At 45.0% G+C, this 72,089-nt stretch overlaps 2 protein-coding genes across 3 annotated transcripts in view; both read right to left on the bottom strand.

Moving 5' to 3' along the window:
- The window catches only part of c3h18orf25 (chromosome 3 C18orf25 homolog), a 128,756-nt gene extending 121,338 nt beyond the window's left edge, over positions 1–7,418 (bottom strand). The window contains 1 exon segment of the mRNA XM_038793386.1: positions 7,000–7,418. The gene's annotated coding sequence lies outside the window, so the exon portion shown is untranslated.
- Positions 7,419–15,868: 8,450 nt separating this feature from the next.
- Positions 15,869–62,281, bottom strand: haus1 (HAUS augmin-like complex, subunit 1). 2 transcript variants are annotated; one of them, XM_038793384.1, is made up of 9 exons: positions 62,133–62,280; positions 53,682–53,856; positions 51,411–51,546; positions 40,028–40,156; positions 29,656–29,779; positions 28,491–28,556; positions 23,579–23,650; positions 22,648–22,695; positions 15,872–17,454 (listed from the first exon to the last, which is right to left on the bottom strand). In XM_038793384.1, the coding sequence occupies exons 1-9, from the start codon at positions 62,151–62,153 to the stop codon at positions 17,377–17,379; spliced, it is 849 nt and encodes a 282-aa protein (XP_038649312.1). In that variant the 5' UTR covers positions 62,154–62,280; the 3' UTR covers positions 15,872–17,376. The 2 variants fall into 2 exon arrangements, with proteins under 2 accessions (XP_038649313.1, XP_038649312.1); XM_038793385.1 differs by lacking the exon at positions 40,028–40,156 and having other exon boundaries at positions 15,869–17,454; positions 62,133–62,281.
- Between the last annotated feature and the right edge of the window lie 9,808 nt (positions 62,282–72,089).

Here is a 72,089-nt window from a genome sequence, read left to right as displayed (position 1 = left end):
CTAATTTGATCCTTACATCCTGTCCGTCAAAACGTTAGGCCTGATATTAAATGTTTTTCTCCATCTCCAGTTTTACCTATACATCTTAAGCACTGTCAACCTGGAGGCATATCCACACCTCTCCAACACTTCCATAATAGGCAGAACTTGTTCTGAGTTAATTTGCCTGTGGCTAACTTTCTCCGCATTAGTCCTTTGACTCGTTCTCAGCATCATTCTGTCGCATAGCTTTATCGCTCAATCTTGGTGGATTCGTCCCATTCCAGAAATCTGAGCACATCATCCTGTTGCTATTTAAAAGCACTGCAGAGGGACCATCTTTCATATAACTGAGGACACCAGTTGGCACCACTCCCTCAATCTATGTTCTTATATGGCTATGTGACTGCCTCCCCTCAGGTCTTTCACCTTGTCCTCAGGACTGCATTTGTGATTAGTATACCACTTCCCACCTACCTTCCTGTCCATTTATGCTTCTAGTATCATAGAATCTTTCAACATAGGCCATTTAGTTTATTGTACTTGTGCTGGCTCTTTAAAATATTGTTCAATTTAGTCCCATTCTCCAGCTTTCTCCCATAATCCAACAGATGAGATCCTTCAAGTACACGTCCAATTACCTTTTGAAATCTGATTCTACTACAGGAGTGTCCCAGATCTTCATGACTTTGTGCTAATCACTGACTCATTTGCAAATGGAAATTTTTCCCTCCTTTATTAAAACCCCTCATAATTTTGAATATTATCTCTCTCAATCTCTTCTCCAAAAAGAAACATCCCAGCTTCTCCAAATAACTGAATTCCCGTATCATTGGTATCATCCTATTAATTACCCTCTCGACTTGACGTCCATTCTCAAGCATGGTGGCCAGTACAGTACACACCAGCTGAGGACTAACCAGTGGTTTGTGAAGTTTCAGCAAGACTTTGTTCTGAGCCCATCTGCCTGTATACCGACTTTCCTTTTGTCTCTCTCCCTCTTCACAGCCCGTTTAAATTTTTCTAACTCCCTTCTCGTCCTGTTTTCAAACACAGACCTTTGACTCATTTTGCCCCAAGGTCTCCTGCCCCTCCTGTACTTGACATTTCTGTATGGCTGTACTGATCTTTCTTTTTTTTTTAAATAAACTTAGAGTACCCAATTATTTTTTCCAATTAAGGGGCAATTTAGCATGGCCAATCCACCATCCTGCACATCTTTTGGGTTGTGGGGGTGAAACCCACACAGACACGGGGAGAATGTGCAAACTCCTCACGGACAGTGACCCAGAGCCGGGATTCGAACCCGGGTCCTCAGCGCCGTAGGCAGCAATGCTAACCACTGTGCCACCGTGCTGCCCCCTGATCTCTTTCTTAACCACTTATCTTATTAGTTGGTCACCCCAGTATATTAGCAGACTTGGCTGTGTTTCATTCACTACCTTCTTGGTTCCTGAAGTTTGTATGTCAATCCCAAAGTTTCTTAATTGGACATAAAAAGTGCCAGAGCATTAGGAGAAAAACAATTCTCCTGCCACCCTGGACAATTCTCACAAATAGATGAATTCAAACATGTCACAGAATCACAAGAAAATACATTGTAGAAAAGGCCCTTTGGCCCATCGAGTCTGCACCGACGCATGAAAAACACCTGACCTAACTATCTTATCCCATTTGCCAGCACTTGGCCCATAGCCTTGAATGTTACAACATGCCAAGTGCTCATCCAGGTACTTTTTAAAAGGATGTGAGGCAAGCTGTCTCTATCACCCTCCCAGGGAGTGTATTCCAAACCGTCACCACCCTCTGGGTAAAGGTTTCTCCTCAAATCACCCCCTACCTCTTGCCCGTCACCTTGAACCTATGTTCCCTCGTGATTGACCCGTCAACAATGGGGAACAGCTTCTCCCTATCCACACCCCTCATAATTTTGTACACCTCAATTAGGTCACAGTTCTCTGCTCCAATGAAAACAAAGCAAGCCTATCTAACCTCTCTTCATAACTTAAAATGTTTCATTCCAGGCAACATCCTGGTGAACCTCTTCTGCATCCCCTCCAGTGCAGTCGCATCCTTCCTATAATGTGGTGAGCAGAATTGCACACAGTACTCCAGCTGTGCTTCACCAAAGTTCTATACAACTTCAACATGACCTCCCTGCTTTGTAATCTATGCTTCTATTGATAATTTCAAGTGTCCCATATGCCTTTTCATTACCCTATTAACCTGCCCTCCCACTTTCAGAGATCTATGGACAAATACGCGACAGTCCCTTTGTTCCTTCGAACTTGCAGTGTCATACCATTCATAGAATAATAGAATTTATAGTGCAGGAGGCCATCCGACCCAACGAGTCTGCACCGGCCCTTGGAAAGAGCACCCTACTTAAGCCCATGCCTCCACCCTATCTAAGTAACCCAGTGACACCTCCTAACCTTTTGGACACAAAGGGGCAATTTAGCGTGGCCAATCCACCTAACCTGGACATCTTTGGACTGTGGGAGGAAACCGGAGTACCCGGAGGAAACCCACGCAAACACGGGAAGGAACTGCAAACTCTACACAGTGACCCGAGGCCGGAATTGAACCCGGGTCCCTGGAATTGTGAGGCAGCAGTGCTAACCACTGTGCCACATTGAATATTTCAGCAAATTACTCCTTCCAAAGTGTACCACCTCGTGCTTTTCAGCGTTAAATTCCATCTGCCACTTAGCTATCTGCCCATTTGGCCATCCCATCTATATCTTCCAGCAACCAAAGATACTCAACCACACGGTCATCTGCAAACTTACTGATCCTACCCCCCACATAGTCATCTATGTCATTTATGTAAATGATAAATAATAGGAGACCCAGCATAGATCCCTGTGGCACGTTTCCAGACACTGTTTCCAGTCACTAAAGCAGCCGTCGGTCATCATCGTGTTTCCCACAACTGAGCCAATTTTTGAATTTCATAGAATTTACAGTGCAGAAGGAGGCCATTCGGCCCATCGAGTTTGCACCGGCTCTTGGAAAGAGCATCCTACCCAAGGTCAACACCTCCCCCTATCCCACTAACCCAGTAACGCCACCCAACACTAAGGGCAATTTTGGACACTAAGGGCAATTTATCATGGCCAATCCACCTAACCTGCACATCTTTGGACTGTGGGAGGAAACCGGAGCACCCGGAGGAAACCCACGCACACACGAGGAGGATGTGCAGACTCCGCACAGACAGTGACCCAAGCCGGAATCGAACCTGGGACCCTGGAGCTGTGAAGCCATTGTGCTATCCACATGCTACCTTATCAAGTTACCCTGTATCCCATATGCATTTGCCTTCTTTATAAGTCTCCCACATAGGACCATGTCAAAGGTTTTGCTGAAAGCCATATAAACTCCATCAACTGCACTACCCTCATTGATACACCGGTCACTTCCTCAAAAAATTCAATCACATTTGTTAGGCAATACTTCCCTCTGACAAATCCATGCTGTCTATCCTGATCAAACCTTACCTCTGCACATGAAGATAGACCCCCTTCAGAGTTTTCTCCAATAGTTTCCTTTCTGCTGACGTGAGACTCACTGTTCTGTAGTTCCCTAGTTTATCTCTACAACTTTTCTTAAATAGTGGAACAACATTAACTGTTCTCCAACCCTCTGGCACCTCCCCAGTGGCCAGGGAGGAATTTAAAATTTGGGTCAGAGCCCCTGCAATCTCTTCTCTCACCTGCCACAGTAGCCTGGGACACAATTCATTCGGACCTGGAGACTGGTCCACTTTTAAGCCTGCCAACACCTCCAAAACCTTGTCACACCCTCAATCAATTTGTTCAAGAACCTTGCAGTCTCTCTCCCAGAGTTCCATGCCTACTTCCTCTCTCTTGGGTGAAGACATGTGAAATATTTGTTCAACACCCTACAAATGTCCTCTGGCTCGACCCACAGATTGCCCCTTGATCCCAAATGTGCCTTACTCTTTCCTTGGTTATCCTCTTCCCAATGATGTTAATATTATATTTTAGCAATTTCCCCACTTTTACCAGCCAGAGCTTTCTCACGTCCCCTTTTTGCTCTCCTAATTCCTTTAAGCTCCATCCTGCACTTTCTGTACACCACTAATGCCTCCACTGATTTGTTCTCTTGTATTTGCTAAAAGCCTCTTTTCCTTCTCATTGTATCCTAGTCATCCATGGTTCTCTGGGTTTGTTACTCCTTCCTATCACCCTAGAGGGAACACGTCAGGCTTGTACCCTCCCAATTTCCTTTTCGAACCCCCCACTGCTTTTCTGTCGATTTCCCCACAGTAATTCTTCCCAGTCTATCTTGGCCAGATCCTGCCTTATTTTCTTAAAATCCACTCTCTCCCAATCCAAAACTCTTTTTGCAATTGGTCTATTTCTTTGTCCATAACAAGCTTAAATTGTACCAAGTTGTGGTTGCTATCACCAAAATGCTCCCCCACCAACACCTCAATCACCTGTCCAGCTTCATTCCCAAGATTTAAGTACAGCACTGCGCTGTCCCTTGTTGGACCCTCTACATAGTAACCTAAAAGGTTCTCCTGTATACATTTTAAGAACTCCACTCCATCTAAGCCCTTTACACCACGACTATCCCAATTATTGTTGGGAAAGTTGAAACCACCTAATTAAATTACCTATTATTATTTTTACACAGATCTGTGAATTGCACACACATTTGCTCCTCAATTTCCTGCTGACTATCTGTAGGTATATAATAAACACCTAGCAATATGACTGTCACTTTTATATCCCCCAAGTTCTACCCCCAAAGCTTCATTTGAAGCCCCCTCCAATATATCATCTTTCCTTACTTCGGTAACTGGCCCATGGTAGCACAGTGGTTAGCATTGTTGTTTCACAGTGCCAGGGTCCCAGGTTCAATTCCAGGCTTGGGTCACTGTCTGTGCGGAGTCTGCACGTCTCCCCGTATATCATGTGGGTTTCCTCCGGGTGCTCTGGTTTCCTCCCAAAAGACATGCTTTTTAGGTGAATTGGACATTTTGAATTCTCCCGAACAGGTGCCAGAGTGTGGCGACTAGGGGATTTTCACAATAACTTAATTGCAGTGTTAATGTAAGCCTACCTGTGACACTAATAAAGAATATTATTTGCAATGCCTCCTCCGCTGTCTCACCTGAAGCTTCTATATCCTATCATGTTGAGCTATCAATCCTGCCTCTCCCTCAACCACATCTCTGTGATGTCTACTATATCACAATTCCACTTGTCAATTCTCACCTTTAACTCATCTGTTTTACTTGTAATACTCCTGACGTTACAGTAGAGGCCATCCAGCCTTGTTCCCTTGAAAATTACGTCCGCTGTATTCCCTCTGACTTGATTGTTCTTCTGTATTATGCTGTGTCCTTATTTTGCCAACAGCCTGTGTCCCCCTCCCCCTAGCAGACCCGACGACAAGAACGTTAGTCCCATTCTAGTTCAGATGTCCTGCTTGTACAGGTCCCGACTTCCCCAGAAACAGTCCCAGTGATCCAGGAATCTAAAACGCTCCCTCCTGTATCAACTCTTAAGCCACGCATTCATCTGCACTATTCTCCCATTTCTGTAGTCACTAGCAAGTGGCACTGGAAGTAATCTAGAGATTACAATTTGAGAGGTCCTGCTTTTTAGTCTGCCTAACTCCCTGAATTCTTGATGCAAGACCTCATCCCTCTTTCTAACCATGTCATTGGTACCAACATGTACCGTCACCTCTGCTTTATCACCCTCCCCTTCAGGATGCCCTGCAGCAGTTCAGTTACATCCCAGACCCTGGTACCAAGGAGACAATAGACCACCCTGGAGTCGATTTGGCAGCCAGAGGCTTGGTTCTGTGTGCGCTCTCGGGAGGAACCCTCATCAGCCTCCAAAATAGAATACCAATTTACGAGCAGGACCCCAATGGGGACTCCTGAACTACCTACCTCTTTCTCTTGAACATTACTTTAACTTGGATGTTGGTGTGCAAAATTACCTTTGCTTGTCTACATATCAGCAGTGACTGCATTTCTAAATAATTCTTTATATAGAATCCCTACAGTGCATTCATTATGCATTAAGTGTTTGAGACACCCCAAGATGTAATATGGTACGAGAGAAATACATGGTGCTTACTCTGTCTTCACCTCACATTTACCTCCCACTTGCTAAATACACACGTGCATGCCTTCTGCTAAGCCTGTTTTCCTTATTTGAGCCAGTGCATAACTTACATTTTTATCTCTCGTTTAATTTCTGTATATAACATACACCAACCAGTCGGTGTTTGCACATCTCAATGAACCGCAATGGTCTGCAGAAACCCATCTTCCTTACAACTCTTTTTCTCCATCATTTCAGTCACTTGGTATCTCTCTGTAGCCCCTTCTCTCCCTACTAAGTTTACACTTCCCACATTATCTTTTTTGCCCATCACTCTGCCCCGCTCCATTCTCCCTCCCAATTGCACCCCTCCCTTAATGACATAAACATAGAAGCGGGCCATCTGCCATTCAGAAAGTACTATGGCTGATCTAAGGTGGGCAGCCTTAGCTCCACTTTCTTGGCTGCCCACCATAACCCTTGAATCCCCTGTAGATGAACAATCTAACACAGCCTTGAATATATTTAATGGCCCAGCCTCCGGTTCTCTCCATGGAAGAGAATGGCAAAAATTAATAACCCTCAGAAGAAATTCCTCTTCATCGCCACTTAAATAGAAGGGCCTTACTTTATAAATTGTGCATCCTGGTTCTAGATTCTCCATGAGGGGAAACATTTTCTCAGCATCGAACCTTTCAAGCCCCCTCTGAATCTTATGCGTTTAATAAGATCATCCCTCTTTCTACTAAATTCCAGTGACTATAGGCCCAATTTGCTCAACGTTTCTTCAAATCAAACCTCTGCATCCCAGGAATCCCGTCCTCTCGCTCTATATTTCTTTAATTATTTCCATTCCTCTCCGTCCCTTTCTCCTTCTCCCCTCCAAGGTCTCATTTCTATCTCTTTCTCTCTCTCGGGTTCTTACCGTTTTGAGTCCGTATCCCTCGCTCCCAAAACAAGCTCACTTCCGCTCCTGCGCACTGCAGCTTCACCGGCACTGCGCGCGGTCAACACAACGGGGCGGGTCCTTGCGCGGGGCAACGAAATAAAAATCCGGAAAGCGGATCTGAGTCTCAGTGGCTGCGGCCTCTCTTCACAGAATCACTGCCCTCTCCCAAAATGGCGGAGACTCCCGCTCGGAGGGGAGATTTTTTTTTTTTGCCTTCCCACCGCACCCGTTCTCCGTGGCTTGCGCTCCCTGGAAGCCCGAATGCTAAATCTCGGGATCCCTCACTGGAGCGCGCCCGAACGGAGAGTTCGCGCGGAAGGCCGTTGGCAGCTGGGCCGGCAACATGGTCGTGGCTGCGGCTCTGCCTCCTCCGTCTGCGGCTTCTCTCAAAATGGCGGCCTCTTCACCGGCTCCACGAGCGAAAGGTCGGCCGCCCGTGAGCCGGAAGTGATTCTCCTCCTTCAAGGTTACCATAGCAATATTCCAGCTCTTGCCTTTCCACCTGCCACCATTTTAAATGAAACGTTTTCAGTTTCGCATAAAAGAAGTCTTTCGAATTCAACCCAGAACTGATTTAGCAGAGGCTTTCCAGAGTAAGAAAGCTTCTCCCTTTACTGGTTTTTACAAATTGTACCGATCATTTACGGATAAGCATAAAGAGTTATCTAATCTTCACCATGGGAAAGAACAGGAAGTAGCCTTGGAAATTATAATTATGTTCACTCTCTTGGAAATCCAAGGTTTTGTCTGAGCTGAGGTTTGGTTTTGTCACTTAATGTACAGCCACAGCCCATCCCAGCGTTGCTTAAATTGCAGATTTTAATGTACTCCCCCCCCCCCCCCAATCTCGGAACATTTTCTCTCACCGCCCCTTCCCTTCTCAGCCGCTTGACAAAACTTTTCCCAAAAGAGGGTGCACGTAGACTGAAATTACTTTAAAATTACTCAAATGGATCACGGAACGAAGGTTTGCAACACTGCTTTAATTTTCGGTGAAGTATATAAACCAATCCATACAAAATATTTCACAGCAAAATAAAGCTACATTTATCAAGTTCCAACCACATTAGCATCAACTTTCAGACTCGTGGTGGTGTTACAAAGTTCTGAACTGTATTATTTATTTACAGATTAATCCCGCTGATACCTGCAGGCCCTGTTTCACATGGGAAAGAAAGATCACAGATCTTTTGGTTAGCCTAGTCTTTTTAAAACCAAATCAGTGACGTAAATGTTTACGTTAAAAGTTACGTCATTTAGAAGCAATGCATTCCACCTAATTTGAACAACCTGAGAATAAGCACTAATGTTCAGTAAATGCCAAATTACCTCATTGCAAACATTCAGACTTTTCAGAGGTTAACCCTTTTTGCTTTGTCCCTCAGTTTGTTTCCTTTCTTTTGTTGTTGGTGGACCTCAAGAGAGTGGCCACTCCAAAGCCAGCACTCCTGGTGCAGACTTTGGAGTTGTTGCTGTTGTGGAGAGTGGCTGCTGCTCTGTCACTCAGTTTGCTGCTGTTTCCAGTGCTGCTGAGCTGCCTTGGGAGGAGAGGAGGGAAGAGATTTGCTGCTGAGCTGCCTCGGGAGGAGAGGAGGGAAGAGATTTGCTGCCGCCTGCTTTATCTGAAGCTCAGTGGATGTTACAGGGAGCTGCAGGAGAGGGAAATAAGTCTTCACAGTTGAAGGTTTGGCCTGGCTTGGATAGAGCTCCAGCCTGGGACTGGATTTACACACTGCCTGCCTGCCTCCCTGCATTGCCACAGCCTGCCGCAGAAGCAGAGGAGGAAGGGCTGGGATTGTTTGCTGCCTGTTTCATCTGCAAGGCCCTTGGAGCTGGGACTGTTTGTGTTTGATGACTGCATCATCTGCAGAGCCCTAGGGCTTGAGGCCTTCCAGCAAACAGGAGGTTGCTGCAACACTTGGAAGGGGACGCAGAGGAGAGGAAAGTTGGTGCATCTGGACCATCTGCCGATTTCGCTGAGACGGGATAATATCCGTTGACTGTTTTGCTGGGTCCCTGCTGGGCTGATGACCCTGTTCCCCACACACCTGCTGCTGGATCGAAGATCTTTTGGGGGACCAGCCCGGTAGATTATCCTCGGCACCAGCCTATTATTTTGTGCCTTACCTTCTTGCTCCTCCCTTGTACTTGGGGGCACGCTGTGGTCCGTCCCCCTGCGCCACATCTTCCTGTGTCTTCCCCCTTTCCCTCCCCTTCAGTTACTCTTTCCTTCCCCCTTCTCCCCTATCGTCCACTGCTGACCAAAATGGCAGCAACGCCACCTACACCGGTGGTGGGGCCCTCTAAAGCCAATGCAGGTGTGGTGGCCTCCACCCTCCCCACTGCAATCCGGGGCTACGTCACCATTTCACCTCATAACCCAAAAATCCGGGATGAAGTGCTACACCCACCCCACCATGTTATTCGAGGCCTGTGTCTGTGCTATGGCCGAATTTGTCTGCCCATCGGCCATAGCAGCCTTAAAGGTGTATGGCAAGGCTGTCTTCTTTTGAGAGCCGAGCGGGCAGACCACCTCATCCTGGAAAAAGGGCTCACGGTGGGCGGGATCTACCTGGCAATGGACCTGCTGGAGGCCACTGCCAAGAGAGTTATTCTCTCTAATGTCCTGTCTTTTATTCCCAGGAGTTCCTGCTCACTCACCTCCATCAACTGGGGGAGGTACGGTCTAGCGTGGTACCGCTCCTGCTAGGCCTCAAAGACCCCCTCCCTCAAGCATATTTTCTCCTTCCGGCGCCAGGTCTTTGCTTGCCTGGCCTGGGAGGTCCTGGAAAGAGCATTTGAGATCCCTTTTGGGGATAAAACCTACCACGTCTTCTGGTCCACAGGTGCCGCTGCTGCCCCTTCCTTCCACTGGCCTTGCAACTGACCCCTCATTGGGGGAAGCTATGTCGGCGCCACTGACATCACGGCTGCTGACGTGGAGGTGAGGGAGCGCCCACGCAGGGCGATTCGCCAGCAGTCAGGTTCAGACTCGGGTGCAGCCGTTATGCCTCGCCCCATGACCCAGTAACACCCTCAGCCCGGTGACATTTCGCCATCTGATGCCAGGCCTGGAGACATTTCTGCACAGGCTTCGAACCAGAGGGTGCTCTGTCCCAGCCACAAATTCTGGAGAAGCATTGAGGGATGGGGAGTCAGCCTGGAGGGGACTCCAGAGATAGTCTCCCTGGTGTGTGACCCTCTCTCCAGCAAACGGCGTGACTCTAGGTTAATTCCCATAGATGTCACGCCCAGTCCCCGAAAGAAAAGAGGCAGGGGGAAAGTGAGGAAATCCCAGCAGCTGCCACTGTCCCCCGAGCAGGGTGCTTCGGGGTCGGACGGGACCAGTTCCACCCAGTACAATTTAGCACCCCGGACTTGTTCAATTTCTCTGGAGAGGGGTCAGCGATAACCCCCTGCTTCTTGGGTTCTTAGTGGGTTATGGTTTGGAAGACCCTCTGTCCCAACCACTGTCTTCGGGCACCTCTGCCACCATCCCGGAACTGTTTCTGGAGTTGTTTTCAAGGCCTTCCGATGACCAGGTGGCAGGGGCGGAGCACTGATCTGCACCACCGCCTCCCGCTGGCCTGGGTTCCCGGGAGGAGCCGAGGAGATCCCGCTTGTCGATGATCCCGGTGGCGGGATTAAGGCAGGCCCTGGGTTGGTTGGTGGGCCCATGTCGCCCGCCGCACTCAGTGGTGGAGGATCTGGGCCCAGAGGGCGGCTGTCCGAAGGCTGTCAGTCGGCCAGTGTTGGGAGCAGAGGGTGCACATGAGGCTGCACATGAGGCTCTCTGCAGTGGGGTGCAGGGTTCACTCATGCCCAACACTGTCACCCTTCACCTGCTCTGGGAACTCGCGGAATCTGGCACATCATAATTGAAGGTTCTTTTGTTTTTCGGCCTCTATAGATAGTTCAGGCAGTATCCTACTGGCCCCCCCTCCGCCAATATCCCATCTCCCTACCACTCTCCTTTCCCCTCTGTCCCCACCACCCCCCTTCTGTGAGGTAGAGGTCAGTGCGCCAGACGACAACAGCACCCCCTTTGTCGGCAGGTTTGATGACAAAGTCTGACCACTGACCTCTACCTCGCAGAGGCTGAGCGCCAACTCTCCGATACTTCCTCTTACCTCCCCCTGGACCATGACCAGACTACTGAACATCAAACCATTATCTCCAACACCGTTAGTGACCTAATTTCCTCCGGATGCCTTCCCCTACGGCTTCCAACCTCATAGTCCCCCAACCCTGGACAGCCCGCTTTTACCCACTTCCCAAAATCCACAAAAAGGACTGTCCCGGCAGGCCCATTGTGTCAGCATGCTCCTGCCCCACCGAACTTATTTCCTTTTATCTTGGCTCCATCCTCACTCCTCTGGTCCATTCCCTCCCCACCTACATCCGGGATTCCTCTGATGCCCTGCGTCATATTGACAGCTTCCAGTTCGTGGGCCCTAACCGCATTCTATTCACCATGGATGTGCAATCCCTCAACACCTCCATCCCACACCAGGATGGCGAGAGCCCTTCGCTTCTTTCTCGAAAAGAGACCCGGACAATTCCCATCTACCAACACTCTCCTCCGCCTGGCTGAACTCGTTCTATCTCTCAACTTCTCTTTTAACTCATCTTGCACTTTGGAAAAAAGAATAGAGGTATGGACTATTTTCTAAACGGTGACAAAATTCATAATGCTAAAGTGCAAAGGGACTTGGGAGTCCTAGTCCAGGATTCTCTAAAGGTAAACTTGCAGGTTGAGTCCGTAATTAAGAAAGCAAATGTAATGTTGTCATTTATCTCAGAGGCTTGGAAATAAAAGCAGGGATGTACTTCTGAGGCTTTATAAAGCACTAGTTAGGCCCCATTTAGAATACTGTGAGCAATTTTGGGCCCCACACCTCAGGAAGGACATACTGGCACTGGAGCGGGTCCAGCGGAGATTCACACGGATGATCCCAGGAATGGTAGGCCTAACATACGATGAACATCTGAGGATCGTGGGATTATATTCATTGGAGTTGAGGAGGTTGAGGGGAGATCTAATAGAAACTTACAAGATAATGAATGGCTTGGATAGGATGGACGTAGGGAAGTTGTTTCCATTAGCAGGGGAGACTAGGACGCGGGGGCACAGCCTTAGAATAAAAGGGAGTCACTTTAGAACAGAGATGAGGAGAAATTTCTTCAGCCAGAGAGTGGTAGGTCTGTGGAATTCATTGCCACAGAGGGCGGTGGAGGCCGGGACGTTGAGTGTCTTTAAGACAGAAATTGATAAATTCTTGATTTCTCGAGGAATTAAGGGCTATGGGGAGAGAGCGGGTAAATGGAGTTGAAATCAACCATGATTGAATGGTGGAGTGGACTCGATGGGCCGAATGGCCTTACTTCCGCTCCTATGTCTTATGGTCTTATCTCACTTTCTCCAAATCAAAGGTGTAGCAATGGGTACCCGCATGAGTCCTAGCTACGCTTGACTTTTTATGGGGTATGTGGAACATTCCTTGTTCCAGGCTTATCCGGGCCCCCTACCACAACTCCTTTACCGATACATTGATGACTATTTTGGTGCTGCTTCATGCTCTCGTCTGGACCTGGAAAAATTCATCAACTTCGTTTCCAGTTTCCACCCTCCATCACTTTCACCTGGACAATCTCAGACACTTCCCTTCCTTTCCTTGATCTTTCTATCTCCATTTCCGGCAATAGACTATCCACTAATATCCACTACAAGCCCGCTGACTCCCACAGCTATCTGGACTACAGCTCTTCACACCCTACACCCTGTAAGGACACCATCCCTTTCTCTCAACTCCTTCGCATTTGTGCCGACGATGCCACTTTCCAAAATGTGCTTCGAATATGTTTTCCTTCTTCCTCGACCATGATTTCCCACCCACAGTTGTGGACAGGGCCCTCAACAGTGTTCGGTCCATCTCCTGCGCCATTACCCTCGCCCCCTCCACTCCCTCACAGAACAAGGATAGAGTCCCCCTCGTTCTCACATTTCATCCCACCAGCCTCCGTATGCAAAGCATAATCCTCCGCCATTTTCGCCAACTCCAGCGTGATGCCACCACCAAACACATCTTCCCTTCACTCCCCCTGTCAGCATTCCACAGAGACCGTTCCCTCCGAGACAATCTAGTCCACTCCTCCACCATACCCAGTATCTCTCCCATTACCCATGGCACCTTCCCATGCAATGGCAGGTGTAACACCTGCCCCTTTACCTCTTCCAATCTTAACGTTCCCGGCCCAAAACACTCATTCCAGGTTAAGCAGCATTTCACTTGCACCTCTTTCAACCTGGTCAATTGCATTCGCTGCTCGGAGAGACCAAACGCAGACTGGGTGATCGCTTTGCTGAGCATCTTCGGTCTGTGCACATTCAGGATCCTGACCTTCCTGTTGCTTGCCATTTTAACAAAAGACCCTGCTCCCATGCCCACATGTCTGTTCTTGGCCTGCTGCAATGTTCCAGTGAAGCGTAACGCAAACTGGAGGAACAACATCTAATCTTCCGGTTAGGCACGCAACAGCCTTCCGCCTGAACATTGAATTCAACAACTTCAGATGATCAGCCCCACCTCAATCCATTTGTTTTCATTTCATTTTAACTGTCTTTTACCATTTCTTTTTTTCCTGCACCTTTTTCCTCTTTGCTTCCCCCTTCCCTCCCCCCACACCTACAGTTCATCCTCTGATGTTAGTTTCCCTGCTGTTTGACCTTTCACATCTTTTGTCCTCTCTGGGGATTGCCATTAGCACTCTTTCCCCTTGGTATCTGTGGCCACAAGCACCCGGTTTCCCTGGGTTTCTGTGGCTATGACTCATCTTTCATTCTCACTTCACAGTATAAATATTTCCCACTCTCTCTGTCTGTTAGCTTTGACAAAGAGTCATCGGACTCGAAACGTTAGCTCTTTTCTCTCCCGACAGATGCTGCCAGACTTGCTGAGATTTCCAGCATTTTCCCTTTCTGTTTCAGATTCCAGCATCCGCAATAATTTGCTTTCATATAGGGGGAGGGGGGAGGGGGAGGCAGGGAAACGTTAACAAACTTGGCATCCACAGGAACAGGGAAAAACGGGGAAGACGGGAGGGCCGCAACGCGTAAGTGCGCACGAGACGACAACGGCAGCGAACTCCGTCCGGGAGAAGCAAGGGACAACACCACGAACAAATGCCTACTTATGTGTGTAAATAATTTTGCCAAGTGTACAGAGCGCTGCTGTTTGAGCGGGGGCATAATACCATCCGTTGACTTCTCGGGGAAAATTAAAACGTCAGCAGCAGCAGCGATCCATTTGGGGGGGGGGGGGGTGTGCTCCGTTGGGAGGGTATGGGAAGACTGAGGCGCGTTGGGTAACATCTAGTTAATTGCTATTGTATTCTCTTTCTGCACTATGTTAATGTTCACTCTATTTTGTTGTGTTAGGATTATTACTATTTATTATGAAAAATTTTGCAAAACTTTAATAAAAATATTTTTTTTTTAAAAAGGAATCCGCACATCCACCAGTACCATTGAGTGGCTGGCGGAGGAGCGAGGGGTGGCCAGGATCGGGGGAGTGTTGGGTGGCGGAGGAGTGGGCTGGATGACACCCGACAATGAGGTGGACATCCAGCTCACAGCCAATGCCATCAAAACGGCTGTGCTCGGATCTGATGGCACTCGCAGGTAGGAAGACACGCAGATCTGCAATGGTATCCCGTCTGGGCGAACCCTTGCCCGGACAGAATTCCACATTGGCCCCAGGCCCCCGAAACCTCTCTTGGTGGCTGGTGCCCCACAATCCTGGCCACCTCGCAGAACTGCCCTCAGTGTCTTTTCGCACTGCAGAGCGGTTTCCAGTACAGGCTGCTGTTGCGTACCCTTCACCTCCTTACCCTGTCCGGACACGCCATGGCTTGGCTTGCCTTGTTGCCGTCCGGCGGCGGAGATTCCCACTGGAGGTCCCTCTATGGAGGAGTTCTCCCCCTCAATCTTGGGGGCCTGGGGCGGAGGGTGTTTCATGCAGCAGTGCCTTACAATCACCAATTTCACTGATTCACAGACTCCCAAGAAGCCTGTCGTTTTGCTGAAGTCCATGGACCATGTCTATGCTACATTTTATAAGGTGCTCTCCCTTTTTAGTTTTCTGACCAATCTTTTGCTGAAGTGGCACTTCAGTCCCACGCTCCTGATCTATGGGCACCCGGTGCAAAGAGGAGCAGGGAAGGCAGAGGACCTCCTTATGAACCTGCTCCTGGGCCTGGCGAAGTGCGCCATTCAAAGGTCCAGGCAGCGGGCGACCGAGGGGGTCGGTCGGCCGGACTGTCCTGCCTTCTGTTGGTGGACACTCCACCTAACCTGCACAGCTTTGGACTGTGGGAGGAAACTGGAGCACCCGGAGAAACCCACGCAGACACGGGGAGAAAGTGCAAACACCACACAGTCACTCGAGACCGGAATTGAACCGGGACCCTAGAGTTGTGAGGCAGCAGTACTAACCACTATGCCACCCCTAATTTCAAATCACATTTTCTCCTACCTAATCTGCTCAAGACCAAATGTAGAACATGACCTGGCAAACAACACAGTGATGAAAACTGGAACACTTATTGGTCTCTGTGGCTCAGTCAGTTCAGTTGATTCAAGTAGTGACTCAGCAGACCAAGAAAGCTAATTACGGTTATGAATTGGATTCATATTACTGTTGGAAGTTAAAGTGAAACACTGGTGGGAAGGAAAATATTTAAATCACTGCATCCTTTGCCATAGCGTAATGACGCAAATTGACAGCTTCAAATGTTTTCACATACCATGTTGAGAAAGAAAGAGGGTCCTTACTTGTTTGGCAGATTTGTGTGATCAAGCTTTATTTTTTTTAAATCACATTGTAGCAAGGTCCTTGACAATAACATAAATGCTAGCAATATTCAGCAAATCAAGTAGCACCAGTGGAACGCGATACAGAATTCATGCTTCAGGTCGATCACCTTTCATCACTCAATTTCTCTCTCCACAGACACTGCCAGGCCTGCTGAGTATTGCCAGATTTCCAGTATCCACAGTATTTTCCATTTGCATCAATAATATTAGTTCTTATCCGAACATAAAGAATCTAGTGTCAAAAAATGTGTCAATAATGCGTAAAAGATTAGGTAGGTTATAATGTCACCATGTTAGAAGTAACAATTAGGGATGATAACTACTCAAATATTAGGAACATTTTCTCCAGCAGAATAGTATAGTAAAGCTCAAGTTCAATGGATTGAATGATATTTTCTCATTTTTGTATGCATACATCCTACTGTAAAAGTACAGCTTCAAAACAGAAAGGTCTGCCGTAAAATAGTCACTTATTGCAGTCACATTTATTTACTTTTGCACAATGCTGCATGCACAAGTCCTCTGTCACACAATCTCTCATGGTCTGTCACTGAAAAGAGAGATGGTGGAGATACAACAAATCTAAAACAGCTCATTCATACCAGTATTCAGACAGAGACAAGGCAATGTTTCCACACATACAAACATGAAAGGGAGGATAAATTCTCTTAACAGCTCCATAAGTAACTACACAATGCAGCAAAGGTTTGGGATAAAAATATACCACCAAGCTTAAACAAATTTCTTTCTGAACAAGGCCAATAGTGGAAGCTCTGTAGTTAGCCTCTTTCCTGAGAAAACTAAGGGCAAAAAATACTATTTCTGTTTAGTAGACATTCTACTGTTGAAAAAAGGGTGTGTGAAAATAAAATCAAGTTTGACTATGACGATCTCTGACCATATAACCTGCCAGCTCTAATTCATAAGATGCATGGGGACCACAGTCAATCTTTTAAACGAGATGGAAAAGAGGATACAATTGAGATGGAAATAAGAAGGGCAGCGGGAGAAGAGAAGTACACCCCCGCATCAGAAATATAACTGTTGGCACAACTTAAATCCAAGACCATATCATCTCTGTGTGAAACCTTACTGACTTCACCAGCCTTGAAATTTAACAAAATTATTGAGATAACAGGGAATAATCGATATGGAAGCCCCTGACATCGCAAGCTGGTAGAGCAGTAGCTACAAACAGGGGGACATTTTTTCAGCAGCATCAAAAGTTGATGAACTATTTATGAAGTTTTGGCACACTTAAATGTCATCCACAAATACAATTTGTTCACAAAGGATTATTTTAGCTATTTCATATGAGCATCCCTGATCCAAGCTCGTTAACCTTTTGTTAACATTTCAAACTTTAAAAATATATAAACTCCATTGATATAGACTGCTAGTACAGGCACACAAGCAGTATGTGCTATTAGATGCTTCACGTTAGGAAAGAGAAATATGATCCATTGTCAGTTTTAAATTCAGTTGAGTAGATTCACTTCAGGTGACCCACACCTCAGATCATCCATTTTCTCAGAAAGAAGGCGATCAACTTTGTTCTGGAAGAGAAATCAATTTTATTTTTCAAAATATAAGTGGTCTTCATGTCTTTTTACAGAGCCCCCTGCAGTTTCTTTGCTGTTTATCATGGAAGAATAAATTTTAGCAGGAACTGCTCAATTAAACAAAAGTAGGCAAGTCCTTGAGCCACATTTATGAATTGTCAATGACTAGATAACAGCAGGTTCCCTCCAATTAGAGATAGTATATGGTATAGAGAGGAACGGTTATGGTCAGTGGTGTCAATAATCTCAAAGCTTTCATGTCAGCTGCTGCTAGTGCACACGGCAGAGTCCCAATTAAAGCAATCCTTTGCTTTAATTCTTTCATGCAACGTGGATGTCACTTATTGCCAATCCCTAACTGCTGTTATCCTGAAACACTAGTCCATGTGGTGTAATGTAGTACACCCATGATGTTGTTAGGGAGAATTCCAGGATTTTGACCCAGTAACGTGAAGGAAAGGTGATATATTTTCAAGCCAGGTTATATTTGGTTCGGAGGGGATCTTGCAGGTGGTGGTGTTCCCATGCATCTGCTGCTTGTCCTAGATGACAGAGGCCACGGGTTTGAAAGATGCTGTCGAAGGAGGCTTGGCGAGCATCTCATGGATTGTATACACTGGTGCCAGTGAGTTGTTATGGCACGGAATGGGACGTTTTATGTGGTGGATTGGTGCCATTCCAGCATAACTTTGTCCTAGATGGTGTCGAGCTTCTAGCATGTTGTTGGAGCTTTACTCATCCAGGCAAATGGAGAGTATTCCATCACACCTAACTTGTGCCTTTTTGATTGTGGATAGGCTTTGGCAAGCCAGGTGGTAGGTACCAGTCTCCAAATTCCCAGTCTCTGACCTACTCTTGTAGCTACACTATTTGACTGATCCTGTTCAATTTCTGGTCAATGGTAGCCCCTCGGTTGTTAATGAGAAATTCTGCTATGGTAATGCCATTGAACTCCATAGGGAGATGGTTTCAATTCTATATTGTTGGAGTTGGCCATTGCCTGAATGTTACCCGCCACTTATTAGCACAAGTCTGAATATTGGCTAACTCTGGTTTCTCCCACAAAACCCAAAAGACATGCTTGTTCGGTGAATTGGACAGTGTACCCAAACAGGCGCCGGAGTGTAGCGACCAGGGGATTTTCACAGCAACTTCATTGCAGTGTTAATGCAAGTCTACTTGTGACACTAATAAACATTATTATTATTATATGTTGTTGCACATGGATATGTTTTTTTTTATAAAGCATCCTTTCATAACCTCGCCTTCCTATCCCAGTCATCTCCTTCAGTCCTACAATCCTTTGATCTATTTCCACTAATCTAATTTTGGCCTCAAACACTGGCGGAGTCTTCTGTTGCCTCAGCCCCCAGCTCTAAATCCCGTTCTAAACCTCTTGCGCTTTCCGCCTCGCTTCTCTCCTTTAAAGTCACAGTACAAAATCATACTCCTCATGAAGTGTTTGATCACCTGTGATTATCATCTCCAATATGACTCTGTCATGTTTTGTTTTATAACTGCATCTGTGAAGTGCCTTGGGACATTATATTACATATAGGAGCTAAATGAGTGCTATGCATTGTTGTCTGTGACCTGGTGCTGAGACGGTTAGTCTCCACCAAGCACAGTAGCAGTGTTGCTTCATAGCTCCAAGGTATCAGATTCGATTCCCAGCTTGGGTCACTGTCTGTACGGAGTCTGCATGTTCTCCCCATGTTTGCGTGGGTTTCCTCCGGGTGCTCTGGTTTCCTCCCACAATCCAAAGATCAGGTTAGGTGGATTAACTAGGCTAAATTGCCCTAAATGTCCAAAAAGGGGGGGGATCTTATTGAAACTTACAGGATACTGTGAGGCCTGGATAGAGTGGACGTGGAGAGGATGTTTCCACTTGTAGGAAAAACTAGAATCAGAGGGCACAATCTCACACTAAAGGAACAATCGTTTAAAACAGAGATGAGGAGGAATTTCTCCAGCCAGAACGTGGTGAATCTGTAGAACTCTTTGCTGCAGAAGGCTGTGGAGCCAAATCACTGAGTGTCTTTAAGAGAGAGATAGATAGGTTCTTGATTAATAAGGGGATCAGGGGTTATGGGCAAAAGGCAGGAGAATGGGGATGAGAAAAATATCAGCCATGATTGAATGGCAGAGCAGGCTTGATGGGCCGAGTGGACCAATTCTGCTCCTATGTCTTATGGTCTTACAACCATCTTCCTTTCTGCTAGATATGACTCCAACCAGTGGAGAAATTTCCCTGATGGGTCCCCATTGACTTTACGTTTACTAGAGCACCTTGATACCGCACTCAGTCAAATGCTGCTTTGATGTCAAGTGCAATCCATTCTCATACCTCCTGAGTTCAGGTCCCGTTTGGACCAAGTCCAAAATGAGGTCTGGAGCTGAATGACCCAGGCTAAACCCAACTCAGGTTCCTCCTGGGCAAGTACGGCTCGATAGCTTTGCCGATGACACTGTCTTATCAGTTTGATAATTGAGTGATAGGGCAGTAATTGCCAATCAGACAGTACCCACATTTGCCTTTCTGTACCTCAACTCCAATCTACCTGCTTTAAGTTCCATAACCCTTCGATAACCTTGCCAAACAAAAATCTATCAATCTCAGTTTTGAAGTTTTCAATTGACATTTTCTCAGCAAGGAAATTTTTTTTCCCCTACCCTTTGCATAGTTTCTCTCTTTACCCTATCAATCCCTTTAATAATCCTTAACATCTCAATTAGGTCACCCCTTAATGATCTGTATTAAAATAAATACAAGGCAACCTATTAAAACTAATCCTCATAATTTATCCCTTTTAGCTCTAATTCTGATGCATCTGAATTGCACCCCTTTGCAGGCTGTTTAGAACTGAATAGAGTTGTCCAGATGGTGTCTCACCAAAGTTCTCTACAGCTGTAACATAATTTCCACCACTTTGAATTCCAGGCCACCCGAGACAAAGGCCAACGTTCAACCAGCCTTTTTAATTATTTTCTGTCCACGTCCACTGAATTTGTTTTTGGTGATTTTTGTACAACTAATAATCTTTATTAGTGTCACACGTAGGCATACATTACCACTGCAATGAAGTTACTGTGAAAAGCCCATAGTCACCACACTACAGCACCTGTTCAGGTACACTTAAGGAGAATTCAGAATATCCAATTCACCTAACAAGCACATCTTCAGGATTTGTGGGATGAAAATGAGAACCTGTAGGATACCCACACAGACACGGGGAGAATGTGCAGAATCTGCACATTCTCCCTAGTGCTGTGAAGCAACAGTGTTAACCACAGTGCTACCGTGCCACCCTCTCTGCTCAGTCTCTTAAGTCATTCTTAATTTCTTGCCATTCACAAAATACCTTGATGCGTTCTCAGGTCCAAAGTGGAATGACCTTACATCTCCCTACTTTGAACTCCATTGGGAAAATATGCGTTAATAAATGAAAAACCGCAGTGTTAAAGACCAAACAAGTTTCACTAACTTGATTGAGTTCTTTGATGGAATAATTAAGGAGGGCTTATGAGAGTAATGCTATTGATGTTGTGAAAATGGACTTCCAAAAGCTCGATAAATTACTAGATAATCAACATACAAGATAGTTTCTCTATTACTCCTATTACCATATCACCGCTCTTCACTGAACTCTCCAACATCACCTTATATAATAGAACACTACTCTTCTCACGCTGAATTCCACATATTGCCACCTTTTCTGGCAATATTTCTCCCAAACTATATAACTCCTCATCTCTTACCATCAAACATTCTCCGTTCAAGCTGGCACTTAGCCGCTGAAACGTAGAATCCATCCCATGATTTTCCACTCACAAAGCCATTATGACTGTCCATAATCAGTCCTTGACTCTCTGAATGCCTGAAGATCCTGTCTCTCAGAATACCTTCTAACAACTTACCAGCCCTTCTTAAACAAAGACACAACATTTGCTACCCACCAATCTTCAGGCACCTCACCTGTGGCAATGGACTAGTTTTCTGTAGTGACAGGATTAATTTCCTTTGATTTGCTGACGTCATCTCTTGGAAGTTAAGACATGTAAATATTTGCAGAGTCCTACACTCACATGTTTTAAAAGATGAGGCCTAGCCAGGCACTGCCAACGTTCTTCTGTTGTGAAGGCAATCCAGCCAAACCCACACTGCCTAGATAACATTCAGGCACTGACGTTTAATGTCTTCAAATCAGTGATCTGAGGCCTGTTTTACCTCAAAAGCTAAAAATTAGTTTATTATTTTACAGGCAAAAGCTAGTGCGCCTGGGGTCTTTGGGCCACATGACTCCCAAGAGAATCCAGATGAAAAAATCCTCTTTTAAGAGAAAATATATTCAATTTGCTTCATTAACGCAGACGAGAAGAAACACTATACAAAAATAGGTGGCAGTGTCGAGCACTGGGGTATAAATTTGCAATACCACTGTGCAACATTGAAACATCAATTTGCGACTGTAATCTCCAGCATGCGGAGTTTACCAACCTTACCTGTGAGAAGGTCAAAGAGCAAACAACCAGGCACATCCATAGGGAAGAGTGCTCATGCTAGAATAATGACTGGTTGCAGAAATGTGCAATGATAAAGTTAGAAAAGTACAAGAAGTTTGATCTTTTTCTGGATACAGAGGTTGTGAAGGAAACCAGGAAAGGAGTACAAACATGTCCTTTATTGTTGGGGTGCCAGTTTCAATCACCCAATGAAGCTATACTGGGTAGCCAAGTTGGAGTGGGCATCACAGGCTATACTGCACACTTTAGTTAACGTTGGGAGGGGCTGGGAGTGGAGAGTAAATTGAACATGACAAGAATCAAGTACAAAGGGAAAGGGCCATCGTGCCTTTGACGAAAAATAAATATTTTTTTAAGTAACAACCTTATATTCTCTTATTATGTGGATACAAGCTCAGGTCAATCATTATTTAATTATTTTCGATCAGAAAATGTGCTTTTGTTTTTAGGCTGCAGAAAGCTTAGAAAGAATGGTGTAGATGAGGCAACGAGGGAAGGAGTAGTAGGAAAGAGGGTGTGGAATAACAGCATCCAGCATTATTAAAATTCTTTTGCATTTGGAGTCTGGAATCTGTCCAGACTAGATATGCAGTCTTAACATGAAAATGATAATATCTGTGTAGTCACAAACAGATATAAGATCTTAGTTGACATAACACTTACCAATTCCAGTTTTGTTTCCTCAATTTTCACTTTGGCACTGTAGAAATTCTGCAAAACACAAGTTCAACGTTGCAAAATAAAGAGATACTCTTGCACAGAAACAAATTAGAAGTCACATTTCAATTAATAATGAAGAAGCTGCACAAGGGAAGTTGCATTTGACACATAATTTGAACTCCTGACTCCAGTTCCTAATCGTGCAGCACAGTAGCATAAGGACAGCACAGTAGCACAGTGGTTAGCACAATTGCTTCACAGTGCCAGGGTCGAATCCCGGCTTGGGTCACTGTCTGTGCAGAGTCTGCACATTCTCCCCGTGTGTGTGTGTGGGTTTCCTCTGGGTGCTCCGGTTTCCTCCCATAGTCCAAAGATGTGCGGGTTCGGTGGATTGGCCATGCTAGATGGCCCTTAGTCTCCAAAAAGATTAAGTGTGGTTACTGGGTTACAGGGATAGGGTGGAGGTGTGGGCTTGGGTCGGGTGCTCTTTTCAAGGGCTGGTGCAGACTCGATGGGCCGAATGGCCTCCTTCAGCACTGTAAATTCTATGATGCTATAAAATGAGGAGAGGCAGTGGCATAGTGGTATTGTCACTGAACTAGTAAACCAGAGACTTAGAGTATTGATCTGGGGACCCAGGTTCAAATCTGCCACTGCAGATGGTGAAATTTGAATTAAATTATAAAAAGTCTAATGATGACCATGAACCATGTCGATTGTCGGAAAAATCCATCTGGTTCACTAATGTCCTTTAGGGAAAGAAATCTGTCGTCCTTACCTGGTCTGGCCCAAATGTAACTCCAGACGCATAGCAATGTGGCTGGCTCGTAACTGGCCCCTCAAGGCCAATTAGGGATGGGCAATAAATGCTGGCACAGTCAGAGATGTCCAAGTGCCATGAACAAATTTAAAAAAACAGATGTAGAGAACTTACGGGCGTCAAGTCAAGGTAGGATTTCAGTTTTACATTCAAAGATTCTACTTCCTTCTTCACATTTTCAAGTCTCTAGAAAACAAAGATATAGAATAATGAAACTCAACAAATTCCACTTACCCCTCTTTTTGGCCCAGGGTTTAGGAACTCCAAAGTATATTATGGAGTTCACCTGTCCTATAACTTTTTATTGAATTTGGCCTGGATGAGCACAAGAGCCTTCACTTGAGGTGTGCTTCAACAGTCTTCCTAAACACTTTAATCAAAATACGCTTTATTCCAAGAACTTAGTTAACATTTATAATGAACACACAGCAATATTTTTTTATCAATTACAAGCATAGATACCCCACAACTACAGTAATCTATGTATAACACAATGAATTCTCCCTTAACTGTTCCAATTCAAAAATAAATCCATAAACCAAAACTCCCTTTTTTAAGGGTGTAGCCCAGCATTCTGCATTCTCACTTGAATAAGAGTGGCTTTTCCTGAGATTCTGACCCTGTCTCACCAGCAGGTTTAACTCTTTCCGGAAAGCAAACTATATTGTTCAAGTTGCCAAAGCAAGTAACTGTAAACAATGTTTTTTTTTCTTGGAATAACTCTTTTTAAAATAAAAACAGAAAATACTTATTTTACAGTCCACAGAATTCCAAGCTGAAAGTGAAAGTAAAACTCTCAGCCACAGCTCAGCTTCACCCATAGAAATGACTTACTGAAGCCATGTGATAAGACAAAAACCTTTGTTAAAGGGACACTCCCATGACACCCCATTTGACAGAAATTGTTTCTACATCATTCCCAACCCTTCAAAATCAGTAGTCTGTCAAATCAGTAGTTGAGAGACAAAGTGCTTTGGTGACTAAGCACTGCAGGTTTATAATGCTCCATCCATGGATACTCAAACACAAAATTATTACAATACAGGAGGGGGCTATTTGGCCCATTGTGTCTGCACCAGCTCTCAGTATCAGCACATTACCGAGTACTTTTCCCCCGCCAGCTCCCTGTGTTGCTGCACATTCTTCCTTTTCAGATAATAGTCGGATTCCTTTTCGAATTGAACCTGCCTCCACCTCACTCTTAGGCAGTCCATTCCAAATCCTAACCATCACTGCACAAAAAAAAGATTTCTCCCCATGTCACTTTGCCTTTTTACGAATTACTTTCTATCTCTACCTTCTCATTTTGATCTTTTCACGAGTGAGGACTGTTTCTCCCAATTTAGGTTAGGCATGCTACAGCCTTCCGGTCTCAACATAGAATTCAACAACTTCAGATGATTAGTTCTACTCCACCTTGACCAATTTGTTTTCATTCCATTTCATTTTAACGGCTTTTACCGTTTCTTTATTTCTTGCCTTTCTTCATATATATTTCCCCCCCCCCATCTTATTCTCCCTTTCTTTACCTTTTCTCTTCTTTTTCTCATTTTACCTCTCTCCTACCCATGTCCCCCCTCCCCCCACATCTACATCTGTCACATCACAAGTGGATAGCACTGTGGCTTCACAGCGCCAGGGTCCCAGGTTCGATTCCCTTCTGGGTCACTGTCTCTGTGGAGTCTGCACGTTCTCCCAGTGTCTGCGTGGGTTTCCTCCTGTTGCTCCGGTTTCCTCCCACAGTCCAAAGACGTGCAGGTTAGGTGGGTTGGCCATGATAAATTGCCCTTAGTGACCAAAAAGATTAGATGGGATTATTGGGTTACGGGGATAGGGTGGAAGTGAGGGCTTAAGTGGGTCGGTGCAGACTCGATGGGCCGAATGGCCTCCTTCTGCACTGTATGTTCCATGTACCTTCTCATTTTAGTTTCTCTGCTGTTGGCCTTTCACATCTTTTATTCTCTCTGGGGACTGCCATTAGCACTCTTTTCCCTTGGTTTCTGTGGCTATGACTCATCTTTCGTTCCCTCACCCTACAGTATAAATATCTCCCACTTTCTATGTCTCTTTGTCAAAGCTAAGGGTCATGTGGACTCAAAACGTTAGCTCTTTTCTCTCCTTACTGATGCTGCCAGACCTGTTGAGATTTTCCAGCATTTTCTCTTTTCGTTTCTCCCAATGTAATCTGTCTAAACTAACAAAGGAAGAACATTACAGCACAGGGACAGGCCCTTCGATCCACAAAGCTTGCACCAAACCAGACTCCCTTTTTAGAACTACTATTTATTGCCCAAACGATCTGAATCCCTCTATTCCCGCCCGATCAGGTGTCCATCAAGATGCATCTTAAACGTTGCCTGGCTCCACCACCTCCACTGGCACCGCGTTCCAGGCACCCACCATCCTCTGGGTGATACACCTCCCCGCTAAACTTTCCCCCTCTCACCTTGAACCTGTGCCCCCTTATAATAGTCTTCCACCTTGGGAAAAAGCTTCTGGCTAATCACCCTGTCTATACCTCTCGTAATTTTGTACACCTCAATCCCTCAGCCTCCATCTTTCCAACAAAAACGCTTATTGAATTGGATTTGTTTATTGTCACATGTACCGAGGTACAGTGAAAAGTATTATTCTGCGAGCATTTCAACAGATCATTAAGTACATGAAAAGAAAAGGAAATAAAAGAAAATACATAACAGGGCAACACAAGGCACACAATGTAACTACGTAAACACCGGCATCAGATGAAACATACAGAGTGTAGTGTTAATGAGGTCAGTCAATAAGAGGGTCGTTTAGGAGTCTGGTAACTGCGGGGAAGAAGCTATTTTTTGAGTCTGTCCGTACGTGTTCTCAGACTTCTGTATCTTCTACCCGATGGAAGAAGTGCCTTATCCAACCTCTCCTCATAGCTAACACTCTCCAGACCAGGCAACATCCTAGTAAAACTTCTTTGCACTCTCTCCAAAATATCCACATCCTTCTGGTAGTGTGGCAACCAGAACTGCACCCAATATTCCAAACATGGCCTCACTAAAGTTTTCTACAACTGTAACATGACCTGCCAACTCTTTACTAGATGAAGGCAAGTATGCTGTATGCTTTCTTGACCACCTTATCGCCACTTTCACAGAACGATAGACCCAACCATCCAGACTCCTCTGTATGTTAATGCTCCAAAGGGTTCTACCAGTTACTGTATATTTCACACCTGAATTTGATCTTCCAAAATGCATCATTTCGCATTTGTCTGGACAGAACTCCATCTGCCATTTTTCTGCCCAACTCTCTAGCCTTGTGATTTTGAAAATGTTAAATGTACATTTTAAAAAAAAATTTAGAGTACCCAAATCATTTTTTCCAATTGAGGGGCAATTTAGCGTGGCCAATCTACCTCGCCTGCACATCTTTGGGTTGTGGGCACGAAACCCACGCAAACACGGGGAGAATGTGCAAACTCCACACGGACAGTGACCCAGAGCCAGGATCGAACCTGGGACCTCGGCGCCATGAGGCAACAGGGCTAACCCACTGCGCCACCGTGCTGCCCGTTAAATCTACATTTAACCTTCTTTTCTCGAAAGAAAACAGTTTTTCTTATCCACCTTCATACCGGAAGTTCTTCCTCCTTGAAACCATTCTTGTGAACCATTTCTACACCCTCTCTAATGCTTTCACTTTCTTCCAAAGGTGCGACGCCCACAACTGAACTCAATACACCAGCTGAGGCCAAACTATTGACTTATAAAATTTCAACATAACTTTCTTACTCACGTATTCAATGCCAGTGTTGTCTCTCAATCTGTCCTGCCACCTTAAATAATTTATTCATAAACACCCAGGTCACTCTCCTGCACCCACTTTACAGCTGAAGCTGTTATTTTATATTGGGCAGAATTTCCCCCAAATTTGTCAGTGTCAGGCTCGGACTGAAAACTGGCATTCTTCTCTCCAGATGCACTGCCAAGCTTTCAGACCAGAACTTCAGCCAGTCCCATCAAACAAAATCTAGAGGCATGGTTTAAGCAGTCAGTCTGGCAGGGCTGGAACTGATAAGAACCGGCACCACGTCATCTTTAAAGGCACCGAGATTGAACTCCCCCTAGCCGCCCCCCCCCCCCCCCCTCAAAAGCATCAGGGTAACCCCCACCATCATATAGGTATCACAGGCACTCTCCGCGACACAGGCAAACCCCCCCCCCTTCAAAGGCATTGGCCCTCTCCCCTCCTCCACCACACATTACAGGAAACATTACAAATCCCCTTCCCACCAAGGATCCGCCCACTGCCAGGTTGGCACTGCCAACGTGTGCCAGGCATGTCCCTTTCCGCTATGCTTAGGGGCTATGCTTAACTTGGCACCGTCGGCAGCCTTAGCACTGCCACTGGAGCACACTGGCAGTGCCTGGGTGCCAGAGATCCAGCCTGGGGGAGCCCTTCTCTAAAGAGATGGGATGAGGAGGGGGGCTGTTAGAGGATCCCTGAAGAGATTGTTGGGACAGTTGGGGGGGGGGGGGTTGAGTGTTCAGGGCGGCAGCTTTGAAAATGGTGCCTCAGTCTCATTGCAGAAATGAGATACGTCCAGCATTGGCGGGGCACCTGAAGCCAAAGAAAATAGGGTCCCGTTTGATAGTGGGGTTATTCTTGGCAACTTTAAGACCCTGCTACACGTTCCCAAAACAGGACTGTTTTTTGTGCGTTAAATCACGCCCAATGTTTCAGGTCCCTGGAGGCTCAATGAGGATAAACTAAATATTGATGAATTCATATAGTCTTAGTCCTTAGTCAACAAAAATACAGTTGGAGAGCAGACATCCTGACTCTTCTAACAAGGCACGTCCTGAACAGACTATCAAGTTCATCATACACTGGACAACAAGAGACAGTCTCACCATTACTCAATGGAAGGATTCAATGCTCACTTACTGCAATGACAATTTCTTTTTATCTACAATACATTATAAAAAGAGAAATCGGAAAATGACCAGCACTGGTCAATACTTAATTCCTTCAATAATTTACCCACCTCAGAGAGTTCCACTAGCGATTGATGATCCAGAGATTCATCAAACCCAACCTGCTTTAGATCATTCTTGTAAAAGAAAAATGGATAGTCAAAGATTAAACGTAAAAATAACATTTCAAAGCCTCACAGTTAATACAGCTGTAAAAAAAAAAAGAGAACAAATACAAGACTCTTGTCGGGATGCAATAGGCTTTCACTCCTTCCATTGTAAGGTGGAAAGCAATGGGCCAATATCACACAGCAATAGAAGAATTCTTCAAAAGCAACAGAACATTATTAACTGCATCTCCACAGATGATTGTACTTCCACAATGTTAGTCGAGCTCCCTCGAATTATCACAACATCATCTCACCAAGCATCTAGTGTTAGTATTTATTTTTGAACTGCACCCCACACCACCAAACCTCTTCAAAGTGCAGATTTCTTTTGGGCTACAATTCTAAAGTAGGGGGATAGGTGACAAGACGATAGGCCAAATGGCTTCATGTGCTTTACTATTCTATGACACCATGATAACAGAATATCCACTCTGAAGGACAGGGATGTTTAATTAAAGTTCTCTACAACGTCCACGCTTCGCTATTAATGACAAGGTATCGATGGATGGCAGTGAGGATATCCAATTCGGATGCATCGCTTGTGTTTCTAACCTCAGTCAGTCCATGGTGGTGAAATGCCAAAGATTTCACTCACAAGAGAAGGAGAAAAAAAATACAAGAAAGCTTAAGCTACTCTTTGGAACCCCAACCCCATACTAGTTGCTTGTACAGAGCAGCATTGACAGATGCTTGGAAACAAGTAGCAACATATTGGGTTCGGTACCTCTCCCATGTTGTTAATTTGTTTGGAGATAAACCTAGACAGTACAGTCAAATAGCCATTTGACCACAAGAGAAAGCATCAGGGCCAAGTGGATCTTGTCCTGACCCACCATCCACACACTGGTTCCTTTCTAACCCCCTCACCACTTTCAATGCTATCCAAAAGGCCTTTTGCCGCTGTGAAGAACATGATTAACACACAAGTGTAAAATAAAACTTTGGGCTGCTTGAATTTCTGGAGTTCTCCCAACTAGCTATTCCATTCGAAAACAGAGTAAAACCCGATTCCAGGGATGGCTGTAGGTTAGGCAATCAGTCTTGAAACCGTAATCAGAACACTGACCTCTAAAGTTTGGCTTAGTTGGCTCCATTCATTCATCTTTTTTCTGAAGAAGTTCGCATTCTGCTTTTTACATTCTGCTTTTGCCTTTGCTGTAATGAGATTGCCATCTGTTTCCAATAAATCCCTTAAAACAAGACAATACATTATACTTGCTGAAATTTAATTCCACTCAGGCCAAGTGATGGCAGTACTGGTGAATGGTACATTTTGTCGTTGTTTGCACAAGGGTCACCATGCAGCATTGATGTAGGTACAACTCCTATTCGAAAAGTGTGCCTTGACCCCCCAAACCGTTACCATCTTCCGAGAGACCAAAAACCATTTTTTAAAAATTTTATTTTTTTTTTAAAAAGGGATCTGAATTCCCAGTGACTGATTCAAAGGATCACCTGAGAAGATTTCACATTTGTAGACTTTTACTGTCACAAGTACTTAAAATCAATATCAAGGAAACATTGATACGAAAGCAAAATACTGTGACGCTGGAAAATTGAAACAAAACAAAATGCTGGAAATACTCAGCAGGTCAGACAGGAGAGAACCAGAGCTGACATTTCATGTCAATGACCTTTCATCAGAACTGACTAAAGTATTCGTATGAAGGGGAGTCTTAATGAAAGGTCATTAACATGAAAAGTTAACTGTTTCTCTCCACAAATGCTGCCTGACCTGCTGCGTTATTCCAGTATTTTTTGTTTTGAGTAAATATATATTTTTAAAATAAATTTAAAGTACCCAATTCTTTTATTTCAAATTAATGGGCAATTTAGCACATCCAATTCACCCACCCTGCACATCTTTGGGTTCTGGGGGTGAGACCCACGCATTCACAGGGAGAATGTGCAAACTCCACACAGCCAGTGACCCGGGGGCGGGTTCGAACCAGGGTCCTCAGCGTCGTAAGGCAGCAGTGCAAACCACTATGCCACCCGAGTAAATATAAATATATCAGTTGCTTACTAAGTGAACTGCAGAAAAGATTTTGCCTCTTAACTTCCTAACACTGTTTATACATTTCACTGCACTCTCTGAATAAGTGTAGTCTTTACAGGAACCAGTCCTTTAAGAAAGGATACACTTTCATTGGAGGTGGTACAGCAAAATAATAATAATAATAGCTTGTCACAAGTAGGCTTCAATGAAGTTACTGTGAAGAGCCCCTAGTCGCCACATTCCGGCGCCTGTTCGTGAAGGCTGGTATGGGAATTGAACCCAGGCTGCTGTTATTGTTCTGCATTACAAACCAGCTGTTTAGCCCACTGTGCTAAACCAGCCCCTTCACTAAAGTTCATTAAATCGGTGCCTGGGATGAGGGGCTGTCCTTTGATGATAGGTTCAGTAAATTGAGCTTTTATTCTCTAAAGTTTAGAAAAATGAGAGGCTATTTCATTAAAACCTATAAAATTCTGAAGGAGCTTGGTAGGTAAAGAGATTGTTTCCACTGGTCAAGGATCAAAAACGCTGGGGCACAGCCTCGGGATAAGGGGCCAATCATTTAGAACTGAGGAGGTCAAAATATTTCACTCAAAAGAGTTGGGAATCTTTGGAATTCCCCACCGCAGAGCGTCATGGATGCTTGAAGGGAACTGGCCATTTCTGATAGGTAAAAGGGTCATTAAATTAGCCCAGTTTAAAGTCCATTTTAAAATGGATTTCATCATAAAAGTTCAAGCATAACTTAAATTACAAAAACACACAGCTTGCAGGATTTGCAGTGGCAAAGCACAGAATTTGAAACATCTAAAAGCTAGCTAAAGCTTATGCAACATTTTACTGAAAAGTTAAATTGACATTATAAACTGTCCATTGTTCTAATGAACAGAATTGTAAAAGTTATGCAGCCATCCCACAATCTGATCAAGGTCACCATGACTACATGAACCCACTATTGTTCAGAATACAGATAATAGCGCAGTCAGCAGTGAAACCAGTAAAAGCTAGAATTGATTAAAAATATATCACATTCCAACACAGGACAAGCATCTGAAAAGCAACATGTCTTCAGAAATGTTTCTTATTGATGATTGACAACTGACCATCCAACCAAATGCATTTGAGACCCATCCAAGCCAATCAGCACATTGCAGGGGTAGGGACAGATGGAGTCAGACTGATAACATTCTCTTTAAACATAGAGGTCCGGACAGACATTTTCCATCCAGGATTACCTTTTACCTAACTATTCGCTAGCCTTCATTCATATTTTCATATTTCCATTCTAACTTGAAGTCTGCGCAAGCTGTTTTGCTTTGAGCAAAGAACCATTATTGTATTTTGAAAGTTAAATCTGCTTGTAAACCATTAAGCCAATTATATCTCTCAAAGTCTTTTGCTGGCAAGGGCTTTATTGAGAACATTTGATTTGTAACCACAAGTGTAACTTAAATTCTATTGAGTTTTGAAGTGTATACAAGACTACACTTAAACCGCACAGTAGATTCCTACAATTCTCCAAAGCTGGAATAGACAGGTCTTTGGTCTTTTGAGAAAATTAAGAGATTGGGGAGCAGGCAGGAAAATGGAGTTGAAGCACACAAATCAGTTCCGATCCTACTGAGTGGCAGAGCAGGCTCAAGGGGCTGTGTGGTCTAGCCTTGCTTCTATTTCTGGTGTCCAAAGTTACTCCTAGTTTCCAACAGGCTCACTTCTTCCCATTTCACAGAATCGTAACATCCAGCGTCTGTCAAAAGTAATTTCCCCTCAGTCTTCTGAGAATCCCTGAACTGACTTCTAAGGGCAGCACGGTAGCCCAATGTTCAGCACTGCTGCCTCACGCCACCGAGGACCCGGGTTCAATCCCAGCCCTGGGTCACTCTCCGTGTGGGGTTTGCACATTCTCCCCGTGTCTGTGTGGGTCTCACCCTCACAACCCAAAGATCTCCAAGGCGGCCTTCAGGATGTGTGACAACGCAGAATCGCCGAGCAGAAACTTATAGCCAAGTTCTGCACACGAATGTGGCCTCAACCGGGACCTGGGATTCATGTCGTATTACATTCATCCCCCACCATTTAGCCTGGGCGTGCAAAATCCTACCAACTGTCCTGGCTTGAGACAATTCACACCTTTTTAATCTGGGGTTACCCCTATCTCTGGATCTGTAAAGACTTAATTACCTGCAAATACTCGCATTCTAAGCATTGTCTGGCATCTTTGAATTTGTCTATATATATATGTTTCTGGAACATACCTCTTCATTCACCTGAGGAAGGAGCAGTGCTCCGAAAGCTCGTGTTTGAAACAAACCTGTTGGACTTTAACCTGGTGTTGGAAGGCTTCTTACTGTGCTCACCTCAGTCCAACGCCGGCATCTCCACATCATGGCAACCCAAAGATGTGCAGGATAGGTGGATTGGCCATATTGCCCCTTAATTGGGTACTCTAATTTTTTTTTAAAAACGTGAGTTCATCAAACATTCTGCTGCCCTTAACACACATGAAGTCTCATTCACCCTCTGCTTATATGAACAAAATGACACAACAGGAATAAACCATTTCACCCCTTGCGCCTGCTCTGCCATTCAATCTAATCATGACTGATCTTCTGCCTCAACTCCACTTTGCTGCCTACTCCCCTCATGCCTGAATTCCACAAGAGCTCAAGTATCCACCTATGCCAACCGTGAATATATTCAACAAAGGAGAATTCACAATCCACGGTGTTAAGAGAGTCTGTTGACTACACTGGCTCCTCTTCCCAAAAGCTAAGATTTTAAAATGGTCAACCTTTATTTCAAATTCCTTCAAGGCGTCATCTCTCTTTACCTTTGTAATCTCTTCCAGGCCCATAACCCTTTCAGGTATCTACACTCATCCAATTCTGCCCTCTCACACAGCCCTCGTTTCCATCACTTCACCATACCTTTATCTGCCTAGGCCCGGAGCCCTAGAATTCCCTCCACTCGAAAACCTACCTCTTTGACCAAACCTTTCATACCTGGCCCAACATCTCTATGTGGCTCTATGTTAAATTTTGGTTGATAATACTTAGGATGATTTAATTTATAAAGCTTCTCTGATGTAGTAAAAGTTGCTATTGAGCATTTCTCAAAACGCAGCTAAGAAACACATGCGATAACAGAACTTGGAAAAAGGGTCAAGGAAAACCTTTCCAACAGTTCCCACAATGTAGCACTTGCAGATCACACACAGATACAATGGCTTTGCTGGTGGCTCTCACCACAAGAGGCTTTTGGCTCCTGGGGAAAGTCGTAACACCCCCTCTGGTGGAGACTGTAATTATTTTTTTTAAATAAATTTAGAGTACCCAATTCATTTTTTCCAATTAAGGGGCAATTTAGCATGGCCAATCCACCTAGCCTGCACATCTTTGGGTTATGGGGGCAAAACCCACACAAACACGGGGAGAATGTGCAAACTCCACACGGACAGTGACCCAGAGCCGGGATCGAACCTGGGACCTTAGCGCCGTGAAGCTGCAGGGCTAACCCACTGCGCCACCGTGCTGCCCTGAGACTGTAATTATGGGTTTAGATTCTAAACCACACAGCACAGCAAATCCTAGCTTGGATAACAGTGAGCACACCTGAAGTATAACAGTGAGCACTCCTGATAGCATGAGAACGTGTTATAAATGCAAGATTTTTCTAATTAGTTCCTGTTCCAATGTCACAATCCTCTGAATGAATTTATGAATCAATAGGTTACAGAATGAGAGATAGAAACCTTTTTCATCAGTATTTTTGGCAATCACCTTCTCTAGTTAAATTAATTCATTCATAACGAGCACAGATTTCCAGTGACCGATGAAGTCAAATCAAATTTGATTCTAAATGATACAGAATTCAAACTGGGATTTTCCACAATCCCACCAACCTTCAATAAAAGCCATAAACCTGTGGTTTTCTAATCTGCACTGCAGAAGCATTGCTTCATTTTTAGTTACTGGTGGGTCATACGAGACGAACAGTCAAGGTGATGCACGCAGCTATGGGACATTGACGTTCTCTGCAAAGCATGAATTGTGGCATAACAACGGTGTTACCTCAGATAAAAGCATCCCTACCTACACCAGTACAATGTCACAATTTTGTCCACAAATCATCCTCAGGTTAAAAGTGAATTTAGTTGAGACAATGACAGCAACATTCAGGCAGCAGTTTAAAATTAATAAAACGTCCCAAAGTATTTCAAAGGAGTGTTACCCAATAAAATTTGACAGTCATATTAGCAGATATTAGAGCAGGTCAAGCTTCAAATGGTTTGTTTTAAGGAGCATCTTAAGGGAGACAAAAAGAAAGAGGCAGTGAGAAAAAGTAGAGCGAGTGGAGAGGCTTTTTAAAAAAATGAATTGAGAGTACCCAATTCATTTTTTGCAATTAAGGGGCAATTTAGCATGGCCAATCCACCTAACCCACACATCTTTGGGTTGTGGGGGGCGAAACCCACGCAAACACGGGAAAAATGTACAAACTCCACACGGACAGTGACCCAGAGCCAGGATCGAACCTGGGACCTCGGCACTGTGAAGCAGCAGTGCTAACCACAATGCCACCCTGTGCACACACTACTACGTGGCAAAATTTGGTTCTAACTCCATCTACAAGTTTGCTGACAATACAACCATAGTGGGCTGGATCTCGAATAACGACGAGTCAGAATACAAGAGGGAGATTGAGAACCTAGTGGAGTGGAGCAGTGACAACAATCTCTCCCTCAATGCCAGCAAAACTAAAGAGCTGGTCATTGACTTCAGAAAGCAAAGTACTGTACACACCCATCAACATCAATGGGGCAGAGGTGGAGATAAGAACATAAGAACATAAGAACATAAGAACATAAGAACTAGGAGCAGGAGTAGGCCATCTGGCCCCTCGAGCCTGCTCCGCCATTCAATTAGATCATGGCTGATCTTTTGTGGACTCAGCTCCACTTTCCGGCCCGAACACCATAACTCTTAATCCCTTTATTCTTCAAAAAACTATCTATCTTTACCTTAGATGGTTAGATGGTTAGCAGTTTCAAATTCCTAGGGGTACACATCTCCAAAAATCTGTCCTGGTCCACCCACATCGACGCTACCACCAAGAAACCACAACAGTGCCTATACTTCCTCAGGAAACTAAGGAAATTTGGCATGTCCACGTTAACTCTTACTAACTTTTGCAGATGCACCAACGTTTGCAGATGCACCATAGAAAGCATCCTACCTGGTTACATCACAGCCTGGTATGGCAACCACTCGGCGCAAGAATGCAAGAAACTTCGGAGAGTCGTGAACACAGTCCAGCCCAGAACCTGCCTCCCATCCATTGACTCATCTACACCTCTCGCTGCCTGTGGAAAGCGGGCAGCATAATCAAAGACCTCTCCCATCTGGCTTACTCTTCAACTTCTTCCATCAGGCAGGAGATACAACGGTCTGAGTACATGCACAAACAGACTTAAAAACAGCTTCTTCCTCGCTGTTACCAGACTCCTAAATGACCTTCTTATGGACTGACCTCATTAACACAACATCATTGCATCACAACATCACCCGATGCCGGTGTTATGTAGTTACATTGTGTACCTTGTGTTGTCCTATTATGTATTTTCTTTTATTTCCTTTTCTTTTTATGTACTTAATGATCTGTTGGGCTGCTCACAGAAAAATACTTTTCACTGTACCTTGGTACGCATGACAAAATCCAAATCCAATAGTAAAAAAGTGAAACTAAACTGGATCGCATGACACACTATCCCTTGAAGGCATGTTACAACTGGGGTGGGGAAGCTCCAAACTGGAGTCATACTTAACACAGATTTGTTGGAGGCCAATCATCTCCCGTACCGGCCTCCCGAACAGGCGCCGGAATGTGGCGACTAGGGGCTTTTCACAGTAACATAATTTGAAGCCTACTTGAGACAATAAGCGATTTTCATTTTCATTTCATTTCATAGGAGCATTACGGCAGGAGCTTCACACCATCGAGGATGGAGAATGACACCCCATCCACTACCTTAAATATTCACTCCTTCCACCACTGGCCTAGTGGTAGCAATGTTTACCATCTAGAAGGTACACTGCTGGAACTCGACAAAGCTTTTTCAACAGTACCTGACAAACATGACCTCTACTTCCTAAAAGGAAAAGTGCACCAAGCCCTTAGCAATACTATCACCTGCAAATTACACTCATACACCGCTCTAACTTGGAGCTATACCTATTTCTATCCGGTTGATGGGTCTAAATTTTGGAATTCCTTCCCAAACAGCAACATGGGTGTACCTACACCACGTGGACGGATGAAGAAGGTAACTCTCACCACCACTTTTTCAAGGGCAATTAGGGATGAGCAAAGAATGCTGGCTTTGTCAGCGAGACCCAGATCACATGAACAAAGAACAATAGATTAAATGGTTGTAAGTATAGCAACAGGGTGTGCGAAGTCAATGTTAGAATAATCATGTTCAGACATGAAAACAGCATACTCAAGAAGTACTATTGTACTTCATGTTTTATGCTGAAAACTGCCTAAGCCTATGAGCTTTTAAACCCATCAAAGAAAAGAAGATTTGGTGTCAGAGCTAGTATCGAATCTCAGGTCTCAAGGTGACAGAGCAGTCTACTATCTTAATTATTTTTAAATTCAGAGGAATTTCCAAACAGGCAGAGATTAATACTTTTTTTTAAATCTCTTTTTTAAAAATAAATTTAGAGTGCCCAGTAATTCTTTTCTCCCCCCTAATTAAAGGGGCAATTTAGCGTGGCCAATCCACCTACCCTGCACATCTTTGGGTTGTGGAGGGTGAGACCCACGCAGACACCGGGAGAATGTGCAAACTCCACACAGACAGTGACCCGGGGCTGGGAGCGAACCCGGGTCCTGAGCGCCATGAGGCAGCAGTGCTAACCACTGCGCCACCGTGCCGCCCATAATACACAATCTCTTTTGTTTGAATGCAACACTCTGAAGGGGTAACCCATAACACATTTTTCATAATTTTTTGACTTGATCCATTTACTTTCAACAGCTGTATTTTTTTTGTAAAAAGAGCCCAGACTCAGACAAGTTTTTAAAATAAATTTGGAGAACCCAATTCATTTTTGTTTTCCCGTAAGGAGTCTTCCAACACCAGGTTAAAGTCCAACAGGTTTGTTTCAAATCACTAGCTTTCGGAGCACTGCTCCTTCCTCAGGCGAGTGAAGAGGCATGTTCCAGAAACATATATACAGACAAAGTCAAAGATGCAAGACAACGCTTTGAACGTGAGCATTTTCAGGTAATTAAGTCTTTACAGACCCAGAGATAGGGGCATCTCCAGGTTAAAGAGGTGTGAATTGTCTCAAGCCAGGACAGTTGGTAGGATTTCGCAGGCCCAGACTTTTTGTTCCCCAATTAAGGGGCAATTTAGCGTGGCCAATCCACCTACCCTGCACATCTTTGCGTTATGGGGGCGGAATCCACACAAACACGAGGAGAATGTGCAAACTCCACATGGACAGTGACCCAGAGCCGGGATCGAACCTGGGACCTTGGCGCTGTGAGGCAGCAGTGCTAACCACTGTGCATTGTGCTGCCCCCTCAGTCTTAGCAAAGTTAGCACAAATCACGTGTATCAGGCACAGTAGCATAGTGCTTATGTTACTGGACTAGTAATCCAGAAGCATGGAAACAAAATTTAAAATCCCACCACAGCAGTTAAGAGATTTAATTTAGTTAACTAATTAAATTAATCTAGAACAAAAAGCTCCTATCAGTGTTGGTGACCATGGATTGTCAGAAAAATCCAACTGGTTTACTAATGTCCTTGATGGCGAAAACCTGCCACCCTTGTCTGGTCTGGCTCAGACCACTAGACATTAGACCCACTACAATGTTGCTTGACCGTTATGTGTCCTCTGAAAAGGCCTAGGAAGCCACAATTGTATAAAAACTGTTAGCATCCACATGGACGAGGCAGTTCAGGAAGCATGTTCACCACTCCCTCAAGGGCAATTTAAGGTTGGGGGAATAATTGTTCGCCTTGCCACAAGGCCCACATCCCGTGAATAAATTTAAATAACAAATATAAAAACAGGGTCACTGTTAAGAATTCTTAAGTGAAATTTTGAACCGATATATATGAAATTAAAAGGAAGCAAACCCTACATTAGGCAGTCAAAATGGTGGAAAAAAATAAAAACTCAGTTAAATAAGCGTATAATGAAAAACATTTAAGAAACACAGCAAATATATTGGAAGCAGATGGATTTCAGGGAAACCGGATTCCAGTGGTGGGCTGTAGGTTGGAGGTCGAAAGTGGGTGGCCCCTGCTAGAGTCCTCAGTTTTTGGCCCTTTCACCCAGTTTTTTGAGGGGGAGGAACTTGTGTGTAAACTCCTCCGAATGTGTATGCCCCCAATTGGGATGATGTAGGGTTCATGAAGAAGATGTTAGCGGCCATCCCAGATATGGGTACACGTCTAAGCCAAGGTCTTTGGCCCCTTCGGGGCTGTGATAGTGGATGTGGTGTTGGAAAGTGGGCTGGCACAGCCCTCCTTCCAATGGAGTTTGGATGAGGGGTCACTAGAAGACTTGGGGTTGTGTGTGCTGATGGCGAGGGTAATTAATGAGTATTTGACATTTATTAAAAATGGGAAGGTCTTGCCATCAGTGTTGTGGGAGGCTTTGAAAGTGGTGCTGAGAGGTGAGATAATCTCGCATAAGGTGCAGGTTGAGATAGAGGCAAGGGAGGAGCGACAGAGACTGTTAGATGAAATTTTGGAGGTTGATGGCAGGTATTTGGAAGATCCCACTCCAGAGCTTCTGGCCAGAAGGAAGGTACTGCAGACATAGTTCGATCTGTTGTCCACAGGTAAAGTGGTGCGCCAGTTGAGGGTGGCAAAAGGAGCAATGTACGAATATGGGAGAAGGCCAGCCGTTTGTTGGCTGGCCAGGTTAGGTGGCAGGCGGCTTCCCAGAGAATGTTCAATTACAGGAGGTAAGTAGGGGTTTGGTGCCACTCCAGAGGAGAATAGGTATTTGAGGAGTTTTATCAAAAGCTGTACAGGCCAGAGCCACCTGGGGATGAGCCAGATATGGTGGAGTTTTTGGCGGGATTGGAGTGGCCTTATGGTGAAGGAGGACAACAAGGAGGGGTTGGAGGAGCCAGGGGGGTTGAGGAAGTTTGGACGGCCATAGGGAAAATGGAGACAGGCAAGGTACCGGGGCCAGATGGGTGCCCAGTGGAATTTTATAAGAGGTTTGCGGACCGGCTGGTACCGCTGTTAGAGATGTTTCAGGATGTGGTGGCAAGAGGGGCATTCCCGGAGATGATGAGGCAGGCTTCGATTTTGCGATGGAACTGTTCCAAGCAAGGAATCAACACAGACAAAAGGGCAGAGAAAAAGGCAATGGAAATAAGGGAGCAATAACTCTTCAGCACTCACTTTTCCAGAGACTTTTCCATACTGATGGCCTCGGTCAGCTTCTTTGACAGGTCACGAATTACAACGGTCTGACTTCTGTTCTCAGCTGCTGTACGGTCAGATGTCAAATCGTTTATTGCAAGCACAAAGCTGAAAACAGAGGGGGGGGGAAATTTAAGCATTCAAGAGGAAAATGTTATCAAGCAGCTGAACAAACCAGGGAAATACCAGATTCAGATCCTGCTTTGTCAGGTTTCTGGTACCTAATCATGGTCGGTGGTAAAATGTTTTATGTCTGGATTGAATCAGAGAACAGATCAGGTTAATCTGTTATGTCTCAAAATGAAACAGCTTGCCAGCACTCACTATGTAAGTTCCCCATTGAAGAGCAATGAGTGGTACTAATGAGTTGAGTGGCCTTCTTCTTCTCTGCATGTATTATTTTGTGATTCTAATTTGGTATAGTATTGGAATGTTGGCAGAACCTTAACTCTGCAACAGTCCTCACTACAGAAGGAATAAATCTGGAATAAAATGTGAGCAAACTACATTCCAAGTGTGGACCACTTATTTTGGCCTCCTCCCCTGCCTCACTGGTTCTGATAAAAACCTTTCAGTTAACTATTTAATCTCCACAGATGCTGCCTGATTTGCTGAGTAGTCTCAGCATTTTCTCTTCTTATCCCACTGGCCTAAAGTCTGATCTACTTGGAAATTGCTGGCAGACTTAGTTTAAAGTACTATTTACGCACAGCTACCTTTATTAGCTTAACAATTGACATTCTGTCTATAATCACCTGAAGTTCTTGATGCACTTTTCTAACAAGCTGACTTTTTTTCCCCTCTGCCCTCCTAATTTATCTGCCAGACTGGTCTCCCACTGTGAAGATCGACAGGGGCTTTGAGTACTTCTCTTGGGAGAGAGATCAGGATTTTACCCATTTCATTCAGATCATTAAGTGTCCAAGACTGTTCTCACAATCCCACACCAAAAGAAATCCACATAAAAAAGGTTAGGTCAGGATGGTGTTGGAACAGCCATACTTGGAGGCTGGGACAGTCTAATCCAAAAACTGTAAGCAATGAAGGGGAGAGACAAGAAAAATGGAGTACAGGGGAAAATTAGAAGTTAAAGTCTAAGGGGGGAAAATAATTAAAATATTTGAATAATTAGAAGCCAAGGTGACATCTTGGTTTTTTCAAAGCACATCAATGAATTAAAGAACTCCTTTCTGTAGTTGAAACAATTTATTAATTCTGAGAATTATACAAACTCCCCTTTTCACTTCTTCATGTCACCCAGAAAATGGACAGTTACAAAATGGCACTGAAACAGACAACTGAACCTTGGTATTTAAATAGGGAAAGATTTTAAACTAGAGTTTGATATCCATTCAGGAATAAATAAGAGCAGTTAATTGAGTAATAGGCATCACTCTGAACTGTTTGTATAGCAGGATGAACCATATATGGCATTAGAGCTAGGCATTACGACCTGTGGTATACACCTTTATGGGCGGTGCGTTAGCACAGTGGGTAGCACTGTTGCTTCACAGCTCCAGGGTCCCAGGTTTGATTCCCAGCTTGGGTCACTGTCTGTCCAAGAGTCTGCACGTTCTCCCTGTGCCGGCTTGGGTTTCCTCCGTGTGCTCCGGTTTCATCACACAAGTCCCGAAAGACGTGCTGTTAAGTAATGTGGACATTCTGAATTTTCCTTCGGCGTACCCGGACAGGCGCGGGAATGTGGCAATGAGGGGCTTATCACAGTACCTTCATTGCAGTGTTATAAGCCTACCTACGTAGGACGGCACACTTGCACAGTGGTTAGCACAGTTGCTTCAGAGCTCCAGTGTCCCAGGGTCGATTCCCAGCTTGGGTCACTGTGTGGAGTCTGCACTTTCTCCCTGTGCCTGCGTGGTTTTCCTCCGGGTGCTCCAGTTTCCACCCACAGTCGAAAGATGTGCAGGTTAGGTGGACTGGCCATGCTAAATTGCCCTTAGGTTAGGTGGGGTTACTGGGTTACGGGGATGGGGGTGTATGCTTAAGTGGGGTGCTCTTTCCAACAGCCGTGGCAGACTCTATGGGCTGAATGGCCTCCATATGCACTGTAAATTCTATGATTTTATACTTGTGACAATAAGATTATTATTACTATTATTAATAATAATATTATTATTATTAAGCGGTAACAGCATGCCATGTTAATACAAGAGAGTTCGGAGGAGCAAATGTTCATGTGGGACGAGAAAATACTACCACCCACAGTATGATGTATAGAGCCACATAATAGTGGACCTTGGGAGGAGAGACTGAAAGGAGGCACCATTGGAGGCATCATCCATGCATGGCAGTGCCTGGGATGTGTACAGAGTTATGGGTTAATGATAAATGATTTATACTTAAACATAAAAGTCTCAAGACCTCTTGTGAGTGACCAAACATAATCTTTACAACACTGCCAGTGTCCCTTAGTCCTGCCAAGCAGCCCCTTTAAATCCAAGCAATGAACTTCGAGTTTGGGGTTTTGAGGATCAGTCTTAGTACATTCATGTACTTGATGGGGAATTCCTAAACTCAGAAAAACAGCAAAATCTATTAACGTACACAACTTGAAATGTATGGTCACATTGATCTAAAGGTTGTAAATGACCTTTCCGATGTTTATATTTTGTATTTTGTAAAAATTTCAATAAAAATTATTTTTTTAAAAAGTAAATGACCTTTCCCCCAATGCTTCGTGATTACGCAAATACAGCAACGAAAACAAAATCTTAAGACATCCCTGCATGAAATGAATTCAATAATTCAGATACTTAAACTTGGGGTTCATCTAACTATTACATACCATAAGACCATAAGACATAGGAGTGGAAGTAAGGCCATTCGGCCCATCGAGTCCACTCCGCCATTCAATCATGGCTGATGGGCATTTCAACTCTACCAGCATTCTCCCCGTAGCCCTTAATTCCTCGCGACATCAAGAATTTATCTATCTCTGCCTTGAAGCCATTTAGCGTCCCGGCCTCCACTGCACTCCGCGGCAATGAATTCCACAGGCCCACAACTCTCTGGCTGAAGAAATGTCTCCGCATTACTGTTCTGAATTTACCCCCTCTAATTCTAAGGCTGTGCCCACGGGTCCTCGTCTCCTCGCCTAACGGAAACAGTTTCTTTGCGTCCACCCTTTCCAAGCCATGTATTATCTTGTAAGTTTCTATTAGATCTCCCCTTAACCTTCTAAACTCCAATGAATACAATCCCAGGATCCTCAGCCGTTCATCATATGTTAGACCCGCCATTCCAGGGATCATCCGTGTGAATCTCCGCTGGACACGCTCCAGTGCCAGTATGTCCTTCCTGAGATGTGGGGCCCAAAACTGGACACAGTACTCCAAATGGGGCCTAACCAGAGCCTTATAAAGGCTCAGTAGCACATCGCTGCTTTTATATTCCAACCCTCTTGAGATAAATGACAACATTGCATTCGCTTTCTTAATCACAGATTCAACCTGCATATTTACCTTTAGGGAATCCTCGACTAGCACTCCCAGATCCCTTTGTACTTTGGCATTATGAATTTTCTCACTGTTTAGAAAGTAGTCTATGCTTGGATTCTTTTTTCCAAAGTGCAAGACCTCACATTTTCTCACGTTGAATTGCATCAGCCATTTCCTGCACCACTCTCCCAAACTGTCTAGATCCTTCTGCAGCCTCCCCACTTCCTCAGCACTACCTGCCTGACCACCTAACTTCGTATCATCGGCAAACTTCGCTAGAATGCCCCCAGTCCCTTCATCCAGATCATTAATATATATGGTGAACAGCTGTGGCCCCAACACTGAACCCTGTGGGACACCGCTGGTCACCGGCTGCCATTCCGAAAAAGAACCTTTTATCCCAACTCTCTGCCTTCTGTCAGACAGCCAATCCTCACCCATGCCAGTAGCTCACCTCGAACACCATGGGCCCTCACCTTACTCAGCAGCCTCCTGTGTGGCACCTTATCAAAGGCCTTTTGGAAATCCAGATAGACCACATCCACTGGGTTTCCCTGGTCTAACCTACTTGTCACCTCCTCAAAGAATTCTAACAGGTTCGTCAGGCACGACCTCCCCTTACTAAATCCATGTTGACTTGTTCTAATCCGACCCTGCTCTTCCAAGAATTTAGAAATCTCATCCTTAACGATCGATTCTAGAATTTTACAAACAACCGAGGTTAGGCTAATTGGCCTATAATTTTCCATCTTTTGTCTTGATCCTTTCTTGAACAAGGGGGTTACAACAGCGATCTTCCAATCGTCCGGGACTTTCCCTGACTCCAGTGATTTTTGAAAGATCTCAACCAACGCTTCCGCTATTTCTTCAGCCACCTCTCTCAGAACTCTAGGGTGTAGCCCATCGGGGCCAGGAGATTTGTCAATTTTAAGACCTTTTAGCTTTTTTAGCACCATCTCTTTTGTAATGGCAACCATACTCAACTCAGCCCCCTGACCCTCTATAATTTTTGGGATATTACTCATGTCTTACACTGTGAAGACAGACGCAAAGTACTTATTAAGTTCTCCAGCCATTTCCTCGTCTCCCATCACTAGCCTTCCGGAATCAGTTTGAATTGGCCCAATGTCTACTTTGGCCTGTCGTTTGTTTCTTATGTATTGAAAGAAACTTTTACTATCATTTCTTATATTACTGGCTAGCCTGCCTTCATATTTGATCCTCTCCTTCCTTATTTGTCTCTTTGTTAACCTCTGTTTGTTTTTGTAGCCTTCCCAATCTTCTGATTTCCCAGTGCTTTTGGCCACTTTATAGGATCTCTCTTTTTCTTTGATACATTTCCTGACCTCCTTTGTCAGCCATGGCTGTCTAATCCCTCCCCGGATAATCTTTCTTTTCTTGGGGATGAACCTCTGTACAGTGTCCTCAATTATGCATACAAACTCCTGCCATTTTTGCTCTGCTGTCTTCCCCACTAGGGTCTGCTTCCAGTCGATTTTCGCCAGTTCCTCTCTCATGCCCTCGTAATTACCTTTATTTAACTGTAACACCATTACATCCGATTTTGCCTTCTCTCTTTCAAACTGCAGACTGAACTCAACCATATTATGATCGCTGCTTCCTAAGTGTTCCCTTACTTTAAGATCTTTTATAAAGTCTGGTTCATTACATAGCACTAGGTCCAGAATAGCCTGCTCCCTTGTGGGCTCCATGACAAGCTGTTCCAAAAAGCCATCTTGTAAGCATTCCATGAATTCCTTTTCTTTGGATCCACTGGCTACGTTATTTACCCAATCCACCTGCATATTGAAGTCCCCCATGATCACCGTGACCGTGCCTTTCTGACATGCCTTTTCTATTTCCCGGTACATGTTGCGCCCCTTTACCAATTCATTTTACCTTTTAATTCTTTGGACTTGGGTCTACTGGATAGATTCTCAATTTTAAAAGTGATGTGCCATGGATAAAGATGCAAACTTCAACAGTTAGGTGGCGTTTTAATAATATCACAGAATGCAGAGTAAACCAATTCCACAAAAGCACAAACAAAGCCCTGAGGGAGTGGCGGCAGCAGCGATTTATACAGCCTGTTTATACCATGTGATGCTGCCACATCCAAACATTTCTCACATTTCACCGAGCTGAAATAATTGAGACAGCAATTGAACCACAGGAGACAGGGGGTAGAAAAACGTGAACACAGGGAGTTGTCACAGCCTGGAATGCACTGCCTTAAAAAATGGTGGTGGTAGCAAATTCAATAACAACTTTAAACTGGATAAAATACTTGGAAGTGAAAAAAATACAAGGCTATGGGCAAAAGATTAATAGGCTATGGGTGTGGGACTAACTGGATAGTTTTTCCAAAGAACCAGAAGAGATACAATGGGCTAAATGGTCTCCTTCTGGATTGTATCTATTCATCAAAGAGAGAACATATTCCAGGGGCATTATTGTAATTGGCACATAACTCACGCAAACAATATTGCTTGATTTGTTTGGCGAGTTTATTGAGTGAGTCAGCTCTCGAGACAAGGTACAGTTTACCTACTGTGTTAAGATAATTGATCTGAGCCAGCACGTTGACTGGCTTCAGCAGTGCTGGGTTAGGAAGCAGAAAAATTCACTCTCGATTATTATCCACAGGCCCTGCATGAAGTGTTTCTTCAGTCAACAGATGAGGACAATTTAAGATGTCAGTGAATAATCAGTTATTATACAGTTTTCCAAATTAAGAATAACCTCTCGGGTGTGTTATACTGGGTGCTTGGCATCCATCCAATTGTACAGCAGCAAAAAGTCAACGCCTTCATGAGCAAAGATAACAGGGCTCATGGCCTAGGGAGAAAAAAATTAAAACTTTCCAGAAGTATTGATTTAAGTACCACCAGAACAGAGGTAGCATGTGGAGGTTTCTACTCAGAAAAGAGCAAAACGTGACCTACTCTTGGGAAATAGGGCAGGGCACGTGACTGCGGTGATGGTGGGGGGACCACTGGCCATAGTTCTATTTAAAATAATGTGCATATGCAGGCCTTGGACTGAGGTGAGCAGAGTAATGGTACCGTGAGAACATCAGCACGGTAGCATGGTGGTTAGCGTAAATGCTTTACAGCTCCAGGGTCCCAGGTTCGATTCCCGGCTGGGTCACTGTCTGTGTGGAGTCTGCACGTCCTCCCCGTGTGTGTGCGTGGGTTTCCTCCGGGTGCTCCGGTTTCCTCCCACAGTCCAAAGATGTGCGGGTTAGGTGGATTGGCCATGCTAAATTGCCCATAGTGTCCTAAAAAGTAAGGTTAAGGGGGGGGGGGTTGTTGGGTTACGGGTATAGGGTGGATACGTGGGTTTGGGTAGGGTGATCATTGCTCGGCACAACATCGAGGGCTGAAGGGCCTGTTCTGTGCTGTACTGTTCTATGTTCTATGTCTATCACCCACCAGCTACATGGTACATACTCGTGTGACTCGGCCAACGCTTTCTACCTCCTACGCTGCAGGAATGGATGTCCTGAAGCGTGGTACATTGGCGAGACCATGCAGACGCTTCGTCAACGGATGAAAGGCCATCGCACGACAATAACCAGGCAGGAATGTTCCCTTCCAGTCGGGAACACTTCAGCAATCAAGGGCATTCAGCCTCTGATCTTCGGGTAAGCGTTCTCCAAGGCGGCCTTCAGGACGTGAGACAACGCAGAATCGCCGAGCAGACATTTATAGCCAAGTTCCGCACACATGAGAACGGCCTCAACCGGGACCTTGGATTCATGTCACATTACATTCATCCCCCACCATCTGGCCTGGGCTTGCGAAATCCTACCAACTGTCCTGGCTTGAGACAATTCACACCTCTTTAACCTGTGATTACCCCTCTCTCCAGTTGCTCCATCTGGACCTGTAGACTTAATTACCTGCAAAGACTCGCATTGGAAGTATCGTCTTGCATCTTTGACTTTGTCCATATATATGTTTCTGGAACCCACCTCTTCATTCACCTGAGGAAGGAGCAGTGCTCTGAAAGCTAGTGATTTGAAACAAATCTGTTGGACTTTAACCTGGTGTTGGAAGACTTCATACTATTTAAAATAGTTATGGAATGGGACAAAACTGGTCCACGTATGCAAGTCCTAAATTGGGGCAAGGTGAATTTTGATGGAATTAGATAGGACCTTGCAAGGGTTGTTTGGAGGAGTTTGTTTGAGGACAAAGGGGCATCTGGCAAGTGGGATGCCTTTAAAAGTGAAATAGCTAGAGTTCAGGGTGTATATGTTCCTGTTAGGGTGAAGGACAAGGCTCGCAGGAGTAGGAAACCCCAGATGACAAAACATATTGAGGTTTTAGCCAGGTAAAAGGAGGAGGCATGGCTCAGGTACAAGCAGCTGAAATCAAGGATCCCCTGGAGGTGTACAGGGAATACAGGAGTACACTCAAGAAGGAAATTAGGAGGGCAAAAAGGGGTTATGAGGTAGCTTTGGCTGAGAGGATTGAGGTGAATCCAAAGGGATGCTTTAAGTACGTCAAGGGAAATAGAATAACTAGAGAGAGAACAGGGCCACTCAAGAGCAAAGTAGACACATAGGTGTGGAACTGTAGGAGATGGGCAAGGTTCTCAATGAATATTTCTCCTCTGTGTTTACCATGGAGAAAGAGATCCATGAAGAGATAAAGAACTGGGAACCTGGGATGGTTAGTGGCAATATATTGGGGACAGTTTGCATTGCAGTGGAGATGATGGACATATTAAAATGTACGAAGGGAAGTTTGCGGCAGTGGAGGCGGCATGTGGAGCAGTGGGAGCATCAGTCTGGGCCCCAATCTGTGATAAATCACTGGTTTGCCCGGGAGTATGGACGGGGGGGGTTCCGGTTATGGCGGAGAGTGGGGATTGAGAGGATGGGGGACATGTTCAAAGAGGGGAGCTTTCCGAGTAGGAGGGCGTTGGAGGAAAAGTTTGGGTTGGCAAGGGGAAACAAATTCAGGTATCTGCAGGTGCAGGACTTCCTTCATAAACAGGTGTCAACCTTCCCGCTCCTACCGCTAAGGGGGATTCAGGACAGGGTAGTTTCCAGAAGGTGGGTAGGAGAAGGGAACGTCTCGGACATTTATAAGGAGCTTATGGGGTCGGAGAAGACGCAGACTGACGAGCTGAAGCACAAGAGGGAGGAGGAGCTGGGAGGTGAGGTGGAGGATGGTCTATGGGCGGACGCGTTGAGTAGAGTCAACATGTCCGCAACATGTGCCAGGCTCAGCCTGATACTATTTAAGGTTGTTCACTGGGCTCACATGACAGTGGCCCAGATGAACAGATTCTTTGGGGTGGGGCTCAGGTGCGCAAAATGTGCGGGAGGACCAGCGAACCACGTCCACATGTTTTGGACATGTCCAAAGCTTAGCAGATTTTGGCAGGGGTTCGCGGACGTCATGTCCATGGTGTTAAAAACAAGGGTGGCGCCAAGTCCAGAGGTGGCGATTTTCAGAGTGTCAGAAGACCCGGAGGAGAAAGAGGCAGATGTTCTGGCCTTTGCTTCCCTGGTAGCCCAGAGACAGATACTATTAGCATGGAGGGACTCAAAGCCCCCGAAGTCGGAGGGGAATAAATCTTCTGACCAGGTATGTCCAAGAACACCGCGTGAGGCTCGAGAAGAAATTGTGGGAGCACCAGCTAAGATATTTGCATCATGGTTAGCCGTGGGTGAGGTACCAGAAGACTGGAGGGCAGCAAATGTTGTGCCCTTATTTAAGAAGGGCTACGAAGAAAAACCTGGAAATTATAGACCGGTAAGCCTAACATCTGTGGTGGGTAAGTTACTAAAGAAGATTCTGAGGGATAAGATATATGGGCATTTGGAAAGACAGGATTTGATTAGGAATAGCCATCACGATTTGTGCATGGGAGATCACGCCATACAAATTTTTTGGCGTTCTTTGATGAAGTGACCAGGAAGGTTGATGGGGGCAGGGCGGTAGACTTAGTCTATATGGACTTCAGTAAGGCCTTTGATAACATTCCATATGGTAGGCTGCTCTGGAAGTTTAGATCACGTGGAATCAAACCAGGGAGAGATGGCAAATTGGATATACAATTGGCTTGATGGTCGGAAGCAAAGGGCAATAATGGGCAGCACGGTAGCACAGTGGTTAGCAATGTGGCTTCACAGCGCCACGGACCCTGGTTCGAATCCCGGCTCCCCATGTCTGCGTGGATTTCCACTGAGTGCTCCGGTTTCCTTCCACAAGTACCAAAAGACATGCTTGTTAGGTAAATTGGACATTTTGAATTCTCCCTCAGTATACCCGAACAGGCGCCAGAGTGTGGCGACCAAGGGATTTTCACAGTAACTTCACTGCAATGTACTGTAAACCTACTTGTGACACTAATAAAGGTTATTATTATAAGGATGCTTGTCAGGCTGGATACCCGTGACTAGTGGTGTGCCTCAGGGGTCAGTGCTAGGCCCACTGCGGTTTGTTATCTATATCAACGATTTGGATGAAAATGTGCACGGCATGATCAGTAAGTTTACTGATGACACTAAAATAGGTGAGAAACGTTACCAAAAATTGCAGCAGGACCTTGATCAGCTGGGGAAGTGGGTCGAGAAATGGCGAATGGAGCTCAATATAGACAAGTGTAAGATGTTGCATTTTGGAAAGTCAAATCAAGGTAGGACTTTCACGTGAATGGTAAGACCTTAGGGAGTATCGTGGAACAGAGGGACCTTAGAGCTCAGGTGCACGGTTCTCTAAAGGTGAAGTCACAGGAAGATAGGTCAGTGAAGAAGACTTTTGGCATGCTGGCCTTTATTGGTCAAGGCATTGTGTGTAGAAGTTTGGAAGTTATGTTGCCTTTGTAAAGGACATTGGTGAGGCCGCACCTGGAGTATTGTTCAGTTTTGGTCGCCTTGCTATTGGAAAGATTTGCAAGGATGTTGCCAGGACTCAAAGGACTGAGTTATAGGGATAGACTGGACAGGCTAGGACTCTTTTCTTTGGAGTATAGGAGACCGAGGGGTTATCTTATAGAGGTGTATGAGATCATGAGACACTGATAGGGTGAATGCGCTCGGTCTTTTTCCCAGGGTTGGGGAATCAAGAACTAGAGGACATAGGTTTAAGTTAAGAGGGGAAAGAATTTATGGGAACCTGAGGAGCAACTTTTTTTTTGATACACACAGAGGGTGGTACGTATGTAGAATGAGTTGCCAGAGGAAATGGTTGAGGCAGTGACATTGACAACATTTAATAGACATTTGGGCAGATACATGGATAGGAAAGATTGAGGGATATGGGCCAAATGCACGCAAATGGGGTTCGCTTAGATGGGTATTTTGGTTGGCATGGACCAGTTTGGACCGAAGGACCTGTCTCCGTGCCATGGATTCTACGATTCTATTAGAGAGAAATTGCCATTCCGAATTAACAGTCACTAGCAAGGACAGTCAGGCTCGACAGCAATGCCATATACAATTGAGGAGACCACAGATACTGTCAAAACTTCTGAACAATGTAAGCCAAAAGGTGGCCAGACCAGTGGCCAAGGAACCATTCTACAATATAGTACTCATGTATTTAGGAAAAGGGATGGATGTAGGATCACAATATTTCGTGCCAGCAAGGACACATGACAAGCTGCCGGACATGATTAACAGATGCGACATTAGGTATAATTCTGAGGGTCTGTATATCCCAACCACACAGCTCAACTTGAATTTCTTTCCTCTCTCATTTGTATTTCATTAAAGAACTCAATGATACAAATATGGCATGCAGAAAGGGGGGGGCTAGAGGAAGACTGCACTTTAATAACAGTCGTGATAGTAATATCAAAGCATCAAACTTTCTCAGTCAAGTTCAAGTAAGGGCTATGAGTCAGTCTTGCTGTTTGCCAATAACACCCGTTAAATGGTTGGTTACCTGCTTTGAGAGGTATCTTTTAGGTCCAAAGCGAGGCTGCTATTCACCAGGTTTTTCAGGCAGCTGGACCCATTATTGGAGAAGCAAGTGGTGGACAAGCCCACACTCTCCATAATGAAATCCTGCATGTAGTCAGCTGATGAGAGAGAGAGAGGAGCGAGAGAAAATTAAACAGGAACTAAAGTATCAAGTACCATGCAATAACCCCAATTTTGTGTGTATAATCGGTATATGCGTTGAATCTGGGGCACTGACAATCAAGTCTTCACCAAGGTGCAGGACTCCAAGTTTGAAGCTAGCAAGAAACAGAGCAGCATCAATCAACTTTTTTTTTTAAATTTAGAGTGACCAATTTTTTTTTTCCTATTCAGGGACAATTTTGAGTGGCCAATCCACCCAACCTGCACTTCTTTGGGTTGTGGGGGTGAAACCACCGCAGACACGGGGAGAATGTGCAAACTCCACACGGACAGGGACGCAGGGCCGGGATTTGAACCCAGGTCCTCAGCGCCGCAGTCCCATTGCTAACCACTGCGCCGCATGCAGCCCCAAGCAGCATCAATTACGCCTTTCTTGGCGTCCCGAAATACAAGAGAACATTTTTTTAAATTGAATTATCAGCCTTTCATCAGAATTGACAGTTCTGAAGCAAAATTAATCAAAATAATGAGGTCAGTGCTTCTGTTATCAGAACTTAACAGCCCTCCCAGCCCGTCCCCTATAACCAATTATTTTGCAGAACATAAAGATCTAAGTAAAGAAGATAAAATTAACTGAAGGACAAATTAAAAGGACAGTCCCAAATGCAAACTACCATAAACAAAAAATGAATCACAAAGAAAACTTAAGACTGGGGCCAGAATCTTAGGCCATGCCCACAGCAAGATCGCCACGAATGGGACGGGGACCATGTAAAGGTCCATTGACCTCGGGCAGGAATTTCCAGTTGCCAAGCGGCCGCGGCCAAAGAGTCCCATCCATTCAAACAAAAGCCACGGTTAAAGTACAATCTCTAAGTAGCTTACTAACTTAGAGGCTGGGGAGGAGACCGTGGAGGGATTTGCAAATAAGGCTTAGAATTTCAACATCAAAGCATTGCTTGAGCGGGAGTCAGCGAGCACAGGGGTGGTGGAGGAAAACAAGATTTGGTGCAAGTTGAGACATGCGCAGCAGAGTTTTAGATGGCCTCACGTTTAGAGGGTAGAATGTAGAAGTGCATTAGAGTAGTCAGGTCCAGAGGTAACTAAAGCATGCACGAGGGTCGCAGCAGGTAAGCTGAGCAGGGGCGGAGGCAAGCAATACTACAGAGATGGAAGTAGGCAGTCTTAGTGACGGCACAGAATCATAGAATTCGACATAGAATCATAGAACCCTACTTAAGCCCATACCTCCACCCTATCCCTGTAACCCCATCCAGCCTTTGGGACACTAAGGACAATTTATCATAGCCAATCCACCTAACCTGCACATCTTTGGACTGTGGGAGGAAACCGGAGCACCCGGGAGGAAACCCACGCAGACACGGGGAGAACATGCAGACTCCGCACAGTGACCCAGCGGGGAATCGAACCTGGTACCATGGAGCAGTGAAGCAACAGTGCTAACCACTGTGCCACTGTGCCGCTCAGACATGACACCAAGATTACGAACAGTCTAGTTCAGCTTCAGACATTTGCCAGGCAGATGGATTTGGTGGTGAGAGAGTGGAGTTGATGGTGGGGACCAAAAACAGTAGCTTCAACGTTCACAATATTTAATTGGAGAAAATGTCTGCTCATTCAGTACTGCATTTAGAGGCAGGAGAGGAGTCAAGAGTAAAGTGGTTAGGTAAAGCTGTGTGTTATCAATGTAAACGTGGACACTGACATGTTTTCAGAGCAGCAGGTAGATGAGGAATAGGAGAATGATAAGAATAAATCCTCGGGGGTTCTCAGAGGTAACCGTACGGAAGAGGAATGAGAGGCCTTTGATGGCAATTAACCAGCAACAATTATATTAACAATAATCCTGTTCCAAGAGTTGCCGAATGGAAATCATGCTCCACAATAAATTTAAATCTAAGGAAGAACAGCTTGGTGTGATGCTGTTTAAGAGGAGGAAAGACAGATGCTACAACTACATTCAGCAACTTCCTCAACACTCATGCCAAGAAAGATTTCTACACATGCAACAGCAGCATGAAATTCTTTCATACAGCCCAAGTGTGGTAACACTGCAAACTAAATTGATTTCAGTTTAGTCCAGTTGAATAATATTCTGCAAACAACTCACCATCAGACTTGTACTCCACAGTCTTTTGCTCGACATCCTCAATCAGTTGCATGGCGTCACGGTCTCGAGTTTCATTCTGCTCCATCAGGCGAAACAAAACATCCATGGTCCATGGGTTCACTTCATAGAACGGGACCTGCTGGTCCCCAAAAATCTTTGCTAGCCACCTGGAAACCTAGCAACAAAATAGAGGTAAACACAAAATTTAATTGGATCAGAATATCCGTACCATAGGCAGCACGGTGGCCCAGTGGTTAGCACTGCTGCCTATGGTGTTGAGGATCCGGGTTCGATCCCGGCCCCGGGTCACTGTCCGTGTGGAGTTTGCACTTTCTCCCCATGTCTGCGTGGGTTTCACCCTCCAGAACCCAAAGATGTGCAGAGTAGGTGGATTGGCCACACTAAATTGCCCCTTAATTGGAAAAAAAAATTAGGTAGTCTAAATTTTATTTATTAATTTATTTTTTAAAAAGAATATCCGTGCCTAGAGGTCCTAAACACTGAACATCTGCAGCAAATTTCACACTGCACTTCCTTAGTTTATGGAACTGCTGCCAAATGGCATTAACAACTAGAACTCTAGCACTCAGCCAAAACAAGATTACTGTAGAAGATTGCAGGCTTGGGCCTCAGAATCCAAATGTTCCTGTCCTCTCAAAGCACAAATTCTCTCGCAACACCAAAAATGAATTTTGCTGGAATTACGTTTTTGAACATAAGAAAATGATGGACAAGAAAAAGGCTTGCAGCTCCATCAACAGGACCAATATTATCAGAATGCAAATTATGCACATGATGACCTTCAGCCACCTTCTGGCCCCACTCGCCATTCATACAATTTCCCAGGAAAGATCAAACTGCAAATATTGCTGGGTGGTACAGTGGTTAGCACTGCTGCCTCACAGCACCAGAACCCTGGTTTGATTCCAGCCTTGAATGATTGTCTGTGGAGCTTGTATGTTCTCCCCTTGTCTGTGTGGGTTTCCTTTCGGTGCTCCAGTTTCCTCCCACAGTCCAAAGATGTGCAGGTTAGATGGGGTTATGGGGTTGTGGAGGTAGAGTGGGTAATGGGCCTAGGTAGGGTGCTCTTTTAAAGAGATGGTGAACACCCGATGGACCAAATGATCTCCATCTGAACTGTAGCGACATTATGACTATTATGCCACCTAATATTAAATAAACTCTCAATGAGTCTCTGCAGAGGAGCATGGGCTAGCTTTGCATCTACACTTCCCAACAGGTATGTGAATCAGGAAGAGATTTCCACTGGTCTCTCTCTCTCTCTCTCTCTCTCTTCTCCTCCTCCTCAATTGCCTGGAAAAAAAATAATTGGATTATCTAACTTTTAAAAAAATAATTGCAATCTTCAGATTTTAAAAACCTGAGACAGCCATCACTAACTGCTTTTTCCTTAAATCATAACAAATACAATAAACTGACTTTTAAATTATGGAATGGGTAGGTGCCTATTCAGATCAACCATCAACAACATGCCCGGTCATGGACAACCCTAATTTATTGAACAATTCCCCAGTATAGATCAATGGGAGGGAGTAGAAGAGAAAATGGAGAACAGCGATGGCAATTAGGCTCTTCACCTCCCCAACACCCCCAAGGAAACAACATTGCTTCAAAAGTCACAATAATAATAATTCAGTAACTAGGGTAAATACAAGACACAAAACAAATTCTCAAAGTTATAAAATCTTCAAAAGAAATAAAAATGAGTCTCTACACATGCCATTTTGACAAGCATACCCCCCTCCCCCCCCAAAAAACTGAAAAACACCCTGCTAAAAGACCTCTGCATCAAGTCAATTATCAAGTTAAATTGTTTATTGTTGGGCAGCACGGTGGCCTAGTGGTTAGCACAACCGCCTCACGGTCCCAGGTTCGATCCCGGCTCTGGGTCACTGTCCGTGTGGAGTTTGCACATTCTCCCCGTGTCTACGTGGGTTTCGCCCCCACAACCCAAAAATGTGCAGAGTAGGTGGATTGGCCACGCTAAATTTCCCCTTAATTGAAAAAAATAATTGGGTAATCTAAATTTATTTTTTAAAAATTGTTTATTGTATTGTCCTCATGGTATTAATTAAGGGTTTGGGATCACATGCCATGATTTATTTTGTTTTTCCTGTTTCGGTATGACATGAAAAGTAGGAGTTACAATCAGACTGGAGCTTGTCAGGACTTGAAGTCCAGGTGTACCCAATATTTCACCAGTTCCCTGAGGGGAAAAATGAAATGCACAAACAATACCAGCAATACAAACACTTGTTTTTCTAGAAATGGAATTAGAAATTTATGGAGGGGAATGTGAGCACTGAAGATGCTAAATTTATTTCCTGCAGAGACAGGATCAGGACTCTCCCTTATTCCAGGTCATTTAGATTTTTGATGGTGCATTTTGCTCCATTTTGCTTTTGAAGCCGAAAGTGAGGAGTGGAATGCAGCAAGTCTCTCGTGAGTCTGTTATCACAGAGCAACAGTAAATAGGAACACCTTTCTGAACTTAGACTCAAAACTGACCATTACAATTCCTCTGAAGACAGCATCAGATGGGATGGGGTAGACCCTTCCTTCTAGATGGATTAGGTTCAGTGAATCTCTCCCCTACCCACACGAAGAACTTGATTCTGAAGTACACTTCCTATATAAAATCAGAGCTTTAGCCATCCTCGGTGTTGGGCAGATTACTGGGAAAAATTCTGCTGAACAGTATAAATTGTCATTTACACAGGAATGGATTATTCTGGGACAGTCAGCAGGTATTTATTAAGGGGAGGCCATCGAACACGACTGAATTTTTGAGATAATAAGGCAGGTAGCATGTTTGATGTCATCTGCAAGACTTTTGCCAAGGTCTCACATGGCAGTCTGGTCAGAAAATTGAAAGCTCATGGAATCCAAGGGAAAAGTGGGCAGCACGGTAGCACAGTGGTTAGCATAGTTGCTTCACAGCTCCAGGGTCCCAGGTTCGATTCCCAGTTTGGGACACTGTCTGTGCGGAGTCTGCATGTTCTTCTCGTGTCTGCGTGGGTTTCCTCCGGGTGCAGGTTAGGTGGATTGGCCATGCTAATTTGCGATTAGTGTCCAAAAAAGGTTAGGTGGGGTTACTGGGTTAAAGGGATAGGGTGGAGACGTGGGCTTAAGTAGGGTGCTCTTACCAAGGGCCGATGCAGACTCAATGGGCCGAATGGCCTCCTTCTGCACTGTAAGTTGGATGTAAAATTGTCTCAGTAGCAGGAAGCAAAGGGTTAGAGTCAAAGGGTGATTTGGTGACTGGAAGACTGCTTCGTATCCCTAGTTACCTTTGAACGGAGTGGCTTTCTTAGCCATTTGATATAGCAGTTGGGAGTCAACCACATTGCTGTGAATCTGGAGTCACATGTGGGCCACGACAGGCAAGGACGGCAGATTTCCATACTTTAGTCAACAACAATTTCATGGTGACGATGACTGAGACTAGCTTTTTAATTCTAGATTTTCACCATTTGCAGTGGTGCGATTTGAACCCATGGGTTTGAGGAGGGCAAGCAAGGCAAGGGCATAGGCAATAAACCATAGGATAGCGAGATATGCGGAAGAATAGAAGGGCCTTAGAATAAATGTCCAGAGATCCGGAAGGTAGCAGGACCGGTAAAGAGGTGATTAGGGAGGTGTACAGAATAGTCTTATATGAGTTGAGGATTAGAATACAAGAGCAGGGAGATTACTCTAGAACTGCATAAAACACTAGTTAGGCCACGGATATAGTATCATGTATAATCTAGTCACCATATTACAGAAAGGATGTGCTCGATCACATTGGAGGTGGTAGAGAGAAAATTTCATGTGGTCAGGAATGGAGAATGTTAGATGCAAGGAAAGATTGAATAGATACTTTTTGTATTCATTTACAGGATGTGGGCATCACTGGCTAGAGCAGCATTTATTGCCCATCCATTGTTACCCTTCAAAAGTGGTGAGCTACCTTCTTGAACAGCTGTAGTCCCTGAGGTGCAGGTACAGAGCTGTTTTGTTATTTTTTATTTGTTCTTGGGATGTGGGCTGGGTCAGCATTTGTTGCCCATCCCAAGTTGCCCTTGAATTGAGTGGCTAACTTTGCCATTTCAAAGGGGAGCAGTTAAGAGTCATCCACATCACTATGTGGGTCTGCTGTCACATGCAGGGAAGGCAGATTTCCCTCCCTGAACCAGGTGGGTTTTTACGACAATCGGCAATGGTTTCAGGATCATTAGACTTTCAATTCCAGATTTTTAAAAACTGAATTCAAATCTCACCATCTGCCATGGTGGAGTTTGAACCCATGGCATTACCCCGGGTGTCTGGATTACTAGTGCCGTGACAAACCACTACGCCACCGTCTCCCCAGAACTTTGACCCAGCGACAGTGAAGGAATGGCGATATATTTCCAAGTCAGGATGGTGAATGACTTGGAGGGGAATTTCCAGGTGGTGTTGTTCCTAGATGTCTGCTGCCCTTTTCCTTCTAGATGTTAGTGGTCGTGAGTTTGGAAAGTGCTGTCTAAGAAACCTTGGTGAGTTCCTGCAGTGCATATTGTAAAAGGTATACAAGGCCGTTACTATTAGGGCACTATTTAGGGCAGCACACGTGGATAACACTGTGGCTTTACAGTGCCAGGGTCCCAGGTTCGATTCCCCGCTGGGTCACTGTCTGTGCGGAGTCTGCACCTTCTCCCCGTGTCTGCGTGGGTTTCCTCCGGGTGCTCCGGTTTCCTCCCACAGTCCAAAGATGTCCAGGTTAGGTGGATTGGCCATGATAAATTGCCCTTAGTGACAAAAAAAAGGGTTAGGAGGAGTTATTGGGTTATGGGGATAGGGTGGAAGTGAGGGCTTAAGTGGGTCGGTGCAGACTCAATGGGCTGAATGGCCTCCTTCTGCACTGTATGTTCTATGTAATCTATATTCACTGGTGGCAGAGGGATTCAAACTTTGTTGAAGGGGTAACAATCAGGAAGGCTGCTTTGTTCTGGATGATAACAAGTTGAACTCATCCAGGCACTGCAGACTTGTGCTTTGTAGATGGTGAACAGGCTTTGGGAAGTCAGGAAGGTAGTCACTCACTGCAGGATTCCTTTGACCTACTCTGGTAGCCAGAGTATTTATATGGCTAGTCCAGTTTCAATGGTAACCCCTGGGATGTTGATAGTGTGGAATTCAACGATGGTAATGCTATTGAATGTCAAGGGCAATGGTTATATCCTCTCTTGTTGGAGATGCCTGGCACTTGTGTGGCGTGAATGTTACTTGCCATTTTTTAACCCATTCCTGGATATTGCCCTGGCCTTGCTGCATTTGAACATGAACTGCTTTAGTATCTGAGGACGAATGTCAGTTTGGGTTTTCTTTCCATAGAGGCAGAGAGGAAATTTAATCAAGGTAGATTAAAATTATGAAGGGCCTAGACAAAGTTGTTGTTTTAAAAAAAATAAATTTAGAGTACCCAATTATTATTTTCCAATTAAGGGGCAATTTGGCGTGGCCAATCTACCTACCTTGCGCATCTTTGGGTTGTGGGGGTGAAAGCCACGCAAACACGGGGAGAATGTGCAAACTCCACACGGACAGTGACCCAGGACCGGGATCGAACCTGGGACCTCAGCGCCGTGAGGCAGCAATGCTAACCACTGTGCTGCCTGGGCCGAGACAAAGCTGACAGGAAAGACGTTTTCCATTTGCAGAAAGATCAATAAATGGAGGTAAAGATATATGTTGCTATTTATAGAACTTTTTCCATGTAGTTCCCAACCCCATCAAATCATTTCAATCGTCTTTCAATTTATTACATAAAACGGCTACCAGGTTCACTTAATTTAAAAGTAACCAGAAGCGTAACAGGGCATCTACATAGATACTGTGTAACAAGAGGTCAGAGCTTGGTGTTCTATGATCTCATATGAATTAGGAAAACAGTACGCCATTCAGCCCCTCAAGTCTGCTCTACCATTCAATCAGGGGCTGTTTAGCACAGGGCTAAATCGCTGGCTTTGAAAGCAGACCAAGCAGACCAGCAGCACGGTTCGATTCCCGTAACAGCCTCCCCGAACAGGCGCCGGAATGTGGCGACTGGGGGCTTTTCACAGTAACTTCATTTGAAGCCTACTCGTGACAATAAGCGATTTTCATTTTTCATTTCATTTTCAATAAGATTATGGCTGAGCTTATTCTAGCCACATTCCTACATGCCCTGGTACCTTTAACTCCCTTGTTAGTCAAGAATCCCAACAGGGAAAATAAATGTCCAAAAGTCACTAAAGATTAACAGGCAGGTGCACAAGCTATTATAAAGGCTAATGGAATGTTAGCCTTTATCGAAGTGGATTTGAGTACAGGGGTAGTGAAGTCTCGCTTCAATTGTATGGAACCTTGATTAGACTACATTTGGGAGTACTATATGCAGTTTTGGGTTCCTTACCTCAGGATATTATTGCCAACAGGAAGTGCAATAAATGTTCACCAGACTTGTTCCAGGGATGGCAGGACTATCTTATGAAGAGAAATTGGGCAAACTGGGCCTGTATTCGCTAGAGTTTCAAAGAATGAGAGGTGATCTCACTGAAATCTACAAAATACTTAAAAGGAATAGACAGGGTAGATGCAGGTAAGATGTTTCTCTTAGTTGCAGAGTTTAGAACCAGGGGGCACACAATTTCAAAATAAGGGGGAATCCACTTGGGACCAAGATGAAGAGAAATGTCTTTACAGGAGGTTGTGAATCTTTGAATTTTCTACCCCAGAGGAGCAGTGAAGCTCAGTTATTAAGTAAGAATAAAGCAGCTATTGATAGATTTCTGATTAACATAAAGGGTTATGGGGATAGTGTGTAAAGACATTCAAGTACTGATCAGCCATGGACATATTGAATGGTGCAGCCTTTACTGGCTGAACGGTGGAGCAGGCTCAACGGGTGTAACAGCCTACTCCTGTTCCTAAATTAACTGCTTATCTCATTGGCTGGCTCACTCCATTGTATTTGGCATTTGGGCAGTAGGGATCCATAAAAGTTCTGGTTAGGGACATCAATATTTCTATCATATTATAAAACAAATATGCTAAATACTACAGACTTAATCTGATGTCAAATGAATATTTCCAATTTCTTCCTTTTAACAATAATCTTGATTGTCACAAGTAGGCTTACATTAACACTGCAATGAAGTTACTGTGAAAAGTCCCTAGTCGCCACACTCCGATGCCTGTTCGGGTACATTGAGGGAGAATTCAGAATGTACAATTCACCTAACAGCACGTCTTTCTGGACTTGTGGGAGGAAACCCATGCAGACAGAGGGAGAACGTACAGACTCCACACAGACGGGAATCGAACCTAGGACCCTGTACTGTGAAGCAACACTGCTAACCACTGCACTACCGTGCCACTCACTTAAATAATCAGAGGAGTTAAAAGAAATGGAAATGGATGAAAGCTCGGTCAAGGTCTATCTGTTTTGTAATGTTGTGTGTTAGTATTTATATCTTGTTAAACTTTAAGCCCTTTTTATTTGAAAAGTGCAATTACCATTTTCCAGTATGTTAAATAGTCATACATTTAGGCCTCTATATTTACTGGAGTGGAATTTCCAAGCAATGACAGAGGAGTTCTGAATGTTACGGAGGCTGAGTTTTCTGGTGTTGCCACAGTAGACGATGCACGAGTGACTGCTTCAACAGTGCAGGGTAGATAGAAGTGGAGGAACTAGTGACTCAAATCTGCACAATCAAGCAGTGTACAATAAAATGTCTTGCCTCAAGTTATTAAAGCTGGAGAAGTAAATGGTTAGTGTTGTCTGAAACCTATTTCACATTCTACAAGTCAAAAGCGTGACGGAAATCTCTGCACTTCATTGAAGTCTACTTGTGACAATAAGTGATTATTCTTATAACTCCAATGACACAAAACACTCAACACCAATCAGGACAAAGTAGCCCACCCAATATGCACCCCATGCTCCATCTTAAGACATTCACTCCCTCCACAGGGATTCTGCAATATGTATCATCTACAAGATGCACTACAACAATTCACTGGGGCTCCTTTTAAGGACATGGGCAGCAGATGCATAGGGACACCAGCAGGTTTTCCTCCAAACCACACCCCATGCTGAGTTGGAACAACACTGTCATTCTTTCATTATAACGGTCAGAATCCAACAGAACATCCTCCAAAACCCAGAGCAGCTCTGCTGCAGATGGGGGGGGGGGGGGGGGGGGGGGGGGTCGGCTGTGACTGACAGCCGCGCCGACCAATTGCTTCACGCGTCATCCGTGTAATCCTCACGCTCCATCAATCCGGTAGAGGCAGGTAGGCGGGACATCTCGTCACCGAATCGCCAGCAGAAAAGTCTCCACAGCTTTTTTTAAAATTCGATTTAAACTTTAAATGTTTAAAAGTGTAACGTTTAGAATTTTTCATGGAAGTATTCATTACCTTTGCGGTCCTGGAATCCATTTGTAGTCTTTCTTTAAAAATTACGAACACCCGTTTTAACGGTTGGAAACGCTCACGGCTTTTCGCGCCATCTTTTTGGCCCGGTTACCCAGGCGCCCCTGGCCTTGCCCCGCCCCCATTCCGTGACGTCACCCACAGGCGCCACCTGACCTTTGACCAACAAAGCTTTTTTTTTAAATTTAGATTAGCCAATTATTTTTTTCCAATTAAGGGGCAATTTAGCGTGGCCAATCCACCTACTTTGCACATTTTTGGGTTGTGGGGGCGAAACCCACGCAGACACGGGGAGAACGTGCAAACTCCACACGGACAGTGACCCAGAGCCGGGATCGAACCTGGGACCTCAGCGCCGTGAGGCGGTTGTGCTAACCACTAGGCCACCGTGCTGCCCTTGACCAACAAAGCTGAGGTGCAGTCTGAGGCCAGCCGCAAAATCTACACCTTCCCTCATTGTCTTGCTGTTGTCATGTGCCCCTTCCTCACATTTTGTAAAATATAATAGATCTGGGAAATTTTAAACAAAGGCAAAAACAATACCGGGAACTGGAATGGGTCGAGATGGGGAATTTTCTTTTATTCAGCTTTTGTTGCCCATTCCTTTTTTCTTAAAAATTCCAATTGAAGGGTAATTTAACGTGGCCAATCCACTGCACATCTTTGGGTTGTGGGTGTGAGACCTACACAGACATGGGGAGAATATGTAAACTCCACATGGACAGTGACCGGAGATCGAACCTGGGACCTCGGCGCATGAGGAAGCAGTGTTTGTTGCCCATTCCTAGTTGGCCTTCAAAGGGCAGTTGGAGCATCAACCATTGTTCTGTGGGTCTGGGGTCACATATAGGATTGATAATTTCCTTCCCTAAAAAGGACTTAAGGTTGTGAGCAAGTGATGAATAGGAGGACAAGGGCAAAGAAAGAACTTTAATAGGGTGTGAGATAGGAGAGGATGTACAATGGAAGATTTAGTCATGCCAGCCAAAGAGAATGGTGATGGGGCAGGAAAAGAAACCAAAGATACTCTGGTGAAAGGCTGTTGATCTGAAAGGTTACCTCTGTTTCTCTCTCTTCACAGATGCTGCCTGGCCTGCTGAGTATTTCCAGTGTTCTCTATTTTTAGTAAACAAAAGATGTGTTTAGAGTCACGAAGTGTGCTGCTGTCCGGAAACAAAAATCAAGAGAAAAACCAAAACTTTCAACGAAAAGGGAACAAAATGGAGGGATAGAGTTACATAGCCAGCAGCAGAATGTACTCAACCACAATCAGTAACCTTGTGGCCCAGCATATCTCCCACTCTTTCGTTACCAGCAGGCCTGAACATAGAACATTACAGCACAGTACAGGCCCTTCGGCCCTCGATGTTGCGCCGTCCTGTGAAACCCCTCTAAAGTCCCTCTACAGTATTCACATCGTCCATATGCCTATCCAATGACCATTTGAATGCGTTTAGTGTTGGCGAGTCCACTACTATTGCAGGCCAACACCCTTACTACTCTCTTGAGTAAAGAATCTACCTCTGACATCTGTCCTATATCTATCTCCCCTCAATTTAAAGCTATGTCCCCTCGTACTGGACATCACCATCCAAGGAAAAAGGCTCTCAATGTCCACCCTATCTAATCCTCTGGATCAACCCTGGTTCAATGAAGAGTGCAAGAAGGGTTGACTGGAGCAACACCAGGCTACCTAAAAATGATGTGGAGATGCCGACGTTGGACTGCGGTGGGCATAGTAAGAAGTCTTACAACACCAGGTTAAAGTCCAACTGGTTTGTTTCAAATCATTAGCTTTCGGTGCACAGCTCCTTCATTATGACACACCTGGACCTAACAAGTGGCAAGTAATATTCGCACCACGAAGTGCCAGGTAATGACCATCTGCAACACTAGATAATGTAATCATGGCTGATCTTCTGCCTTGAATTCATATTCCCACTGCTTCCCACGCTGGCACAGTGGGGGATAACAAGGTTAGCACTGCTGCCTCACAGCGCCAGGGACCCGGGTTCAATTCCGGCTTTGCGTGACTGACTTGTGGACCTTGCACTTTTTCCCCTTTCTGCGTGGGTTTTTTCTGGGTGCTCCGGTTTCCTCCCACAATTCAAAGATGTGCAGTTTAGGTGAATAGCCCATGCTAAATTGCCCCTTAGTGTCCAAAGATATGCAGGTTAGGTGGTGCTGTGGGTTGCAGGCATAGGGCAGGGTAATGGCCTTAGGTAGGGGGTGCTCTTTCAGTGGGTCGATGCAGACTCGATGGGCCAAATCTATGGTTCATATCTCCCTGTCCATCACAGTCTTAAATATATTCAATGATAGAGCATCCACAAACCTCAAGCATGGGGAATTCCAAAAGGTTCACAACCCTCTGAGTGAAGACATTTCTTATCTCAGTCCGAAATGATCCACCTCTTATCCAGAGGCTGTGATCCAGATTCCCCAGCCAGTGACACAGCCTCTCAATCCCTTACGTGGAGAGAACAGAGAAGTTGGGATTGTTCTCATTTGAGCAGAGAAGGCTCAATGGAGATTGAGTAGAGGTGTTGAAATCTATGTGGGGTGTTGATAGATAGCAAGAAACCTTCCTCTGGCAGGAGGGTCGGTAACTGGCAGAAGGTACATGGGGAAAGAGAGGGCCTAATTGGATAGCTGTTTTAAAGAGCAGGCAGTGGTATGATGGACCAAATGGCCTCCTATGTTACATAATTCTATAATTGTATGATTCCATTTGGAAATAGGGTATTGGCTTCACCCTGTACTGTTGCCGTTTACTTCTCCGCAGAGCAAATTATCTAACCCAGACCCTGTTTCCCTATATCTTTGGACTGGTTATGGCTCAGTGGGCTCGCGGTTGGTTTGTGATGCAGAACAATGCCAGCAGCGCGGGTTCATTTCCCGTACCAGCTTACCCGAACAGGCGCCGGAATGTGGCGACTAGGGGCTTTTCACAGTAACTTCATACTTGTGACAATGAAAGGTTATTATTATCTTTATCCATCTGCTTTCTTCCGAACCTCCAATCTAATCTGAAATGTTGACATAGCTTCTTCCTCAATCATTAACCGTGGATGGTCATTTCACAACTCACAGTAAATAAATTCCTGTCACTTCATGTTCTGAATGATACGCTTAACCTTGTAATTATGACCCCCCTCATTGGTTGTAAGCAGTCTGTTCCTATCTATCCATTGTTTTAAACACTCATAGAATTTACAGTGCAGAAGGAGGCCATTCGGCCCATCGAGTCTGCACCGGCTCTTGGAAAGAGCACCCTACCCAAGGTCAACACCTCCACCCTATCCCAGTAACCCCACCAAACACTAAGAGCAATTTTGGACACTAAGGGCAATTTATCATGGCCAATCCACCTAACCTGCACATCTTTGGACTGTGGGAGGAAACCGGAGCACCCGGAGGAAACCCACGCACACACGGGGAGGATGTGCAGACTCCGCACAGACAGTGACCCAAGACGGAATCGAACCCGGGACCCTGGAGCTGTGAAGCAATTGTGCTATCCACAATGCTACCGTGCTGCCCACTCCTTCCATTCACAGCATAATTACCACTATTGTTTTCTTATCTGCTCAGATCTTCGAACATTAAATTCCAACTGTCATATTTTAGTCCATTCCCCCATCTTATCAATAACCGTTTGCAGTTTCCTTTGGTCTTCTGATTATTTAATCTGATGCTAACAGCCTCACCCATGCCTTTGTTCCCTGCAGACTCAATCTGTTGCTCAACCAAACACAATCCTGTCTGACTTGCTACATTCTGCCCTCCGTAAACTTTTTAAAAAAATTTAGAGTACCCAATTCTTTTTTTCCAATTAAGGAGCAATTAATGGGGGCTGGTTTAGCTCAGTGGGCTAGACAGCTGGTTTGTGATGCAGAACAAGGCCAACAGCGCGGGTTCAATTCCCGTACCAGCTTCTGTGTACCCGAACAGGCGCCAGAATGTGGCAACTAGGGGCTTTTCACAGTAACTTCATTGCAGTGTTCATGGAAGCCTACTTGTGACAATAAAGGTTATTTTGTTTTTAGCGCCGCCAATTCACCTACCCTGCACATCTTTGAGTTGTAGGATAGAGGCCCATGCAGACACGGAGAATGTGCAAACTCCACACGGACAGTGACCCGGGGCCGGGAACGAACTCTAGCCCTCGGTGTTAACCACTGAGCCACCGTTCCACCCCTGCCCTCCGTAAACTTGAGGCCATCCAAAACAATGCTCCAGGTGTCCTTACTCACACCAAGCCATGTTCACCTATCAGTCCCTGCTCACAGACCTATATAGGCTCCTGCTTTAGCAATACCTCAATTTTAAAGCTCTCACCCTTGTTTTCAAATGTTACCAATGCCTCAACCCTCCACACCACTGAAATCTCCTCAACCCCCAACCCTCTGAGATTATGGGGAGGCCGTCGCACTGGACCAGTAGTCCAGAGACCCAGACCAATGCCTTGGGTTTGAATCCCACAATGGAATTTGAATTCAGTCAAAAATCTGATGACTGTGGGCGGCACGTTGGCGCAGTGGTTAGCATTGCTGCCTCATGGCGCCGAGGTCCCAGGTTCAATCCCGGCTCTGGGTCACTGTCCGTGTGGAATTTGCACATTCTCCCCGTGTTTGTGTGGGTTTCACCCCCACAACCCAAAGATGTGCCGGGGAGGTGGATTAGCCACGCTAAATTGTCCCATAATTGGAAAAAATGAATTGGGTACTCTAAATGTTATATTTTTAAAAATCTGATGACCGTGAATCCATTTTTATTGTCATAAAAACCCATTTGCTTTGCTCATAACCCTTTAGTGAGGTAAATACTCTACTGAGAAGGAAATTCTCTATGAGTAGTGCTGCACTCCAATGCCTGTGTCTATGTATTTACATTGTGTTTTTATGTATGCCCTATTTTTTTTTTCCTGTTTGGAATGATCTGTCTGGACTGTACGTAGAACAATACTTTTCACTGTACCTCATACACGTGACAATATACCCAAATACAATACAAAAATCTGCCATCCTTACCTGGTCTGGCCTACATGTGACTTCAGACCCACAGCAATGTGGCTGATTCTTAACTGCCCTCTGAAATGGCCGAGCAAGTCACTCAGTTGTATCAAAACACTAAAAAGTCAAATGAAACCAGAAATGACAATGATGAATTCAGTCCTGTCAACACTTTAAGTCCCTCTCACTAACATCTGGGGGCTTGTGCCAAAATTGGGAGAGCTGCCTCACCACAGACTAGTCAAGCAACAACCTGACATAGTCATACTCACAAAATCATACCTTACAGATAATGTCCCAGACATCACCATTCCTGGGGTTGACCTGTCCCACTGGCAGCACAGACTGAGCTGGCTGAATCCTAAAAGACATAGCTGCTAGACTGGGACTGTGGCAAGTGATGAGGGAACCAACAAGAGGGAAAAACATACTTTTTAAAAAATAAATATTTTAATTAAAGTTTACATTTTTACACTGTACAAGAGATGGATGAAACGGTTATTATTTACAATTTACACGTTATTCCTTTTCGGCATCCCCTCTCCAACCCCCCCCCCCCCCCCTTTGTTCTCCCCCTCCCTCCTGTTCCCACCTCCTCTTTTCAACTGTCTCCGGGTCCTATCTTAGGCCCTACCCTTCACCGTAGATGTTTTTAAAAAATAAATTTAGAGTACCTAATTTTTTTTTCCAATTAAGGGGCAATTTAGCATGGCCAATCCACCTACCCGGCACATCTTTGGGTTGTGGGGGTGAAACCCACGCAGACACGGAGAGAATGTGCAAACTCCACACGGACAGTGACCCAGGGCCGGGACTCAAACCCAGGTCCTCGGCGCCGTGAGGCAGCAGTGCTAACCACTGCACCACCGTGCTGCCCAGATGGTTTGTTTCTGCGGAGTCTGCACGTCCTCCCGTGTCTGCGTGGGTTTCCTCCGGGTGCTCCGGTTTCCTCCCACAGTCCAAAGATGTGCGGGTTAGGTGGATTGGCCATGCTAAATTGCCCGTAGTGTCCTAAAATGTAAGGTTAAGGGGGGGTTGTTGGGTTACGGGTATGGGGTGGATACGTGGGTTTGAGTAGGGTGATCATTGCTCGGCACAACATCGAGGGCCGAAGGGCCTGTTCTGTGCTGTACTGTTCTGTTCTGTTCTGAACGGCGGAAGAGGGGATGCATGGGCACCACATGGGCTACAGAAAGACAAAGGGGGGAGGGCAACAGGGAGAGAGCCCAAGGAAACACCAGGAGGGAACCCAGTGAGAGACCTACATGAGGACCAGAGGGCACCTCACAAAGTTTTTTTAAAATGTTTTAATTTACATTTTTAAAAAATGAATTAAAAAAAATAAATTTAGAGCACCTAATTATTTTTCCAATTAAGGGCAATTTAGAGAGACCAATCCACCTACCCTGCACATTTTTGGGTTGTGGGGTACTCAGAAAAGAGTAAAAATAATACAGTAATAATAGTTGGAGGTTTCAACTTCTCCAATATTAAATGGGGTAAGCAAAATGCCAAAGGCCTAGAGAAGGCAGAATTCATAAAGTGCATCCAGGAGATATTTTTGAGCCAGCACAGTCCTACAAGAGACGGGGCAAGTGGTAGAGGTGTCAGCGGAGGAGTATTTCGGTCACAGTGACCATAACTTGGCAAAATTGAAGGTAGTTATGGAACAGGACAAAGATGGACCAGAAATCAGAGTTCTGAGCTGGGGGAAGGCTGTTTATAGAGGATAAGACCGGATCTGGCCAAAGTTGGCTACTTGTAGGAAGATCCAGATCAGAGCCGTGGGAGTCATTCAAAAAGGAAACAGAGAGAGTACAATGCCAACATGTTCCCGTAAAGCTAGAGGGTGGGACCAACAAGTCCACAGAACCCTGGAGGTCAAAGGATGTACAGCATTAGATATGGAAAAGAAGGGAGATTTTCGTCACATTCAGGGGGCCCTCGAGAAGTATAGAAAGTGCAGGAGGTACTTAAAAAGAGATTAGGAGAGCAAAGAGGGGACATAGAAAAACACTGCTGGGCAAAAAGAAGGAAAATCTCAAGATGTTTTCTAAGTATATATTTTTTTACTGGATTTTTTTTTAAATTTAGAGCACCCAATTATTTGTTTTCTAATTAAGGGGCAATTTAGTGTGGCTAATCCACCTAACCTCCATATCTTTCGTTGTGGGGGTGAAACCCAGGCAGACACGCGGAGAATGTGCAAACCCCGCACGGACAGTGACCCAGGGATGGGATTCGAACCCGGGTCCTCAGCGCCGTAGTCCAAGTACTAACCACTGCACCACCGTGCTTGCCCCTCTAAGTATATTAAGGGCAAGAGGGTAACCAGGGAAGCAGTAGGACCCATTAAGGACCAATGTAGCAACCTGTGTGTGGAGGCAAAGACCTAGGTGAGGTATTAAATAAGTATTTTGCTGAATTTGCGCATTCTCCATGTGTCTGCTTAGGTCTCACCCCACAACCCAAAAGATGTGCAGGGTAGGTGGATTGGCCACACTAAATTGCCCCTTAATTGGAAAAAAGAATTGGGTAGTTTAAATTTTTTTTTTTAATGAGTATTTTGCATCTTTGCGCATAATGGAGAAGTACAATGTGGGCATAGAAAGCAGGGAATAGGACTGTGATATAATTGAACAAATTAGCATTGAGAGGCAGGAGATGTTAGTGGTTCTAGTGTACGTAAAAGGGGATAAATCCCCAAGCGTAGATGGAATGTGGGGCAACAGAGAAGATTTATGGGGCTCTGATGCTAATTTTCAAACCCTCTCTGGCCACAGGAGAGGTGCCAGAGGACAATTAATGTGGGACCGTTATTCAAGAAAGAAAATTAGGGGAAGAGCAGGTATTTTAGGCCACTAAGTCAAACGCAGTGGTAGGGAAATTATTGGAAAAAGTTCAGAGGAACAGAATAACTCTACACTTGGAGAAGCAAAGATATCGAGGATAGTCAACATGGCTTTGTCACGAGGAGATCAGTCTAACAAATTCAAATTTTTGAGCAGGTGAGCAGGTGTGTAGATAAGGCAGTGCAGTGATGTAAGTCCACATGGACTTCAGTAAGGCTTTTGACAAGGTCCTGCATGAGAGACTGATGAAGAAAGTAAGAGCCCATGGGATCCAGGGCAATTTGGCACATTGGATCCAAAATTGGCTTAGTGGCAGGAGGCAGAGTTTAATGGTTGAAGGTTGTTTTTGTGACTGGAAGCCTGTGTCCAGTGGTGTATCACAGGGATCATTGCTGGGTCCATTGCTATTTGTAGTGAATGTTAATGACCTAGATGTGAATGTGGGGTGTATGATCAGGAAGTTCACAGATGACATGAAATTTGATGGTGTGGTAAATAACAAGGAGGAAACCCTCAGATTACAGGATGATCATAGATCATAGACTTTACAGTGCAGAAGGAGGCCATTCGGCCCATCGAGTCTGCACCGGTCCTTGGAAAGAGCAACCTACCTAAACTCACACCTCCACCCGATCCCCATAACCCAGTAACCCCATCTAACCTTTTTAGACACTAAGGGCAATTTATCAAGGCCAATCTACCTAACCTGCGCATCTTTGGACTGTGGAAGGAAACCGGAGCGCCCGGAGGAAACCCATGCAGAAATAGGAAGAAAGTGCAAACTCCGCACAGTGACCCAAGCCGGAAATTGAACCTGGGACCCTGGAGCTGACCACTGATCATCAAGCCATTATCTCCAACACCGTTAACGACCTCATTTCCTCCGGATGCCTTCCCCCTACGGCTTCCAACCTCATAGTCTTCCAACCTCGGACAGCCCGCTTTTACCTACTTCCCAAAATCCACAAAAAGGACTGTCCCGGCAGGCCCATTGTGTCAGCATGCTCCTGCCCCACCGAACTTATTTCCTCTTATCTTGGCTCCATCCTCACTCCTCTGGTCCATTCCCTTCCCACCTACATCCGGGATTCCTCTGATGCCCTGCGTCATATTGACAGCTTCCAGTTTGCGGGCCCTAACCGCATCCTATTCACCATGGATGTGGAATCCCTCTACACCTCCATCCCACACCAGGATGGCCTGAGAGCTCTTTGCTTCTTTCTCGAAAAGAGGCCCGGACAATCTTCCTCAACCGTGATTTCCCACCTACAGTTGTTGACAGGGCCCTCAATAATGTGCGGTCCATCTCCCGCGCCACTACCCTCACCCCCTCCCCTCCCTCCCAGAACAAGGATTCAGTCCTCCTTGTTCTCACATTTCATCCCACCAGCCTTCATTGCAAAGCATAATCCTCCGCCATTTTCGCCAACTCCAGTGTGATGCCACCACCAAACACATCTTCCCTTTACTCCCTCTGTCAGCATTCCGCAGAGACTGTTCCCTCCGAGACAATCTAGTCCACTCCTCCACCATACCCAGTATCTCTCCCATTACCCATGGCACCTTCCCATGCAATCGCAGAAGGTGTAACACCTACCCCTTTACCTCTTCCATTCTTAACATTCCAGGCCCAAAACACTCATTCCAGATTAAGAAGCATTTCACTTGCATCTCTTCCAATCTGGTCTATTGCATTCACTGCTCCCAATGTGGTCTCCTTTATATCGGAGAGACCAAACGCAGACTGGGTGATCGCTTTGCTGAGCATCTCCAGTCTGTGCTCATTCAGGACCCTGATCTTCCTGTTGCTTGCCATTTTAACAAAATACCCTGCTCCCATGCCCACATGTCTGTTCTTGGCCTACTGCAATGTTCCAGTCAAGCTCAACGCAAACTGGAGGAACAACATCTCATCTTCCGGTTAGGCACGCTACAGCCTTCCGGCCTGAACATCGAATTCAACAACTTCAGATGATCAGCCCCACCTTGACCCATTTGCTTTCATTTTATTTTAACTGTCTTTTACCATTTCTTTCTTTCTTAATATATATTAACACCCCCCACCACCATCTTAT

The sequence above is a fragment of the Scyliorhinus canicula genome, chromosome 3 (assembly GCF_902713615.1).
Source record: "Scyliorhinus canicula chromosome 3, sScyCan1.1, whole genome shotgun sequence".
Classification (NCBI taxonomy): domain Eukaryota; kingdom Metazoa; phylum Chordata; class Chondrichthyes; order Carcharhiniformes; family Scyliorhinidae; genus Scyliorhinus; species Scyliorhinus canicula.
This window is presented reverse-complemented; position numbering and strand designations above follow the sequence as displayed.

What these genes read in the sequence shown, in the direction of transcription:
- haus1 (XM_038793384.1), bottom strand. Translation starts at nt 62,153, where the DNA reads ATGGATTCCAGGACCGCAAAG. An exon ending in TGGATTCCAGGACCGCAAAG is followed by an intron (nt 53,857 to 62,132) that starts GTAATGAATACT and finishes TTTTGTTGCTAG; the next exon opens with GTTTCCAGGTGGCTAGCAAA. An exon ending in ATGGAAAAGTCTCTGGAAAA is followed by an intron (nt 29,780 to 40,027) that starts GTGAGTGCTGAA and finishes TCTTGTTTTAAG; the next exon opens with GGATTTATTGGAAACAGATG.